Below are 72,089 nucleotides of genomic sequence, written 5' to 3' on the forward strand. Positions count from 1 at the left end.
CTGTGAAGGCAGTGATAGCAGAAGGGATCGGGTTCTGTGCGGGCAATGGACGGAACGGGTTGGAAAACGCCAATTGAGACATTCCCTGCAGCAATCGGTGATGAGGATAGTGGTTGTCAAAGGAGCCGCGAAAGAGCTCTACCAGGCTCTGCATTTGGGCATTGTTCATGATGAGGGAGGTAACTTCCTTGGCATCTAAAGGCCAGACAATGGTGTGTGGCGGGATACCATACGTTTGTATGGAGAGAAGTACTAAGTCAGTGGCCAACGCGATCCAGGCCCTTGTAAAAGGGCAGATTTTCGGGAGTTTGCTCTTTGACGTATGCAGAAAAAGGAGAGGGCCTTCTTGCCACAAGAGACCTGTGGAAGTGATTGGCGTTGGCAGAACTAAAGCCAAAATTGGAAGGTTAGGGGAGAACCGCTCCAGGCGGCATTGCTGCAGAGCGGCGCTAACTTGCTGGACGGCTTCTCGAGCAGCAGGAGTGATGGTGATGCTGCGGGTGGCTGCAGTTGGTGGGCTGTCTTTGGTCTGCAAGAGCTCGAAGAGGGGTTGCATCTGCGCTGTTGTGATGGGCAGCGCCGAGCGAAGCCAATTGATTTGTCCGCAAAGTTGTTGGAGTTCAGTCAGCGTCATCTTGTGAGAGACATGAATTTGTGGGCTTGTGGGCTGAATGAAGTGATGAAAATGAAAGCCCAAAAATTGAAAAGGAGGTTGGAGGTTTATTTTGTCTGATTGCACGGTAAGTCCGAGGCTTGAAAGGTTTGTCATCACTGCAGAGAGCTGGTCATTGAGGAGCGCGCTGGAGCTCGCTGCTAAGAGAAGGTCATCCATATAGTGGAGAATATATGTTTGCTCTGGATGAAACTTTGAGCGCAGCGGCTCAATGGCATGGTTGACATAGAGCTGACATATGGTTGGGCTGTTCCGCATACCTTGCGGTAGCACTCGCCATTGGAATCGAAGCGCTGCGCCCTGGTTGTTGGTGCGTGGGACTGTAAACGCAAATCGCGGACAGTCTCGCGGGTGAAGAGGAATAGAGAAAAAGCAGTCCTTGATGTCAATGGTTGCTGCATGAAAATGTTGGGGGACTGCAGTGGGGTGCGGGCAATCTTGGCTGAGGTGACCCCATTGGTTTGATATGCTTGTTGATCTCGCGGAGATCGTGGAGAAGGCGGTATTTGCCAGTGCTCTTTTTGCTGATGACAAAGACTGGTGAATTGTAGGGACTAGTGGATGACTCTATGTGCCCTGCCTGTAGCTGCTCTTGGACAAGGGCAGAGAGAGCTTGTAATTTGTGAGCTGGTAAGGGCCACTGCTCGACCCAGATGGGCTCCTCTGTGTCCCACTCCAGAGGAATAGGGTCAGGTCTTGAGATGTGAGCAGTGGCCCCTAGCGGGGGGGGGGGGGGCAGCGCAGCTGAGAAGGCCTCTGTGGTAATTCGGGCTTTTAACTGGCTGAGGACATCTCTTCCCCACAAGATGGTCTGGACAGGCGAAAGGACGAGTGGGCGAATTTGGCCTTCGTGGCCTTCTCGGTCGCTCCAGTGCAGAGGCTGGGATGTTTTCCAGGAGGTAGCGGCTCCTGTGGTGCCGATGACTTGCGGGCCGGTCTCTAGGGGCCAGTGATTGAACGCAGCGACTTCGAAGGGAACACAGGAGACTTCAGCGCCGGAATCCAGGAGCCCATCAAGCCATTGCCCATTAATCTTAAGCTCTAATGAGGGTTTCTGGCGGCGTGTGATGGGCATTGTCCACATTATGGCTTGGGAACTCTTCTGGAGGCCTCTTGGGGAAGGGGCTGAGGCCTGCCCCGCTGGGAGTTTAAAGGCTGCTGAGGACTTTGGACAGAACGGCAGTCACGGGCCCAGTGATATCCTTTCCCACAACGCGGACATGGCATAGAAGGGCCCCTTGGTCGCCGAGACGGCGGGTCAGAGCGAGGCGCTGGGCCTGGCTGAAAGCACTCGCGGACAAAATGGCCGGGCTGGCCGCATCGAAAGCAGACAGAAGTGGAGGTGGATGAAACAGCCATGGCAGACGCAAAGGCAGCGGTGAGCGTTTTGACTTGCGGGTCGACGCGGCAAGCAAGGACCCACTCGTGCAGAGCTTTATCACGTATGGGAAGGACTACGGCTCGGAATGGCGCAAGGCATCCATCTATGATAAGTTCTTTGGCCAGCGCAAACTGGGCATCCTCGCTGGAAATCTTCCGCTGACAGGCTTCCAGGACGCGGGCGACAAATCCTGGGAAAGTCTCATTAGAGTCTTGAAGCAGTTGCGCGAGCTTGGTGGGCTGCTTGGTGGAGACTAGAGAGAAAGACCGCTGGACGAGGACTTTTACCCGGTGCCAAAACCCTGGGTCAATTTGGAGGTAAGAACGAGGGTCTACATAATTGTTGGTCCCCGTGTATGCATCGGAGGGATCGAGGACACCAGCTTGGGCATTCTCCATGATTTGCCGGTCAACAGCCGCTTGGTAATGGGCACGCCATTCAATAAATTGACCCGGTGTCAGGATGGCACGGGCTAGTGCAATCCAGTCATATGGGAGAACGAGTTGGGTCCCCAACTCCTCAAGTAGTTGCTGTGCATAAGGGCTGCCAATCCTGTCTTCCTTTACAGCTTTGCGGAGGGTTCTGACCTCTTCCGCTGTAAAGGGTAGCCAAGTTTGGGGTCGCTGTGGCGTAGGCTGCGAATTCAGCGGATACAGCTGAGGGGTTGGAGAAGGTGTGGCACCAGGGACCGATGGAGCAGCCAAGGCAGGTGAAGGACTATTGCCGTACGGCGGCGGCAAGGGATAAGCGGAACACGGGTGAGAAAATGGCGGCTTAGCAGCTTCCGGGCGACAACAAGATGGCGGCGGGACCCTTCCGGGCGTCGGCCAAGATGGCGGAGCAGCGCGAGGGGCGTTTCCGGTTTAGCGGAAGATGGTGACCATGCAGTTTCCAGGCCCGAACCGGATGCTAACTGGGCAGGAAGAGGCGGGTAGAGGCGGGAGGAGGAGGACACTGGCAGAGAAGAAGCCAGATGTGCGCCATCTTGGGCAGAAGTGGGGGAAGAAGGCGGAAGTCCGCCATCTTGGGGAGCGGCAGGGGTGGTTTCTGTCTGCTGCGGGGAGCTCGGGCAGGGAGGTTCACGCTCGAGAGCAGCAGCAAGTTGGTCAGAGAGAGAGTCAGTGTCGGCGGGCTCATTGGGATCACAGTCTAGAGGCCGTTTGGGAGAAGCTTCATAAATGGCTTCGGTTGGAGCGCCAAGGAGACAGGCGCGAATGGCAACGAGAGCGGGTAAGAGGCCTGCTGGGAAGGTGCGTTTCTCGTGCTCCATGGCGGAGGTGACTCGATCTATGAGTTGCGAGTATGTGTCCGGGCTCCAGAGTTGGCAGGTGGCGAGCCACGGATTAAAAGGGAGCAAGAGATCCCAGTACTTTTGGAGCTGCCGCAAGGAGACGCGGACTCCATTGGCATCGAGCAGGGCAGCGAGGGCTCTGACTTGCGGCGCCTGACGCAATGACAAAGAGGCGCCCATGACGGGATAGGGACGGGACGATGGCGAGGGGTCCTTTGGGGCTCGTCCGGGCGAGGGGTCCCTACCTGGAGAGGAGGACGATCACAGCAGCAGCAGCAGCAGAGAGGGGCTGGGGGAGGAGCTGCCACGTTGGGCGCCTGTTGTAGCTGAGCGTGAGGGTTTCGTCCTCGCTCAGGCCAAAGAGTCGGGGGGGCTTGCTCCTGCCAATCAGCCGGTGGGGGGTGCCCCAAGAGGGAGCACCGGTTCTCCAGGCGTGGGGGACGCGCGGTTGGGGAAAAACCACAGAGACCGCTTGAGCGCAAGAACAGGTCTGCTTTATTGCGGAAGTACACTTGGTTATATAGGCAGGGAAGGGGGTAGAGTATGAAGGGGAGAGCAGGGCAGAGGGGTGGCTGCGGATTGGCTAAAACTGGGGGGGCAGACCTCTGGTAATACGCCGTAAGCAGTTACTGGGGAAGAGGGCAGATTGTAGGTTGGTAATATGGGCGGGACTGGCGGGAAGGGTGGTGGGGGCTGGAAGGGGAGGAGGGGCAGAGAAAGGCGGCAACAGTGTGTATTTTTATAAGATACTTCCATTAAGTTCTTAGCTATTTAAAGGCTATTTCTTAAAAAAAAAACCTCAATACTAATATTTCTTTAAATGTTTTTAATCACTTTAATCTAAAATTTTGAAGGGGATATTCATAACTTTTAGAGTTTACCAGGCTTCATATTATTTTATATATCACTTATTTCACACCTTACAGAATAACAATTATTTTTAAAAAAACAAAAACAAAAACACACAAATGTTGTAGATAAGGTGGAGAAATAGGAACACTGCTTCACTGTTGGAGGAGTATCGAATGGTGCACCTCAAATGAAAATGATTTGGTGGTTCCTCTGGAAGCTAAATATAGAAATTCCAGATGATCTAGTAATCCCACTACTAGGAATGGTATTCAGAGGAACTGAAAGCAAGAACGTGAACAGACACCTGCGTACTAAATAAACAGTGTTATTCATAATTGCTAAACAATGGAAACAACCTAAGTGGTATATACATACAATGGAATTTAATCCGCTGTAAGAAAAAATGAATGGGGGAAGCACATGACAACATGTATGAAACTTCAGGACATTATGTTGAGTGAAATAAGCCAGACCCCAAAGGACGAATATGGTATATTCTCACTGATATGAGCTAAATACAATAAGTAAACTTGTGGAGTTGGGCTATAGAGTATAGGTTACAAGGAGACAGAATGTGGGTTGAGAAGGGGGAGCTGATGATGAATGTGTGCAGAATATTTAATAAGGTAAATTGTAACCATGCGGTAAGGAATGGAGTTGATGGTAGCACATTATAATGAGTATAACAAATACTTCTGATTTATAAATGTAATTGTGGCTGAAAGGGGTAGTCTAGGGAGGTTAACAGTAATTGAAAGATGCCTAGAGGGTAATCTAGGGACTGAATAGCATAGTGATTTTGGTTGATAGATTGTAGTTAATGTAAATACAAAAATGGTCTTCCATACATGGTGTTAAGAATATGGTGACAAATGGGAAAATATAACTTATGTAATTTATTGACCATAATTAATAGTTACTTTATAATATTTTGGTAGCAATGGGAATGAAGGTACTACGTCAAGGTTAAAAGTAAAAAAAAGAATCTGGGGTTTAATGTTATGAGATATGAATAAGATAACATATTTAACTTCATTTTCTTCACTAACAAAGAGACCTTGGTCATTTCGTGCAACCAATCTGTGCTTATTTATGTATCTTTCTGAGCACAGGAGAAGCAATTGAGTTTGTTTTTAGGATTAAATAAGATAAATATGCCTGGATAGAACTTTTTATAGTAATGATTTCATGAATTGTTAAGCTGTCTTTGGTTTGTTTCTTTTTTTTCTCTTGGACTTGAAATACTGTTAGAAAAAACAATTTATATATCATTCTTATACTTATTAATTTATCCCACACATATATTTTGTTATATTCTTACAAGCCAGGTATTACAGGTTACAGAGATACAGCAGTGAACAAAGCAGAGTAAATATCTTTGTAGTTTTTCATTTAATTATTTCACTTAATCATACATATTTTATTTGTTTAGCTTATTAATTATATTTTGAAAATCATTTTGTAGTGGTTGCCAATACTAAACAAAGTTCACCTTCAAATAACATTATTCTGCTTCATGTGTGGCAGAGTATTCCAAATCCTTCTCTCTCATTCTTCATGACATAGCTTTCATTCATTTCACTTATGCACAATGTACTTTTAGTTTATGAACAAAAGTTATTTAGATCAATTAATAAGAAAAAATGTTAAATATACGTGTGCGTGTATATATGTATGTGTATGTGTGTGTGTGTATATATATATATATACACACAACCTTAACTATTGCTTTTCTGATTCTTTTCCTCTATGTAGATATGAGCTTCCTACCTATATCATTTTCCTACTCCATGAAGAATTTCTTTTACCATTTCTTGCAGGGAACCTTTTCTGCTGATGAATTCCTTCAGCTTTTGTCTTTATGACAAAGTCATATTTTGTGCTTTGTGTTTGAGGGACGATTTCAAGTTCACTGAGGTTTGTTGTTTGTTTATTTTCCTAGTCTACACTTTAAATATTTCCCTCCACTATTTATTTTTAAGGTGTCTGGTAGTCTAAAGTTTTAAAGGTTCCTCTGTGTTGCAGAACCTATCAGTAGTTCATTCTCTTTATGGCTAAATAACAGTTCATTGTGTGGAGAGGCCACATATTGTGTATATATTCGTTAGTTGATGAACATTTAGATTGTTTCCAAGTTTTCACTGTTTTGAATATTGCTGCTATAAAGCATCCATGCATGAATTTTTCCTTATACCTCCATATTCAATTTTTTAGAGTGTATACCTGAGAGCGGAATTGCTTTGCCTTATGGTAATTTTATAAGTAACTTTTGAGGAACCCTCAAACTGTTTTTCACAGAAGATCCAACACTTTGTACTACCTCCAGCACTGTATAAAGATGCCAATTTCTCCACATTCTTGTCAATGTTTACTCTTTTTCTTTATTATTATTATTAATATAGCTACCCTAGTTAGTGCGAAGTGGTATATTATTATGGTTTTGATTTGCATTTCTCTAATGGCTAATGGTTTTTATCATCTTTTAATGTAATTACTGATCATTTATATATCTTCTTAGGAGAAGTGTCTGTTCAAGTCCTCTGCGCATTTCTAAAATTGCATTGTTTGTCTTTTCTCTGTTGTCTTAACAGTTATTTATATATTAAGGGTACTAAACCCTTATAAGGTCACTTTCTGTGAGTTATCTTTTAATTTTTTTCATACTGTTTTTTGATGCATATTTTTAATTTTGATGAAATTCTGTTTATTTCTTTTTTGTTTGTTCTTTAGTGCTACATCTAAGAAATCATTGCCAAATGCAAAGTAGTTTAGATTTACCCTTATGTTTCCTTGTAAGAGTTTTATATTCTTAGTTTCTATAGTTGGGTCTTTGATGAATTTTGCATTAATTTTTATATGTGTTGTGAAGTAAGGATCCAACTTCATTCTTTCGTCTGTGGATTTTCAGTTGTTTCTTCATCTTTTGTTGAAGAAAACATTCTTCCCCCCTTTGAATGATATTAGGATCTTTATGAAAAATAAACTGATATAGCCTTGTTTTTGGACTCAAAATTACCTTCCATTCTTTATATGGCAACCCATATGTCAATAACACACTAGATTGATAATTGTTGCTTTGAAATCAATTTGGAAATCAGGAAGTTTGAATGCTCCAACTTTGTTTTTTCAACATTGATCTGGTTTTTCAGATTCTCTTGTAAATCCATATGGAGTTTATGATCAGGTTTTCCATTTCTACAAAGAAGGCTATTGGAATTATGACAGAGGTTGCATTGAATCTGTCATAACTTCAGATAATATTCTGATTTTAATGATACTGTTATCTTATCCATTACCACAGGATGTGTTTTCACTTATATAGATTTTCTTTAATTTCTTGGAACAATGCTTTATAGTTCTCGTTGGACAAGATTTTCACACCCTTGGATAAATTTACTCATGAATTTTTTTTCATGCTATTCCAAATGGAATTGTTTTCTTTCTTTTTATGGTTGTTCATTGATAAAATATAGAAAGACAACTGATTTTGGCATGGAGAACATTTACTTTGTACCTTAACGGAATTTGTTCATTAGCTCTTATAGTTTTGCATAAAGGATAGAAGTTCTTTAGGATTTTCATAAGACTGTGACATTTGCAAATGAAGAGAGTTTTGTTTCTTCCTTTCCTTATTGGGTTCCTTTTACCTCTTTTTCTTTCCTAATGTCTTGACAAGAAGTGGTGAAGGACCCCAAATAAGCATTAATAACATAACTTTACACCTTTAAGAACTAGAAAAAGAAGTGCAAAATAAAACCAAAGCTAGCAGAAGGAAGGAAATAATAAGCGTACCAAGATGTATAATATTCACACATACTTTTTACTCGATAAATAGTTTCATTCTTTTGAGTTGAACATTAACATTGCTTAAATTATTAATGATATAACCAATTAATCAATAAAACAGGTTACAAACAGTTCTCTGATTCTCTTCTTTTATGTTCTTAAAACTCAGTATCACTTGAAAGTCAAAGTATTTTGATTCAAGTATTATATGAATCATCTCTTTACTTTTCATTAATTATTGAAATTTATACCACATTATATTTTGATGCATATTTAAGTCAGGGCTTCCTTATATATCTTTTGCATTCATGAGTTTTCTTTTCTTTCATATTTCTCATTGATAAAATTGAGGATGCTTTCTTTACCATAATAGCCTCTGAATACCTTTCTATCTCTTCTAACTTTGACTCACTTTTGCTAGGGACCTAGAAATCTGCATTATGTATTGCTACAATAATGGAATATTATCAAAAAATTATAATACTTCATTGGTGTACAGCATGAACAATTATTTCTCATGAATACAGTGTGTTCCTCTGGGCTCTTTCACATAACAGGATTGGCTAAGTATCTGCTGGGTTAATTGGAGTGATCTACCACATATCATGTCAACCACTGAGGTATAAGAGAGAAATAAAGCTCTAATGTGCAAGTTCTTTTCAAGCCTTTGCTTATTTGTCATACTTACTAAAATCTCATATGACAAATAAATTTCATGGCTGATTCCACAGTCAAGCAGTGGGCAGGGCAGCTGATGCACTGTAGAAAGTTACACTATAGAGAAAATGAATGAATGGAGGAGGGAGTAATTGACTCCGTGAATGCAATCTTTCAAGAAAAATCCAATGCATTTTTCTTGCTAGAACTCACTTTAGCATCCACCTACATCTCTTGTAATTTGAACTCATTATTTTCTAGATGGGCTAGCATGAATGAAATCATGGGACAGTCTCAGTACGCCCTGCCTCCTGTCTCTATTTCTCTTGCTTTTCACTGTTCTTCTTTAGATTAAACCCAAAATAGTGTTGAAAAGACTGAACGTTTTTCACTTTTTTCATCCTTGATCAATAATTTGAAATCATATATTATTCTACATTGACAATAATTCTTCCTTATAATTTGAAACAATTTCTCCTCTCCTTTCAATTTCTTAGTTCCTGATAAGAAGTCTAATGCTATTAGCATTCTTTTCTCCCTTTAGATGAATGGGTTCTCACTCTTGAAGTTACCACGTCATTTCCTTAAACTTGATATTTCAAATATCACCAGAATGTATCTAGTGGAGGTTTTACTTTCTTTTCATTTTTAGTATGCTCATTCATTTAACAATTAAGTTGATGTCCTTGCCATTTTCCTTTATATATATACATATATATATATATATATATATATTACTTGTTATAAATGTCTCCTCCTGATATTGTCCCTCTTATTTAGCCCTTTAAATTGGGTTTTTCTTAATGTTTATTTTGCCTTTTCACTCTATGTCCAGAGCAATATCCCTGACTTTTTCCCTCTAACTGCTGTAGTTATTTTTCCTAAATTAGCAAGGGCAATTTCTGTCTTAAAGTATTACAATTGTTCATTTTTCTTAACCTCCTGCTGCTTTGTGGCTAAAATTTTATTGAACTTTAGTCCATTGTAATGCTTTCAAATGATACCATACTTTACCCTCTGAATTAAATCTGTTAACTAGTTCTTTAAATATATCTTGATTTGCCATACTACTTGATCTATTGTCTTCCAATGAAGTTATGTGATTTTTGGATTTTCATTTACATTTAAAATGTAGGACAAACTTAAAATTTCCTAAGTAGCTAATTGTGTTTTCCATTTCCTTTTATATGTAGAATTGATATCCTACCATTTTTCAACCTCAAGTGAAAAAAAACAATTGAAAACTGTGTGTCTGCAGTTGGAGGTGAGATTTTATTTAGTACATTACACTGTAGCATTGGTTGATGGGAGAGAGAAACTTACAGGCAGGATTTTCCTATGGATATCATGATCCTCATCTCAATCTTTTGAGAGTAATGTTTTGGTATTTTGTACAGTTATAAATGTAAGCTGTACATGGTGTTTGATGGTAGAGGTGGCATCATTTTTGTAGACAGGTATTCAGTACCCTCCTCTTTCTAGCCCCCCTTTTTGTTCACACTACCAGTACACAGTAGCCAGAAAGTTTCTTTAAGCTTCTATTGGGCAAATGAATATGCTTCTCTGATATAGCACTTGATTTCTTTTATTCTGGTCTCTGAATCCATGCACCTTGTTTCAGTGGTCAACATCTTTCCACTATCAACTTTTTTTCCAGAAATTTAGTGTCATCTCTTGTTCAGTCTCATATATTTTTCATTCTTATGCTATTAGTGCTTTTGACTCTTTTTCTGTCATTTAAATAAGATCTCAGAAGGAAGAGAAAAATTTAAAAAAACGTAAGAGTTGGCTTTCTAGAATTGGAATTCAATATACATCTTCCATTTTCAATGAGTTATGGAGCCTGTGATTGCTTGAGGGTTTAATTGCTTTGTACAACTGCCTTATTGGCATTGCCATTAATTTTGCATTTCTTTGCCTCTCTCTCATCAGTGATTTTAAGCCACTGACTAATTAGATATAAAGGATGTAAGAACAGGATATTCTTTTTTCATCCAATAGTCATTTATGAAATAACTACCGTGTTCTGAACACAAAGTTGGAGCTCATGACATACAAAAATAATAGATAATATTTATTCCTCATGTATTTGTCTGAGGCACTGGGTAAAAGCACAACATAATCATTACTTAATTTAATGCTCATTTTACCCTTTTGAGTTAGATTTTTTTTTTTCTTCTCCAGGAGAGGACTTCTAGCATTCAGACAAGACAACTTACTTTCAGAGCAAAATAAGGATGACCACAAGTTTTTCTCTCGCTCAAGAGTGTTGTTATTCACTTTAAAATATTCAAATTTTTCTTTCACATATTTCTTAGGTTAGTAAAAGAAGCAGAAATATATATAAACATAATTTAACATGAATTACTTTGCATTCTCTAATCTCATCTTTTTATTGATTGTTTCTTATAAGAATTGAGATTGTTCTTTGGGCTCCCCAAACCAAAGAACAACCACAATTCTGATTTGTCTTAAGTGACTCAGTCAGGAGACACAAAGCCAGAAACCTGCTATGATGGCTATATGAAAGAATTTGCTCCCTTTTTTCATAAAACTCTAATTTCTGAGAGTGAAGTTTATGGAGGAATCTATCTTCAAGGAAAAATGTGTCAAGAAGATAATTTAAACTCTCAATAATATGGCTTAATATGGCGGATTGGGCACAACCCTCCCAACTTGATTTCACTGAATATGTTTACTTGTAATCATTCAAGTATGTGATAATGGAATGGAAGTAAATTGTAGGACCAGATATTTGGATGCATTTTGGGAGGATGTAGTGTCAATATGGTGGATTTGCATTCACAGACGAATTATTCAAAGAAGTATTAACAGAATATTTATAGATCTTTGTACTGTGTACAGGAGAACAGTAAGTAAATATTTGAACAGTGCTGCCCATCATTTTTTTCCTGACCACTATATCATAAAATATAACCTGTCAATCATGATATCAAGCTTAAAAACATAAAAACCTTTGTCAAAACTCACAGGCTGGAAAAAGTTGTGCTGTGTAAAAGATCAACACAACTGCAAAGGAATTCTACACAGCTTCCCATTTTATATGTTTTAATACTTTATTCATAAAATGAATGGTCAAGAAAGAATTACCAGATATTTGAGAAAAACAGAAGTTCAAATTTAAATGCACAAATAACGTGAAACATATAGAATAGAATTCATAATTCAGAGTCAAATCAATACATTTAAAAGAATTTAAAGGAATTCTAACTAACTTCAGAGAGTTTCAAGAAGATATTGTATCCATAAAAGTGGAATAAGTTGCTTTAAAAAGGAGAAATGAGATACTATGAAAAAGTTCTGAGATATTGAGTATATGATTGCTTAAATTAAATATTCAGTACAGGGCTGGAAGAAAAAAATCAAGGTAATCTGCCAAATGTAGAACAAAAAGTAAAATAGAGATGTGTAATGTGAAGGAAACATTGAGAAGCATAAAACATTAAATTAGTTGGTCTAGTATTCATCTAAAAGGAAATGTAAAAAGGGGCCACAGAGATAAGGTGGAAAGGAGAAATTTATCAACAAGATGATAAAAGCAAATTTCCCAAAAGTGAAACCCATGCCTTGAATTTTCAAGTGCTAACTTAATAACTATCAGGATAGATGAGATAAAAATATACAAAGGAAAAAAAATTCTATACTTTGAAGAAAACTGATAAATTTCAGAATTAAAGAGAAGATAACATTTTCTTTATTACATCTAATCACTTATCCAGTATTACTAAGTTGCATGAACTGGTTTTAAAATGGTGAATAAAAAAACAAAAACAAAAATAGCGTCTGCACTCTTGAAGTTTACACTCTAATTTGAAATAACAAAAAATACATGTAAACAAAAATCTAATACAAATTTGTTTACAATGAGGCCAAAGTACTATATGGAATGGGGGGGATGTGATGGTTATTATTTTATGTAGGATCATCATTGAAACCATCTATGATAAATGGATTTTTGAGTGGAAGATTGAATGATGTGAGACAGATGAAGATATAAGGGAAGGGATAGTTATCATTGAGGGTCAGTGAGTACAAAGACCAGAGGAAAAATTAACTTACTGGGTGGAAAAACAGGAAGGAAACCAGAGGATTTGAAACTGAGAAACAAAGAATAGTAGAGATCATGTCAAAGATGAGATCAAGTGTAACATCATGAAGTAATTTGTAGTCCAAGGTAAAGGGTGTGAATTTTTCCTGAAGTAAAAAAGTGGGAGGCATTGAATCGATTGGTTAAAGTGTCATCACCTGTTTTATGTTTTCAAGCTTCACTTTGGTTGCTTTATAAATATTAAACTATAGGGGTAGATGGTGGCATGAAGTTGTATGTACTCCAGAAAGACACATTCTTAAACTTAATCCGTTACTGTGGATGTGAACCCCATGGTAAGTAGGATATTTATATGAGCTTATTTCACTTAAGGATGCATCTTAATGCTATTACTGGAGTATTTTATAAGAGGAATGAAATTCAGACAGAGAAAGAGAAAGTCAGAGGGAGCAGCCAGAAACTGACCACCCATGAAATTAGCAGAGCAAGGAGACACGAGGAGGCACCACCACGTGCCTTGCCATGTGACAAACAAAGGGCCAAGGACCACCAGCGCAAGACTAAGAATGATGCAGTCTTTGGGAAAAAAATCATTGCCTTGATGATCCCTTGATTTGGATGTTCTCTTATCCTCAAAAACATGAGCAAATAAATTCCCATTGCTTTAGTTAAACCATTACATGATATTTGATTGAGCAACCTAGGAAACTAAACCAGATTTTGGGACCAGGAGAGTGAAGTGTTGCTATTGCAAATACCAATAATATGGGAATGGATTTTAATTGGGTAAAGAGTAGAAGTGGGAAAAATTATGGGATGCTTGATAGAAAAGGCTTAGATACTTTGGAGAGACTGTTGGTAGGAATATGGAAACTAAAGGTACTTTTGATTAGACTTTAGAAATTATGAAGTTGTCATTGCAAACTGGGAAGAATACTGATCTTTGTTTTAAAGTAGCAGAGGATTTGGTAAACTTAAGTCCTGATGTTGGATGGAAGGCAGAAATTGAAACTTATTAGCTTGAACATTTAGTTGAAGAGATTTCCAAACTAAAAGTGGAAAGTGCAGCTTGGCTTCTCCTTGCAGCTTATAGTAAAATATGAGAGGAAATGGATATTCCAGGAATAGAAGTCCACGTTTCAAAGAAATCAGAAATTGATGGTTTGGAAAAATCTGAGCTTCTGGAAAGTGAGTGTCTGAGAATAATGTACTTTATGAGGATTTAATTGAACATTGACCCAGTCACCCCTTTCAGTGCATGTCAGGATTGGAAATGCAGTTATCCAGGAAGGATCTGTGGAAGGTTCTATTGTCAAATGGTTTGTACCCCTGTGTACTACATGTGAAACCATCAAATATTTTGAAAGATCTGTATGAATGGAGTCACTGCCAACATGGCCTAAAACAACAATAAAGGGAGAGCTTGAAGGGAAACAATGACTTTAAGGGCAGAAACATGGAAGCTGAGGACTGTACTAAAGACATCTTCTCTTGCTAAGAAAGCAGACCCATCCATATGTGTGGAAAGGGTAAGTATGCCCCTGATCTTGGAGGTGCTAGGCATTCTACACAGTTTAAGAAAAGTGCTACCGCTCCAGAGTTCTCAACTGTCTGGGGGATTGTGGCAAGGCTGGCTGACACCCAGATGCCTAAGGAGTTGGAACTAGAGTTCAGCAACCACCCCAATGCTTGATGAAGGGGAAGCCTAAACTCTGGCTGCTACCCTGATTCCTGATGAGGACGGAGCTGTCACCCCAATGTTTGGCTGTCACCCTAATGCTTAAAGATGTTGGAGCCTTTGCCCATTGTTTATGGAAAGCATGGCTGCTGTGCATGTCCTTGGCGATGCTCCATGTAACAAGCTAAGGACCAAGGTTTGCCATCAGCCAACCCCAGAATGCCACAGCCCTTGGGGAGAAAGCATTATCTTGTTGGTGCCTTGATTTAGATGTTTTTAGTCTCAAAGCTATGAGAAATTACATTCTCATTGTGTAAGCCAAGCCATTGTATGCTGCTGCTTGATCAGAAAAGGAAACTAAAACAGGGTGGAAGTGGAAGTAAAGAGAATGTTAGAAAATAATTCCAATAATTCATATGAGAGAGGAAATTGCAAGATACAAAAGATAATTCAAGGTCATTTCAAATAATTCTAATTAGTAGCCACAATGAGATGTAACATGATATTTCATCAATTTTAAAACCTACTATAAAATAGATTAATGAGAAAGAAAATTCTTAGAACTTGAAAATAAGGTTCACTAAATAGAACTTTCATTGTTGCTGAGATGGAAAAGAGAGTCTGGATAAGGGACACTGAAAACTTGCTGTAACCCAGAAATGACAATCACATTTCTTATTTTGAAAAGAGCAGGAAGTAAAGCATCATGAATTGGTCACTGGTCCAAGATATACACCAAGTACTGTTAATTCTAGCTGTCCATTTAGTTTCATTGAAAATAAGCTGTTTTGATTTCATTTTGTTTTGTTTCCATTTATTTATTTTTGTTTGGTCAATCTGGTTGTTTCAGGTGTTATCTATTGTATTAAGCCAACACTGACTCCTATTTATATTAACCATCTTGAAAAAGGTTTTGCTTCTTTTTTGTTTTGTTTTGTTCATTCCCTTAGTTGATTGTTGGTTTTATTTTTGTACATTGTGTTTGTCATCATTTGAGAGTAGACACATTGGTAGGCCATTCTGCTCTAATATCCAAAAGAGTTGTAAAAGGATTAGTCTATTTTTTTCATGGCATGTGTTTCCTAACAATTTATGAGTTTCCTGCTCATTTTACTAGCTCTCAGTTTATCCCTAAATATTAACCAGAGCTTTGAAAAACACTTCGTTTTAAAAAGGAGGAGCTGGTGTCCAGTGCGGCATATTTTAATTTTATGTAGATTTAGGGCTACATGTGAATAAACATTACATCAGGGACATAAGAGTTTCCCAGGTTTTTTTATCTTAAGATTAAAATTCTAAGTGATTCTTAGGATTGGGATCAATATATTGAGATCAGAAGAAAAAAATGTGAATGTGAAAAATCAATCCATTATGAGATGTTTCTTGCTTATGTACTTTTTTTAAAAAATGTTTGATTATATAATACAAAACCTAGGTATATTTCTTTATTGGACAAAACCAAAACACATCTTTTGCTTTGTGAAACTCATAGCTATCAACACTTTTATAGTGACAAAAGCCTATTTGGTAAGATTCTATAACTATCTTCATGATATAAATTAATTTTGTTTTTATAGCAAGTGGCATCTTATATAATTATAATTTATAAGTCATTTATTAAAAATTTCTTTATAGAAATAAAACATAAACAGTTATTGAGACTGATCTCTATATTACTAACATATAAAAAAGAGATAGCTTCCTTCTAAAATAATTAGATTGTTGAAAAAGACAATATACAAATTCACAAAATGCTTAATGGGGACATATTTTATTTTCAGACTTATAAGAAAAATATAAGTTTGAGTAAGAGAAATAACAATACAAATTGATATAAGAGATCTTTACAGAAGCCTAAATCAAATTCCAAATTCTAGGATGACCCCCAACATTTCTCACTCCTGGTGTACACACCACAAGAGGAAGACCTGGGAATATGATGGAATATCACTGTGATTACATTACTAAGCAGATGAATTTTAATTAATCTGAAGATGATTCTCCTTGCTGGGGCTGACCTATTTATGTAAATTCTTAAAAAGGACTGGGCTCATCCTGAATGAAGAGATTCAAATCCTCAGAGCATGAAAAGGCCTCCGGAGAGGAACACAAGATAATAGCCTTAGGGTGGTCTCTAGTAGCTGAGAATGAATGCAGGCCAACAGGTAGCAAAAGAAGGAATATCTCAGTTGTGGAAATCTACCAACAATGAGACAGCCTCTGATGGGAATTCAGTCCAACCAACCCTTGTTTTCAGTATTGTTGGATCCTGTACAGAAAACCCAGTCATAGTCTGCCTTGACTCCTGACATCCTGCGCAGTGAAATACTAAATGGGTCTTCTTTTAAGTCACTTAGCTTGTGGCAATTTTGTTACTCAAAAATAACTTTAAAAAATACAACTTGTATAATGCAACTGGACGTCTTAAATATTCCAAACTCTCACTCATCAAGTAGTTTTAGCTTGAGTTTATTTGCATTGTTTTTCCAGGTGTGTCTAAGTGGGAGTGGGTTGTTTGGGAAATCACAGATACTTGTTAAGCAGCCATTGCCTAGACTTCACCTGTCCCTGCCTGCCTCTTTCTCTGGGGAAGTCACAAACTAAGTAACATCCACTAGGGGCCTTCCGGTACCCTCATATCCCTTTCTAGTGTGTGCCCTTCCACAAACTGGGGGAGATGCTAAGTCTAATGAAAAGACCTGGCCAGACATTAAATCTGGAAATCAGGAACAAGCACCCGAAATGCTTATCAGAACTGGAATTCTTAGTGTTAGGGCCCCCTCTCCCTGAGGTAGATAAAAACCACACTCAAACAGTACAGACTGATCTCTTTAACTGGCACAAAGTGGGTCTGAACTGCCACCTAACACCCCGACCCTGAACAGTTTTTGGCTACCCAGGAAGACTGGCTGTGATGTGACTTCTTCCCCTGCTCTTTTGGACTCTTTGTATTTTGTAAGTGGCAAAGAGATCATTTGCCCTTTATGGATTCTTTCTTCTGTGAAAGTAATAAAAGGGTCATTTACTCAGTTTCTGTCATGCCCTCAACCTGTGTTCCCATGACCGACTGTTGTAGCAACACCCTTCAAAGAGTTCTTTTATTTCTTTTTTAACATTTTAGTGACACTTTCTAGGTGTGCTATTTGAAGGGTTTGTTGGTTGCTTAAAGAAAAAGACAGTGAGGAAGGAAGGAAGAAAGGAAGGGAGGGAGGGAGGGAGGAGGGAAACTTGAAAAAGCTAAAAACTAACATTAGCACCTGCTAGAAACAAAATAAATGGGAACATTAATGAGGAGCCATTCATAGCCACTCGCCCAATCCATGATTCTCTCCCTCACCAAAGAATCAAATGCTCTCTAGACTTTATGTACATGATGATCTCAATGGACTTAATTGTATTGCTCTTACCACTAATTAGTTTGAGCATTATTTTATATGATGGTTAGATATTTTGATATTTTCTTTTATGAAGTTATTTTAAATCTTTTTCAATTTAGTTTTCTTTTCAATTGAATTTTTGCTCATCATTACCCATATTTTTATATGAATGATCAGTTCATTACAGGTTGTGAATACCCATTCATACTTTGTGTCTTGCTTTTTCACTTTCTTGTATCTGTTGTGATAAATTTAAGTTCTGTAATTTATGGTAAACAAGTTTATGATTTTCTTCCATTTATAGTCAGTAATTCTTATGTCTTATTTGCAAATAACTTATAATAGACTAAAAGATTATGTATTTATTGCTACATTTAAATCAAAATTCAATTTGAGGATTTTATAAATCAGAATGGTAAATTTTGTTTTATTCCCTTGAAATTCATCTTTCATTGCATTTTATTCACATGCATTTTTTATTTTTTTATTTTTCCAAAGCTGGAGCAATGCTTGACCATGTAATTTCTATTATTAAAATGATTGAGTTCTGTAGAAATTATATTATTCATTGTATTAGAAATTGAACTATTTCTTTCCTCTATGACAAGGTATTTTATTTCTTAGAAGTATTCTGCCATTGTCTAGCCAGATACCAGGGTTATTTACCTCTGAGTCAACCTTAACTGTTCTTTCTCCTACCTAAGTGTTCACTTAATCACCAAATTATGTTGTTTTTCTCTCAGAATCAACTTTGTGTAATATCTCCTATCCCAAATTATTCCGTACTTTTGCCTTATTTTAGAATTTAACATTGGTATTCATTATTAAAATAGTCTCTAGCTGTACTGTGTGCTTCTGTCTCTATCCTATCTTCTCCACTCCACTCTTTTCAAACTCCAGATTTTTCTAACCCCAAAATATGATAAAGTTAGAACTCTACATGATTTCTATAAAAATTTCTGTGTTTCCTACAGGAAAACCTGAAGCTTTTTTGCTTGGCCTACATACTCTTTCAACGTGGAGTCCAATCAGTACATGTGATCCCATCCATTTCCAATCCTTTTCTACTCACCTCTGTCTCAACTCCTCCTTGCTCTGAAAGGCTGCTCTTCCCTTTTATGTGCTGCAGTATCCAATACACTGTCAGGAATTTTTAGAAGATCATTAAATAATGAAAAATTGGTTGATGGTCATGGAGCCGGAAAGACTGCACTATCTTTTATTTATTTATTTATTTAAAGAGATAGCTCTTTTTCAAAAATTTCTCTCCCCTTCCCCCTCAACCCCCCATTGTCTGCTCTCTGTGTCCATTCACTGTGTTCTTCTGTGACTGCTTCTATCCTTATCAGTGGCACCGGGAATCTGTGTTTCTTTCTGTTGCATCATCTTGTGTCAGCTCTCCATGTGTGCAGTGCCATTCCTGCGCAGGCTGCACTTTCTTTCACGCTGGGCGGCTCTCCTTACAGGGTGCACTCCTGGTGCGTAGGGCTCCGCTATGCGGGGGACACGCCTGTGTGGCAGGGCACTACATGCGTGCCTCAGCGCTGCACATGGGCCAGCTCCACATGGGTCAAGGAGGCCTGGGGTTTGAACCGCGGACCTCCCATGTGGTAGGCAGATGCCCTGTCCATTGGGCCAAGTCCACTTCCCTGTGCTATCTTTTAAAAGTTAGTTAATTAATTTAAATACATAAATATGGGCAATATTAATTTAACAAAAATGACCTAGTGGACTTGTACTAAAGATGTGAAAAACTCCAGGTTACAAGTCTGAAAGAAGGAATTACTACTAAGCGGTGAATCTAATTTTTATTAAAAGAAATGAACGTGAATGTGTTTAAGGAAATGGACATAAATTTTAAAACCTGTGAAAATAGCTGCTTTGTAGAATCACCTTGTATTTAGTGTGTGGCAACTGGAAAGTTTGTGACAAAAAGTTCACATTTAGGTCATTTTAGTAAAACTATAAATTATTTTCTAATGCTAACCACTGGATTTACAACTGAAAAATTAATATAGATTTTCATTAATTTTATAGTCCATTTTAGAAAGATGGCCACACTTCTGGAGTGACAATATTAGCTTACTTATTCATACAATGTTTGCCTTGAGTGTCAACTGTGAATCAGGAAGTATTCCAAGTTTTGGGAATCCAGCCGTGAGTACCTTAATAATTTCTGTCACTGTGGAACTGATGTTAATTTGATTTTGATAATACTTAATTTTTACTTTGTTTATATCCAATAGGACATAATTTTCCTCACTTCCTCTTGGTGCTTATTTGATCCAAAAATCTGAATGTACATGATATAAATTTATTATATTTAATGATGAATGTATGCATGATTAAACTTTTATAAATGAAAAATGGGGAAAATAATAGATGATTAGTACTCTGGTTATATTTCCCTTCTCATAAAATTGCAAATTCTCTTTTTAACCTGTATCTGTGTACCCATTTCTAGAATTTTTATTAAAGTAGGGAAATATTCATTTTTAAACATGATTAAATTTACAACAAGCCAAAAATGTCTTTGAATATTGTGTTGTGTAGAAATTTTTTATCAACCTCAGCTAGAATGAACAATTTCATGATGCTGTTTAAGGATTATAATAGAACGTAGTATATTAACACCAGTAGTATTTTTTATAGCTTAGGAAAAATGATGCTGAGATTGTATTTATATAGATTCAAAAAATAATAAATGAATTTCGGAGTTTTGAAATAATTGTAACTATTTCCTTTTTTTTCTTTAAATTCATTTTGGTTTTTCCTTCCTAATCTTACTAGTTCACATCAAAGTGTTCATTACACATATGGATAAACATTTGATTGGGTAAAGTAGCTTAAATTTTTGAAAAATAAGGTTAGCCCGATAAAGGAGAAAGGGAAATAAACCCCAGGCAGGGGCAGCAGTAAAAGACAGGGACAGCAGTAAAGGCATGGAGGAAAATAATAGTGTGGAGAAATGTTTAAAATTTTTGGCGTACTGTAACAGAAGACAAGAATCTATTTGAATCTATTGTTTTATTCTGAATGTATCTAAAAGTTTATTATAGGCAGCGGACTTGGCCCAGTGGTTAGGGCGTCCATCTACCACATGGAAAGTCCGCGGTTCAAACCCCGGGCCTCCTTGACCCGTGTGGAGCTGGCCCATGTGCAGTGCTGATGTGCGCAGAGAGTGCCGTGCCACGCAGAGGTGTCCCCCGTGTAAGGGAGCCCCATGCGCAAGGAGCATGCCTGGTAAGGAGAGCCGCCCAGTGCGAAAGAAAGTGCAGCCTGCCCAGGAATGGTGCTGCACACACAGAGAACTGATGCAACAAGATGACACAACAAAAAGAAACACAGATTCCTGTGCCGCTGACAACAACAGAAGCAGAAAAGAAGACTCAGCAAACAGACAGAGAGAACAGACAACTGGGGTGGGGGGAGGGGAGAGAAATAAATAAATAAATCTTTAAAAAAATGTTTATTATAATACCAGACTACTACTGTTTTTTAGCATAATTATTGATTTTTCCAGCTTTAGATAAAGTGGAACAGTAAATCAGAACAGCAAATAGCTTGGACTCCTCCCATTCCATTAGCAAAGGGGCAGAATAAGTAATGGTTTAGAAAGTAAACATGAAGACCTCTTTCTGTCTCTTGCCTTCGCACAGTCTCCGTGCCTGTCCTCATGCCAGTCCATGTGCCTGTTCCTGCCCTGTTCCTGCCTTCTGCACCCAGACGTGGCCATTGTTCCCCTGCCATGATTATCACACAAGTAAAACCTGGGCATTTATAATCTATAATGGGACATTGCAGTCTGGAAGTCAGCCCTCTTTATCACTCTTCAACCCCTTCCTCTCACCTGGGACTCATGATCTGTTATTTTCTCCCATTTCTCTTCCCTATCTTAATAAATTTCTGGCCTAACTAACTCAACATCCTCTTGAAATTCATTTCTATAACATCGTAAAGAACCTAGATAAAATCTGGTTACACTAGTAAATAAATATCAAAAGAAAGATATTTTTAAAAGTATAGAAACACTTGCTAAAAACAAAATCAACCAGGGGATGATAGAATAGTGTAACATGTAGATTCACTTCATGGTGAAATAATCACTATGCCATTTAAGAATGAACCAAACTCCTTCTAAATAGTATTGAATAACTGAGATATTCATTGCTTCCTATAATTTTTTTTAAGGGCAAATAATACTAGAAAACTTCAAGAAGAGTTTTCTTGAATTTCCTTGGCCATTCACCACTGGTGTACCATTCACCATTTTATATTCTTGGCAAGAGGTTGCCACATGAGTAGACATGTCACTCTATTTCTTTTTGCTATGTCCAGGATCACATGGAAGTTATCATTATTCCCCAAAAATGTTTATTAAGAGTTCACTGATCATTATGGATTACCGTTCTTAACTTTCATGATATTCTCTAGTTAAGATATTAAGTTTTCTTTAGATAAAGCGATAGTACCTCAGCAATATGCACTAACCAAATCCCGAAGTTAAACCTTAATCAGAAATGTTTGGTTTTAATGCATTATGAAATCTGTCAAAATTGTCATTGGCTACAAATACTAATATAATATGTAAAATGAAGCTAAATTTATTCACAATTAAAATTTTTCCTGATTAAACTATTATCTAATTTTTAAATCCCCAATTTTAAAAAAAGGATAAAAATATGTCTCTAATTGCAAACTTAATGTTAGCTTTAAGCAGTTTCTGCGATATGAGAAAAGCAGTAAACTGGATAAAAATTATGAGGTGAATGTTATATTTAAAAGATTACTCTTTTTTTTCCTATTAAACATATTTTTCCTGTTGCTCCTAACAAATACTCATGTTGATGGTTCTCAGATTCTGTTATACAAAAGAACCACAGGTCCTATTTGCTCAAAATACAGTAACTAGCAACACTCCTTCAAAAATCTTGAGTTAATAGTTTGGCAGACGAGGGAAGGTAGTAATTGGACTTTACCACATACCCCAGGTAATTATAAAGTCTGCTGTTCTTGGACTGCAATTTGAATGATATAAGAATTCTTCGGGATCCTGATTAGTTACAAAGGAAATGCACGTGAAGAAAATAACAATGAGTCAGTAAATACCTATGCCATTTCTAGGAAGTTTAATCAATGTGTTTCATATGCAAATTTCAAGAGTTTGTCAAGTGTCATTTTCAGTATGCAAGAGAACAAACCATTATTTAAGAAAAGCATGAGTATTTTAAATAATCATATGTTTAAAGTACTTAAGTGCATTATTTTGTCTTTCTAATGACCTTACCCAGATTAAATATTTAGAAAACATAAATAAACTAACCTGTAGGTCTTTATTCATTAAAACGCTTTCTATTTTTTTTTGATTCATTGAAAAAGTAAATTGTAATATACTTTACATTCTGATGCTCTATTTCTTTTGTGTAAGTCATAAATTTTATTTTAAACTTCTATATGACCAATTATAAATTACAAGTTGATTAAAATTCTATACATAAATATTTTCTCTTCTTCACCTTTTTAGAGTACTTATTACATCCTATATTGTTTTTGTATCTATGTTTTTCCCTGCCATACCTTTATAAAATTCCTGATGGCAGGGGCTTCTAAATTTATCTTTAAGCCTACTAGAAATTCTTGAATGAAAAGTATATTGAAGAAGGTATATAACAAATATTAGTTCTAAAAATCTGTTTTTCCAAAATTACATCATTAATAGTCAAAGGAACACTTTTTTTTCACCTGATTAAATTTTTAATTTAGTTGATTTCTTTGATCTTAAATAAATGGGAAGAAATTTTTTTCTTGGCTCATTCTAATGATATAAAAAATCACTTTTGTTTTTCTTATATAGAAACTAGACTCATTAATAGGTGTCATTCTTAGGTTTGTTATTCTAATCCGGGACTATACCCTTGCACCTAAGAGTAGTAACAGAATTAGAGAAGGATGTTATTCATTTATCTAATTCACTGTGATCAATTTGCCTGGCTTGATTAATGGCAGCAGTTAACACTTCAATTCAAAATTCCAAAACACAGAGAAGTTCAGAGAAACCTTATGGAGATAGACCCATCAAAATCTTCTGATCTCCTTAATTGTACAATTATAAAAACCTGCTTCATCAATTGTAATAAATGTTTCAAACCAGTACAAGTTGTTAATAATAGGGTGGTATATGGGAACCCTGTATTTTATGAATGATTGTTCTCTAAACCTACTTCTCTAACAAAGAAAATATTCCATAATGAGCTAATATAGATATCAGGATCCAACCCACAAATGGAAAGCAGATGATGCATCCATTACACAGGCATAAGCATTGGCACTCTTATTGCAGAATCTATAGGCACACCATAGGAAAAAGAGCTGGAGATATCCTTCAACCAGCAATCTCTGTGCAAATGAAGAAATCAGACGGCTATTTCTCAAGTATTAATTTGTACCTATCCCACACTGTACAAGTTAAACAGTCAGGCCATCAAGATGCTAGTATCAGGATTTAAAAGCAAGAAAATTGATGAAACAAAGTGCTTGTAGGAATCAGAAGATGGTCAATGTGCTTGGCACTCAGTGAATTGGACAACATTTTGACTTTGTGCAGAAAATTGAAAATGATAGTACATTTTGAACTATTGCACAGAGGTCTAACCACACCAATTTGTCGAGTTGAACAAGTATTTTTAAAGGTCCGAAAACTGGAATATTTTGTGATAAACCTAGAATGTACAGACTACACTCCCTAATAATTAACCAATTACTTCTTAAGAAGTCAGACATTAGCAACGGAAGAAATTGTATCATTGATGTGGAGACAGTGACCACGGGAGTTACCAAGGGCGGAAAGAGGGAAGGTATGGCATTTTTGGGACTTGGAGTTGTCCTGAGTGATATTGCAGGAACAGATGCAGCACATTATATATCCTGGCATAACCCACTGAATGGACTAGGGGAGAGTGTAAATTACAATGTATATTATAATCCATGCTTTGTAGCAGTGCTCCAAAATGTATTCATCGAATGCAATGAATGTGCCACACTGATGAAAGGTTGTTGATGTGGGAGGAGTGGGGAGGTGGGGAGTGGGATATGTGGGAACCTCATATATTTTAATGTAACATTTTGTGTGACCTATGTATCTTAAAAAAAGATAATAAATTATAAAAAATAAAGTCAGATATTTCTTCACTACTTATTAGATATTAACTGGGTTATTAGAAACCAGTTCCCTCAATGTTTCTCTAACAAAATATGCGTTATATATATAGCATATTTGTTTTCTACATCCCAATTATGAGCAGGCAGTTGTTTTAGTTTCACCTGAGCTGCTAACAAATACCATAAAGTGGATTTGCTTAAATAATAGTACTTTATTGTAAATAATAGTACTTTATTGGCTATAAGACTTGCTTCCTCCTAGTGTTCTATCTGTATGACTATCCTTGCTATCCTTGACTTATATCTTGCCTTGCTTCACTTGGTGATGTCTTTTCCTTTACTTCCATTGACTTCCTATTTCTGTCTACTCCCTGTGGTTTTCTCTCTGCCACCAGTTTCTATCACTTTATAAGGTCCACAGCAATCAGATTAAGACCCAACCTCATTCGATTGGACCACATGGGAATTTAAACTAACACCCTCAAGAGATCCTAGTTACAGTGGGTTCACATCCACAGGAAAGTGAATTAATAACATGTCTATATTAGGGTTCCTAATTCAATCTACCAGAGCAGTCTTAAAAAACATCAATGAGAATGAAATTTCAATGGAAAGCAAAAAAGAGACATAGTATAAAATAGTGATTAAGAGCACAGAGGTGGAGACAGCCTGCTCTACTGAAAAAAAATCTGTGTTTTACTAATTTTGTGACCTTCAGAAAGCAACCACACTTCTCTGGGACTCATTTTCTCAACTTTACATTAGCAACCTGACTCCAGAGTTGCTATGAAGGTTAAGATACTACACTTATGTCACATGGAAGCAGTGTCAGCACTCAATAAATGTTTGCTATTATTTGCACATCCTCTCCTTCAGCTTTCATTTCCTTTACATTAAAAAAAAATCCTCTTAGAATATTCTATATAATCTAGACCAGATAGTTAAATAAAACAATTTAAGTTAGCTCACTCCATCATTCTCTATTTCCAGAATGCATTGTTTTTTCTTTCTTTGCCTCCCCTGTCTCATGAAAGCATCAAAAACATTTAAGCCTATGATAAGTTATGACACAAGTAAAAACAATCTCACAGGGAAATAAAAGCAAGCAAGCAGAATTCATCAGCAGTGTATTCTGCTGTTGAAATTACAATGATTCTTGAACATTTCTAAAAAAATCAATTTTATTGATATTTAATAAAGCATACAATTTATCCAAAGGATACAACCAATGGTATTTGGTATAATCACATAATTATAATTCATCACTTCAATCATTATTTAAACATTTTCATTATTTCAACAATATTAATAATAAACAAAAAGTAAACAAACAAAATTCCTCACCTCTCAATCTGTTTCCCCTGATGTATATATTTCTGGCTATTCTTGCACAATTACTTATTTGTTTATTAAGCAATTTTATTGAGATATATTCATATACCATATGATCTCTTCAAAATGTATAATCAAAGGCTTTTAGTATAATCACAATGTTGTACATTCGTTGTCTCAAAAATTTTAGAACAATTTCATTACTCCAAAAAGTAAGCCTTCATACACCCCTTAGCATTCATCCCATAGCCCTACACAACCACTAAACTAATTTCATCTTTATAACTTGATTATATTTATATTTTATATAAATGGAATCATACAATATGTAGTACTCTGTGTCTGGCCTCCTTCACTTAGTATAATGTATTTTTTTGTCTGATATTACCAATTTTTTATATTAACTTACACTTCTTCGCCTCCAAAGAAAAATGGCCTTATATATGCAATTCTACCCATATTCATATTTCACATACTATTTTTATATTTCACAAAATATATTTAGTTCATAACAGGGCAGTCATATAGTATTTGTCCTTTTGTGGGTTCTTGGATTTTGATGATTGCTTAGGATTAACTGCCACCCCCACTAAATGCAGTGTCTTGTGTTAAATCCATGATTTCTAAAGGGTATATCAATCAAATATCATTCCTTAATCCTAAATCCACACAAATACTTTGGCAATACTTTGACAATACCCTGCCATGTGATGTGGGGAGGAGGAAGACCAATCTGAATACTATGTCCAGACAATTGAGCTGCAAATACCTGCAAAGCCCTTGTTTCTCTGATCACTGACCTGCAAAATTCCAGAGAAATTCCATCCTTCCTCGAGTCGTAATTGTTGCATTTCTTGAGATCATTAACAGTTGGAATACTCACTACCCCAAAAGAAAATCCTTATATTAAAACAAAGTGATATTAGTACTTGGGTAACAGCTGATAATCAACATTTTAATATATTTGGAAATTGCGTTTTCTCGCTGAGCATGAATCAAAGAAGATAAAGTTATTTGTCATTGTACCACTTCTCGCCATTTTTTTTTTGCTTCCTGTTATGTAATAGAATGAATGAAATGTTGAATAACAGCATGAGTATCCTCTCCCATATCAGTCCATTAAGCTGATGCAAATACAGAATTAGAGCTAAAATTTATTGATCTTCTATAAAGTGCTAGGAAATGTGTTGGCAATTTTTATAAACAATGGCATTAGTATTCTCTATACCCTAGGGATTATAATACTCAAGTTATAACCTATAAAGAAAAGGGATATTGCCTGTTTATATAAAAATATGTAACATATAAATGAAAATGAAACATCACTTAGATAATAGTCATATTTACATACAGCTATAGATGTTCAGTTTTTGAGAGACTTAATTCAATTTTTGATACCAAGTGAAAATCTGACTGGATTCTATGCTCTTCCTACTTGCTTTTATTATTCTAGAAGACAGGAATCACCTACAGATGCAGGTGTAAATTAGATAGTAAATATATCACTAGTAATATAGAGACATATATTTAAATAGATGAAAAGATAATTAAAATAGGCACACAAACATAAATTAAAAATAGAAAGATAACATATCTCTTAAGAAAAAGGCAAAGGCTATTGCTCTGCAAATAAGCAAAATTGATTCTGATTAGAAGAAAATCATTAGATGTTTTAAGTAAAATAAAATTAAGAGACTACGAAATGAATTTTCAAACCATTGAGTTTATAATACATTTTGTAGTTAGATTTACTTTTGAAATATATATTACTACTTTTTCCATTACTACTTTCTTTATACAACTTTCTATTCAGTTACAGACATCAATTGTCTTGGAGAGGATTAAGATATTGATAGATAAAGTGCAGAGAAATAAATTTTAAAATCCTAAATTTACTTCAATTAGATTGTTGAAGCTTATTTAAGGAAACATAAATTTCAAAGTCAAGTACATGAAATGGTAAAATGTGTTAGGTGTTAAGTCTCTATCATGTATCTGATAAAGTATTATGCTTTAGTTCCTAATCCTTGGACCATAATAAGGTCACCTTTGTGGACTTTTGGACTTTCTCTGGATTGTGCTTTCTCTGAATGCCATTAACTTTTGCACATGTAAGGATTTGGTGATCCATGATTAGAACTGGTAAAATAAAATTAAGAAATTCTTGAAATAGGATTAAGCTTAACTTGATAAGTGTGTTGCCCCAGTCTTCAGCCTTCTTAATTCTGAATTTGGCTTGCTGTGATTCCTGTCATTTATCCTGCTTGGGTCCATATGTGTTTTGAATCTGTGATGCCTTGACCAGTTTTAGAAAGATCTCAATAATTATTCATTCTGAACCATTATTCTCTCTTCTCCGTCAGTGTTCCAATTAAAGGTTTGATTTCTTCATTGTATCCTGTCTGTTTTTTTTTTAATCCTTTCTTATGTTTCTTAACATTTGTCCTTTTATTGACTTTTGACCTAACTCCAGTTTGCTATTTCTTAAATTATACATATTTCACTGAGTTTTTGATTTCGGATTTTAAATTTTTAATCTCAGATTTCTAGTCACTTTTTTTTTTAAAATATTGTCCAGTTTTGTGCTGAAATTCTCAATCCTACCATATCTCTTTTAAGATATTAAGGCCAAGTAATTTTAAGTCTTCTTCCCATAACTTCATTAGTTGGATCTTGTTTCTTTTGTGTTTCAATCGTGTTCTGCTTTGTCTTCAAGTGCAAATTAATTTTGACTGAGTACAATACATTGTAAAAGAAAAATTGTAAAAATAATCTCAAATTTAGAATATTTTATTCATTCATAAAGGATTTGCCTTTTGCAGGCTGCTAGAACACTATTAGGCTATTTTATTTGAGAAATCAAGATATTTATGTGGAGGTGTCTATCACTTTGGGAGTCCGTCTACCTCCAGTTGATTGATATTTTTAGGACTTCATTATTTGGGCTCCTAACACAAAGCTAGTGGAATTCATTGGTGATCATGATTAGAAGTTTGAACTCCAGTTTTTCTTCCCTTTATCCCTACCAGTCAAGGCTCTTATGGGAAAACTATCCCAGATGTAAGGTTTATCTTCCTTCACTAACTCTTCTGCTTGATTTTATCTCCATAATTCTGTATTGTTTCACTTGTGCTGTCATAACTTCATGCAGGTTAAAAAAATATAGTGACCAAGTTACAACTGTGTCCTCAATGGGAGCTTTGTACCTAGTATGCCATAACTAGAAACCAAAGTTCTATTTGCCTTCATTTCTAGAAAAATTTTTTTTAAAGTGTTCTTATCTTCAACTAACACCGTAATCCCCAAATCATTGGCTTATTCATGATTCGTCATATTTTCAGCTACCTAAACTGGTCCACAGAATTACAATTCTCTGAACACTTGTGAATTCACTGAGAGTTGAACTTTTACTGCTTAGCCATTTCCTGGCTGAGACTCTGGCCTTGGAATTCTGATGCATATTCCTTCTGGTCCATTCTTAGAAATTGCTGCTAATATACATACTCTGATGTGACAGTGTCCTCTATAATAGGTGGGCCTTCTCTGGGTTCAACCATGAATTTCTAAACTATAGATTTCACAACCTTAAGAACATAGATGTGCAGCAAACAGCCCTTGTTATTTGTTTATTTTGGGGAAGTATCTTTTCTGCTATGCTAGTGTTTGTGATTCACTCAGCAGTAGAATCTTTCATTGAATTGTCCAATAGAAAAAGAAACATTATATGAATTACTTATACAATAGTTTGGCTCTGTTATTTCCATGGAAGTAACCAATAATTTTCTTCTTTGTAGAGTTTCCTTATTTGAAAGAATAAACTAATTCTGGTTGGCCTGGCCTCTTTGACTCTCTTTTCTTTCATTGGGAAATGCTCACCACCCAAAGCTGCTTGTGAGCTTTGGTCTCTGGCAGGCAATAAAATTCTCTGCCTCTGATGTTAAGGCCTGTGGTTTGCAAGCTCTGCCTGTATCTAGGTTAATAGCAAATCTAAGTGAATAGCAAACAGTGGCAAAACTTTCCTGATATGAACCATATTCTCCAGAGATTTTTGTCTGGAAGAAAGCAGGTGTTTTGGTCTTGATTTTTCCAAGTATTTTGTGTAAAGTTCACACAATTTTGAACATGGGTGAAAAAGACAACACTGCTCTGTTGTTTGTCCCCTCATACTTCAACACCTTAACAGACTTGATTGTGTGATTTCTCCTTCAAATAAATGTGCATGATGATTTTGTCAGAATTATTGATATATTGCAGTTGTGAATCATTTTAAGCTAAATAATTGGCTTGAAAGTTTTTCTTGTTTCTGCTAGTATATTTCTCTACCCCATCTTCCTTTCTAAGGAGCTGCACACATGGCATGAATTCAGTCCGTAAATCTTCTTGATAGTCAATTTGTAGTAAAAAAATACTTAAAGGATTATTTGGCTTCCTCTATCGAGAGTGGGTTGAGCCAAGTTTCCTTTTTGCTCTATTTCCTTAGGGTTATTTTCCTCATTTTCTGATTTCACACTTTCATAGCCTTGTGGAAAAAGTTTGGTTTGGGCTTCCGGTCCATATTTTTTTAATGTAAGTTTCTCATTCATGATAAACTTGAACATACATATACAACAAGTTTATATTGTAAAAGCTGTGAAATTACAAAACAAACATGCATATCATCATTCAGGTTTCCCATACATTAGCCCACCACCAATACCTTTCCTTGTTGTGAAACAATTATTACAAACTATGAAAGAGTATCATTTGTTTTACACTATAAACTATTGCCAATATGTTATATTTGGTGAATTTTCCCCCAACCCACCTGGGTAATGACACGCTGTATTACTATTATATACTTGTGATGTCCATGAGAGAATGTTTTCATATGTTCAGTTAATCACAGTCCATCTTCTACCACAGAATTCATTCTGTTTTACAGTCCCATGCTTTATACAATCCATTCAAAGTGTACACTCAGTGGCTCTCATTTTCATCACAGGGTTGTGCTATCATAACCTTAGTCAATTTTAGAATGTTTTCATTAAATCAAAAGGAAAAATCCTATACCCCTTAAACCCCACTACTCTTGTCCTTTGGAATTGATATAGCTTCTTTGCCATTGCTGGAAAAATATTACAAAATTACTGTTTACTATATCCATAAGTTACATTATTTGTAATTTTCCCATGTATCACCATATATAAATACTTTGTAAAGGAAGATCATTGTTATGTTTATACTATTAACCACAATCTTCATCCACCACCAAAATCAATGTTATACAATCCCTATTATGTTGTAGCAGTTTGATATTGTTTATGAATTCCAAAAATAGATACTAGATTATGTTTGTAAACTGATCTTTTCCTCTGGGTACATTAGATTGTATTGGATTCAGAGGTTACTTGATTAAATTATGATTAAGACTTTGATTGGGCCACGTCACCCCTTGGTGGACAGAGACTCAGAGAGAAAACAAACAAGGCAGAAGAGTTAGTTGGAGTTTTGGAAGTAAACGCACAGGAGAAGAACACAGAGGAAGAGAAAAGGCTCTATTAGGCATAGTAGAGGCCCTGGGAAGAGAGATGAGCTATTTGTCTGATCATTTAAAGCTGACCTTGTGGAGAGAGCAGAGCAGCTGAACATGAAGAGGAGAGAATCAAGTCCTGGGGAGAGAGATAAAGCCTAGAGAGATAAATAATCTATAGCATACCTTGTGGAGAGAATAGAGCAGCTGAGCCTGGAGAGAAACAAGCCTTGGGAGAGAGATAAGACTTATCCCAGCCTACAGATGATATTGGAAGAAGCTGGCACCACGAGCCTCATGAGGAAGAGGAAAGCTGAATGTCAGCAGCCAATGGCTCCAAAACATGTCAGCAGACTTTGAAGAGGAAATTAACCTATGCCTTATAGTCTAGTAACTGTAATCTTTTACCCCAAATAAATACACTTTATAAAAGTCAACAGATTTCTGGTATTTTGCATCAGCATCCCTTTAACTGACTAATTCAAAATTATTTTCTAACTCCCTTTCAATTGAAATACTACATCCACTATCTACCCCTTTCAGCCATGATCATAATTATACATCAGCAGTGTCAGTTATACTCTCTGTAATGCATCACCATCATTTCTATTCATTTCCACACATTTATACTGTAGCTTATTAAGAATTCTACATACATTAAGCATCAACCTCCATTTTCAACCCACATTCAATTTCCTCTTACTCTGCACTCTAGAGTTTAACTCTATGACTTTACTCATGATTGTAGTTTGTATAAGTGAGACAATGCAATATGTGTCTGACTTATTTCACTAAACAGAATGTACTCGAGGTACATCCATATTGCCACATGCACTCCATTTCATTACTTCTTACTAGTATATACCATATTTTGTTTATTCACTCATCATTTGATGGGCACTTGAGTTATTTCCATATTTTAGCAATTGTGAATAATACTGCTATGAACATTGGTGTGCAAATGTCAGTTCATGTCCTTGCTTTCAGTTTTCTGAATATATTCCTAGTAAAGGGATTGCTGGACCATGGAGCAGTTCTATAATTATTTTCTTGAGTAATGGCCAAACTGTCTTCCACAAAGGCTATACCATTCTACCTTCACACCAATAGAAGAAGTTCTTCTATTTCTACACATCCTCTCCCACACTTACAGTTTTCTGTTTTTATAACGACCATCCTATAATATGTGAAATAATATACCAGTGTAAGTTTGATGTGCATTTCCCTATTAGTGCTTTTTGGCCACTTGTATTTCCTCTTTGGAGAAATGTCTATTTAAGTCTTTAGACCATTTTTAAATTGGGTTTCTTGTCTTTTTACCATTGGGTTGTGTGATCTTTTTATATAACATAGATATCACCCTTACAGGATATTTGGTTTTCAAATATTTTCTCTCATTGAGCATACTGCTTTTTCACTTCCTTGGCAAAGTGCTTTGAAGAACGAAAGTGTTTAAGTTTGAGAAGGTCCAATTTATCTATTTTTTCTTTCTTTGCCAGTGATTTTGCTGTAAGGTTTAAGAAACTACTGCCTACCATAGAATTTTGAAGATGATGCCATACATTTTCTTCTAGTTTTGTGGTTGTAGCTTTTATATTTAGGCTTTTGATGCATTTAGAGTTAATTTTTGTATAAGATGTGACGTAGAGGTCTTCCTTCTTTTTTTTTTGGTATATGGTTATCCAGTTCTCCCATGCACCACTTGTTGAATAGATTGTTCTGGCCCAGCTGAGTAGACTTGACACTCTTATCAGAAATCACTTTGCCATAAATTTGATGATCCATTTTTGAACACTCAATTCTATTCCATTGGCCAACATATCTAACTTTAAGCTAATACCATACTGTTTTTACCACTGTTGCTAAGTAATACAATTTAAAGTGAGGAATTGAGAGTCATCCAATGTCATTCTTCTTTTTAAAGATAATTTTAGCTATTCAGGACCCTTCCACTTAAATCTGACAATTGACTTTTACAATTCTGTAAAAAGGGCCGTTGAAAGCTTTATTGGAATTGTGTTGAATCTCAAGGCAAATTTGGGTAGAACTGACGTCTTAATGATATTAGTCTTCCAATCCATGAATATGCAATGTCCTTCCATTTCTTTAGGTCTTCTTTGGTTACTTTAAGCAATGTTTTGTAGTTTTCTGGATATGTTCTTGGTTAGATTTATTCCTCTAAATATCTGAAAATGTTAGCATTTAATGTAAATGGGATATTTTTCCAGATTTTCTTTCTTATATTTCCATTTTGTAGTATATAGAAATTTTCCTGATTTTTTTCATATTAATCTGTATCCTGCCACTTTGCTGAACCATCTATTAGTTCTAGTAGCTTTTTTGTTGATTTGGGGGAATTTTCTAGATATAGGATCAAGGCATAAGCAAATAGTAAAAGTTTTACTTCTTCCTTTCCTATTTGGATGCCTTTTACTTCTCATTCTTGCCTATTTTCTGTAGCTAGAACTTCTAGGATAATATTGAATAACAGTGGCGATAGTGGACATCCTTGCCTTTTCCCAATCTCAGCTGGTTTGGGTTTTTAGGGTGATGTTGTCTTCATAAAATTAGTTTGGTAGTATTCCTTCCCGTTCTAAATTTTAGAAGAGTTTGAGCAAGATTAAAATTAATTTCCCTTTGAATGATTGGTAGAATTCAACTCTGAAGCTATCTAGTCCTGGGCGTTTCACCTTTGAGAGGATTTTGATGACTACTTCAATATCCTTACTTGAGGTCTCCTATTTCTTCAAGGTCAGTGTAGGTTTTATAAGTGTTTACATGATTTTGTCCATTTCATCTACATTGTCTGGGTTTTGGTATACAGTTGTTTATGGTACCCTTATGATCTCTTTTATGTTTTGTGGGATCAGTAATAATGTACCCCCACTCATTTCTAATTTTATTTATTTGAATTTTTTTCTCTTCTTTCTTTGACAGTCTAGCTAAGGGTTTGTCAGTCTTATTGATCTTTCCAAAGAACCAACTTTTGGTTTTTTGATCTTTTCTTTTTTTTCCCCTCAATTTCATTTACTTCTGCTCTAATCCTTATTTCTTTCCTTCTGCTTACTTTAGGATTAGTTTGGTCTTCTTTTTATAGTTCCTGCAGGTGTTCATTTAGGTCTTTGAATTTACGCACTTTCTTCTTTTTTTAATGTAAGCATTGTGGGCTATAAATTTCCCTTTCAGCACTGCCTTCAATACATTCCATAGGTGTTGATATTTTGTATTCTCATTTTTATTTGCCTCAAGATGTTTATGGATTTCTCTTGTGATTTCTTCTTAGACTCACTGGTTATTTACAAATGTGTTGTTTAACCTCCATCTATTTGTGAAATTTCTCTTTCTCCACCTGTTGTTGATTTCTAGCTTCATTCTGTTATGTTCAAAGACAGTGTTTTGTATAATTTCAATTTTTTAAATTTATTGAGACTTGGATTTTGATCCAAAATATGGTCTATCCTGAGGAAGATCCAAGGACATTTGAAAAGAATATATAACCTGCTGCCTTGGGTACAATGTCCTTTATATGTCTGTGATGTCTAGTTCATTTATCATATTATTCAAGCTCTTTTGGTCTTTATTTATCCTCTGTTTGGATATTCTATACAAAGATAAGAGTATTGTATTGAAGTCTCCAACTGTTATTGTAGAGACATCTATTTCTTTCTTCAGTTTTGCAAGTATGTGCCTCATGTATTTTGGGTAACCCTGTATAACAATTTTTTATTCTTATTTCCTCTTGGTGAATTGTTCCTTTTAGTAATATATATCATCATTCTTCATCTCTTAAAGGAGTTTTTTTTGTTGTTGATTTTTGAAGCTCTAATAATTTAATTTTTCCCCTTTTTATTATCTTTTATTTACATACATAGATGGCACAAAATATTACATTAAATAATAAGAGGGTCCCATATGCCCCCACTCCTCCCATATCAACAACCTCTTTCATCAGTGCGGCACAATCATTGCATTTGATGAATACATTTTTGAGCACTGCTACAAAGCATGAATTATAGTTTATGTTGTAGTTTGCACTCTCTCCCAGTTCATTCACTGGGCTATAGCAGGATAGATAATAAAGTCTATTTTGTCTGATATTAGTACTGCTAATCCAGCTGTTTTTTGGTTATTCTTTCTGTGAATTATCTTTTACTCACTTTTTATTTTCAGTCTATATGTGTGTCCTTGTGAATAAGGTGAGTCTATTGTAGATAGCATATAGATGGCTGATATTTTTGATCCATTCTGCCAGTCTGTGTCTTTTGACTGGAGATTTCAATCCATTAATATTTAATATTTTTACAGTAAAGGCATTACTTACTTCTTCCATTAAATTTTTTGACTTTTCATTGACCTATCTTACTACTATCTTTTTACCCTTTTTCTTACTCTTACTAATAATCTCCATTTCAACATTCATATCCAGGTCTCTTTTTACATGTTTCAGCATACCTTTTAGTAATTCTTATAAATCCTGTCTCTTGGTGACATATTCTTTTAGTTTTTATTTATCTCTGAAGACGTTAAACATACCCTCTATTTTGAAGGACAGTTTTGCCAAATAAAGAATTTTTGACTGGCAATTTTTTTCTTTCAGAACCTTTAATATATCTCACCACTGCTTTATCACCTCCATAGTTCTAATGAAAAATTAGTACTTAGTCTCATTGAGTGTAACTTGTAGGTGATGAATTGTTTTTCCTTTGCTGCTTTCAGAAATCTCTCCATATCTCTGGCATTTAATATTTTGCATAGTAGATGTCTCATAGTAGGTCTATTTGGATATATTTCTTCTTGTGGTGTGTTGTCATTCTTGGGTATTTATATTTATGTTGGGAAATTTTTAGTCATTATTTCCTCAAATATTTTTTTCTTCCCTTTTTCCTTTCTCTCCTCCTTCTGGGACACCCATACCACAAATTGTGCATTTTGCTTTGTCATTCAATTCCCTGAGACTCTGTTCCTTTTTTCCCATTCTTTTCTCTTTCTATTCTCCTGTCTTTTCAAATTCAGATGAACTGTCCTCCAACTCACTTGTTTTGTCTTCAACCAATTCAAATCTACTATTACATGCCTCCAATTTATTTTTAATATCCTCCATTATGTCCTTCATTACCATAGATACGTTACTTTTCTTTGCAAACTTTCAAATTTTTCTGTGTTCAACTATTATCTTCCTAGTATCCTTAATCTCTTTTGCCATCTCATTGAATTTATTAAGGAGATTTGTTTGGATATCTGTGTTTAGTTTTCTCAAATCCTGTATTTCATCTGAAAATTTAATTTGTTCCTTTGTCTGGGCCATATCTTCCTATTTCTTAATATGGCTTGTATTTTTTTGCTGGTGGCTTGCCATCTGTTTGTATGTGTGTGTGTCTGTGTGTCTGTGTGTTTATTCTGTGTTCAGATTCTCTCTTTAGCCTATGGCTTTTATTCTTTTTGTAATATTTTTTTAAAATTAGGAGATGCCCGGGATTGAACACAGGACCTCATATAAGGGAAGCATGTGCTCAACCAAGTGAGTTACAACTGCTCGCCTTATGCATTGTGGTTTTTGTGTTTTTTTTTTTGCTAAAGTTTCTTCTTTTCTTCCTCCCTGAATGTTAGGCTATTCTTTTTTGTTCTTTACCTTTGTATATTTTAATACTCCTTTTTCCTTCTCTTTCTGCTATTCCTGGAGGGCTAATTTTGGTAGAAGTGTTCCCCTGGAGACAACCTTCCCAGCTCTGGTTTCCCAGTTTAAAAAGGTTCTGGGACCTATGATGGGATTATAGATCAAAACCAATGTATTCCAGAGAAGAGACCCTAAAGACCTCCAATCTTCTCTTTGATGTTTCCCCCCCAGTCTAGGCTTTTTAAAGTACCCAGCATGAAGCACTTTTATCCATTTGTTCCCTGTTGCCCTAATGTTATTTGGTGCCTTTAATTCTCAACTGGCTTAGCTCCTGGCCAGGCATGGTTGAGGTTGAGTTTGCCAATCTATCTGGGATGAAACTGTTGCACAGCTCCCATTCCCTGAGATCTGAGTTCTCTGATCAACTGTCACCTCCTGTGCTGGGCACCTACCCCACCAGATGGGAAAGGTGACTCTGCCTGCACTGTATTGAGAAAGAGTTATTGAAAGGCTCTTGTTTCCTTTCCTTCCAGGGGTCACTTTTGCCTAGTATGCCCTGGTCCTTTTAAGGTGGATGGAGTGAATATGCCTGCCCTGCCTGAGAAAGCATTAATGCTTTCTCTCTGTTCTGGGGCACCCAGTGTATAGCAGCCTTTCAAGGTGGGCTGGGTGATTCTGTCTGCTAGAGAGTACACTCCTCTCATGCTTCCAGGGTTCAAAATGCACCCTTTTTCCACTCATGCTAGATATGGGGATCTATATGGGGATCTAAGCCAGTTTGTGTCTTTTCAAACTGGGCATGCTGGATTCTGATATCTACCACCCCAGGGGACAGGTGTGTTTTAGTCACCTCTGCTTCCATTCCTCCAGGAATGGAGACAGCACAAATGGTGCTGGCTTCTTGGTAGTTTGGCAGGTTTAAACCTCAGCTGTGCTCAAGACTGGAATCTAGGTAGCTAAATTTGCCAATCAACAGCTGTAGTTGGTGCCAGACCACTTCCCCTCCCCTGCTTCTGGGAAATAGAGTTTTTGCTTCCAACTGCAGAGTTGGTCCAGAGGCTGTTTGCCTCGCCAGTGGGGGTTGGGTGACCACCTCTGCAATATGAAGGAATCTACTCAGGAATCTTCAATGCAGATGGCCTGTCTCCTCTTCCTGTTATTCCCTGGATGGTGTACTATGTTCTTCTGGCCTCTGGAATCCCCCAAACAGTTGATACAGATGATCTAAGCTGATTATTAGTTGCCCTGTGGGACAAGCTGATTGTTAGAGCTTCCTACTCTGTAGCCATATCCCCAGTCCATTTCTTCCCTTTGTTAAGGGATCAGACTCTCAGCACAAAGTTATTCAAATGAACTATCTAAATGGACAGAAATCTTCATATTATCTATGACATGCTTCATGTGGTCTCAGAAGGATTTTCCTTCATTTTTCAATATCAGAAATGCTTTTAAATTTGTTTTATATATCTTAGTATTTTTATATACTTCCAAAATATATAAAAAGAAAGGCTTTCCAGATCATGTACATTGCCATGTAGTCAGAATTAAAAATCTCAGATCAAATCTCTAAAAATATATTAGCATAAGAACTCATTCTACAATATCTGTAGTTCTGTCTTTACCCCACTCAAAATCATTGGTAACTATGGAATGAGATATAAAAGAAATTGTCTCATTCCTCAATAAAGCTAAATTCTTGCAAGGATAACTCCAAATTGCTAGCAAAACGTGTTTTTTTTAGTTGATAGGTATCTTTAACCTTTACAAAGTTAATAAATACAAACATGATGTGGGACATTAAATGCATGTTAATATTATTTTTGTATTAAAGTAAAGGATAGCTAGTATAGATTCATTATTTAATAATTGCAATGTATAGGGTATTTTTTCATATTAGATTAAATCTAATTGATTAAGCCTGTACTTCCAATTTAGATTTGAACTTGTAGTTTTAACTTATAGAAAACTTACTGAGTTTCTCCATAATACTTGATTGTGTCATTAAACTTAGTATGCATAGTATATAGACTTTTAGTTTGTTAGATTAATGAATGTTAGCTAATACTTGGTAAGAGTGGTTTGCTCTTAGAGCACTGAACTTCCCAAATACAAAACATCTATCTAAGAAGTTTAATTAAATCTCATGAGGATAAAGTGAAAAAAAAAATGTAGAAAATGAATGAAATGACAGTGGAAATGGGTAGAACTTCCAGGTGACCTGAGATATTGACAGTAAAGTGTGTCTCTCTGGCTCTGTGACAATTGCCTGCAATCTTTGCATCCTCAGGCAATGTAAAATGAATAGACTCTTTACAATGATTCTCAGAAAACGGAACTGGGGATCATGAAGAGTATATTTGCCTTCTCTTAGTCATGTATATGTTAGAGTAAAGGTCAAGGACCAGAAACAAAGATTAATTGCAAACTCCAACAATACTGTCTTATCACACTTCAATTCTCATACAAGAAACCACTACCTAAACTTCAGGTTCTCTTTGTTTCAAGTGACATCTATATTTCAGTAGTATGTGTTTAAGTGGTTATTCAAATTTTTCAAAAAATATATTTACTTGAGGTGTTTATAATACAACTTATCTGTAAAGATATATAAATATGATGTCTATTTTTTCTCACTTTCTATTTTATTGATCTGAAACTTTAACGGGGATTCTGCTCTAGAAATAAAAGAGGTAATTCATCTTCTATTTCAAGTTAGTCTAAAAGATTGAATTGTGTTAAATGATGCACTGCAGTTTCTCTGATGTTCATTATTGCTCTACAAAGATTTTGCTGAGATGAACAAACTTACTCACAGAAAGTCTTTATGTCAGATTCATGTATTGAGCTAAAACTTGAAACTATCTCTTTGAAGTATGGAGGAAATTTTTAAAATTAAAAGATAATAATTCCTACCACATATTTGGAGGATGAAGATTTAAATACTCTAAGTTCAAGCTACTCTTTTTTCCAAAGGCATGTTTAGAAGTATTTTCTGTGGTATAATAAATTTGTATATCCTATAGGGAATGTAGAACATAATAATATGCCACAAATTTTATTCACTATTCATTAGGTTTATAACAAGTTTTTCAGGTTTTACCTTCCTTCTTCTTAATGTCATAGTATGCATATTATCTGAGATCCTTCATGAAACCAATATCAATGGAATACACATATACATCCATATGTGATAGCATATAGCATTCCTAGGGTTGAACTTATATCATTTTTTCTTCACTCCTGAAAACCACCATTAATATTGGTAGGACTAACTAACTGTTATTAGTCAAATTCTTCAGAGAAACAGAATTGACAGTATATATGATTAAGCAATTTATTATAGGAATTAGCTCACATGGCATTAGAATTGACAGTTCTGAACACCACATATCAAGCTGCAAGCCAGAATCTTAAAATCAGTGATTCTGAAATCTGGCATTTCTGAATTCTGTAGGGCAGGCTACAAGCTGGAACCTCCAATGAAGGTGAGTGTTTTTTTTTGTTGTTGTTGTTTGTTTTTAGTTTGTTTGTTGTTGGGGACAATTGGTGTGGGCATACACTGAGATCAGCAATGCCAATGGCATGACCGCCAGAGCGGAGCCCATTTCCTGGTTCTTCTCCCTCCCTGCTCCTTTGTTCCCTAAACCCTGCCACTTCCCCCAGCAACAGCAATAGCCAATCCCTAAACCCTGCCACTTCCCCCAGCAACAGCAATAGCCAATCCCTAACCGCCATCCCTCCCACTACCCCTCCCCTTCCCAAGAGTATAAATGCTTTGTTCTCGCAATAAAACTTTGCAGCTTGATCCTCACCCTGTCTCGCTGTCATTCCTCGCGTCTCCTGTCTCACCATTCTCCTCCGCGCAACCACAAGTCCCCGTTCCCTGCCCCGCTGGCCGGGGCTTAACAGCTGGCGCCCAACGTGGGGCTTTTTGGTTTGCGTGTGAGAGAGAACCGCTGCCCTCACCAAGATAGAGAGCTCTCTTCACTCCGGCCGATGCAGAGGCAACATTAGCGGCGCAGAAGTCCGGGAATCCGGGAAGGATCCCGTCCAGGAGGGAGTCCTGGGAAGAGCAACTCAAGGTAAGAGTTTTCACTAAATTTCACTTCTCTATTCACCATGGGACAGGCATAATCCGAACATAATTTGTATTTAGTCAGATAAAGAAAGCACTCAAGGCGCAAGGAATTGTGGTAAAAAAGAAGGGTCCCCCGTCACCGCCTTTAGCTACTGGCGGCTAGTACAAGATGTACTAGGAATCACTCCCCCCCAACCTCCTGATATAAAGAATTTAGTTACAGAAGGGGAGACTGCTTTAAAATTAGGTTCTCAACCCCCTTCGGGTTGCAATAAAAAGTCTGAGCATCACTCGCAACCCCATCACTTACATTCAAACTCACCCCTCAGTTTAATTTCCTTTGATAATAAACCCTCTACTCCTTCTACCCCCTCCCCCGAGGATGAGGTCTGTGAAAATAACCCAGAAACTCCCAATGAAGATGTAAATTGTAATCTTAAGCTGCTCTCACTTCTGCCCTCCCTCCTCCCTCACTAATATTAAGCAGGGGCCAGAATAACCCTTTTCAAATTTTGTAGGCAAATCGTACTGTTTTGTTTTGTTTCCATTCTAGTTCTGATTTGGCTTGCTTAACCAAGATAATAAAATTGGTACCAAGTTTTATCAAAGTCTGAAAGAAGTTTCCCATTTTAAATCAATAGTTTTCTCCAGAACTTCAAGTCTCAGTTTAATCTTACAGTAATAATCCAAAAATGTGTGTTAATAGTCTGTCTAAACTACAAAATGAAAACTTAACTACATTCATGCTGCTCAAGTTATTTTAACTGATTCCTGATAACTAATAAAAATGTTTCCAAGCACAAGCTTTCATATTACAGGCAACATGAAGTCCAGAAGAAATCTTCAAGGGTATAATCTATGATATGCTATATAACAGAGGATTTAAAAGCAGCTATACCAGGAGAGTAAGAATTATAAGTCGATTGTAAATAAATTATATATTTCTGTTAATGTGTTGTAATTGTTCTGTGTTTGCCTGTCTGTTCGTTCAATGTCAATGTATATTGTGATACCTCCGGATGGTAAATATAAATTACTAGAAATCTTTAAAAGAGCTCCATTCAGATGGCCAAAAATTAAATAAGTGCTTATATTAATACTTAAGTTTATTATATTAATACATAAGTTTAAATGTTAATAAGATATCTACAATAATAAAAATTGTAAGTCTTAATTAACAAAATTAACTGTATGTCTTCATAAAAAGTTGTTCTTGCCTAGATTAAAATGAATAACTTATTTTTCTTCACAGAATAATATAAAGAATGTAAAACTTAAATGAATATTAAAAAGGTTAAAAGTTTGTGAAAATGCTAACTGAAATGTAATAAGTTTTGCAAAAAGGCGTATTTTGTCCTAAAGTAGGATGGCTAATTTTTCATAAACTCTTGAAACTTAATTTGCATGCAGCAAGTGTAAAAGGTATTGTGATAACTTTATGTAAGGGAATGTGTTCTGTAAAGATAAAATTTATCTTCAATAGTCTATATGGTTATAAATAATAATAAAAGGTTTAATAAAGCATTGTTTATATTAAGGTATTAAATGGTTAATTCCAAAAGGTCATTCTTAAATATATATATAAAACTGAATTGATGATAATAATAATAAAAGGTAATTTTATAACAGGAAAGATTGGCAGCAACCAGCCTCCCCTGCCAACTTGCTTCTAGAAAACTGTTTCTGATATTGCGTGCTACTAAGTATTTAAAGAAAAGTTCATTATTTTAACAAGCTTGTTTAGTGTTCACAGTATTATGTTATAAAAGGTTTGCTTGATAACTTTGTATGTAGGCTATATGGAATGTGTTTTTATTCTTAAGGAAACAGAAGATGATTTTGTCCTGAGATAAAATGATTGATTATTGGAAAGAGTAGAGTGTGGGACAAAACCTGACTGAATACTGAAACTGCAGGAGGTTGGTAGAAAAGGAATTTTTACAGTTAAAAGTTAAATAAAATTTAATGAGACCTCCACCCCGGCTCGTGTCCCGGCCGGCGGTGTTGGCGGGGAGGGGGACGGTAGTTTGTAGACACCCGCCCCTGCCTCGGAGAAGATACCACATCAAATGAATAAAGATTGAAACTTTTCACAGATGCCTTTGTAAAATATATGGAATAGCTACGGTTTGAATCACAAAGGATTTCCCAATTTGAGGTGAATGGGAGTGGAATACTGGACAAAAATAGATTTTATAATCTCTGCATCATGATTTTTGGCTCCCCAGTTGTGGCCCAGTCTCACTGTGTGGGGAAAGTTCATGCTAAAAATCTGAAGCACATAAAGGGCAAATATGATCAGATTTCTCCACCATGTTCTCAGCCTGATAAGGAGAATCCCTTGTTGTCAACCTAATGAAGCATTCAAAGAAAACATATGACTCTTTTCAAGACGAATTTGAAGATTATATCAAAGTGCAGAAAGCCAGAGGCTTAGAGCCAAAGACTTGTTTCAGAAAGATGAGAGAGGACTATATAGAAACCTATGGGTACAAAGAAGAGGTTGACTCTAGACCCAGATATAGAATGTTTGAGCAAAGACTCCCATCTGAAACTGTCCAGACTTACCGAAGATCATACAATATTTCACAAGCAGTGGAAAACCATTTACCTCAGTGGCTACCAGATCATGACAGCAGACTGAGACCAGACTCTCTGAGCTACTGTCACCTCCCCAGGGACTACTCAGAAAAACCAGTACCCCTGCACGTTAGTCAGCAAGAATATAATTGTGGCTCATATAGTGTAGAATCTGGAGTTTACAAACACCTCTCCTTAGAAAATAGTACCAGTTCCCATCAAGCCAGTCACAAACAGACATATCAGAAGAGAAAAAGGCACCAGGAAGAAGACAGAGAAAAACCAGAGGAGGAGCAGCCCAAGCATAAGAGGAAAAAAAGTTATGAGGAAATAGATTTAGACAAACACAAGAGCATCCAAAGAAAGAAAGAAGAGGTGGAAACAGTCAGTGTCAGTACAGAAAAGATTAAGAATCGAAAAGAGAAAAAAAGCCGAGATGTAGCCTCTAAGAAAGAGGAACGTAAGCGTAGAAAAGAGAAAAAAGAACAAGGCCAAGAAAGGACAGAGGAGGAAATGCTTTGGGACCAGTCTATCCTCGGATTTTGAAGCTATTTATTTGGTTCTCCCAAAGTTGAATTGAAAAAAGTAGTTGAAGGAGTTGATTTCATGAAGTTTGTGTTCATATCACTTTTCTAATATTAACAGGTACTTCAACCTCTAACAAAGGCCACGTGAACAGAAAGTATTTCATATGCTTGCTCCCCAACATGGAAATTACTTTTCCTCATTCTCTAGAAGTATTATTACATTTTTCTTACATATAATTTCCCTTAATGAGAGTGACTCTACTTTTATTCATCAAATTGCTGTGATAGTAGAATTGTTTTCCCTTCAGAGGTCATTTATTTTAAATTGGAGGATTAATAGGCTTTGCAGTATCTATTTCTTGATTGAGTTTGTTTTAGTTTGGGTGGGGTATTTTTATGTTTCTTGGCTTTCTCTATGAAGCAACTTAGACTGATTTTTTTTTTCTTTGTTAAATCTAACTTGCACTATTTTATAGGTTGGAAAGTGAAAAATGAGATATATTATAATAAGTTTAGATTACATATAGTTTTAAAAGTTATCAAAGAATCCTGATATAAAATCAGTTTATATTCTGGAAACATTTATAATAAAGTTCTAATTTCTAAAAAAAAAAAAAAAATTTAATGAGTCTATCTATAAAATTTTAAAGGCTTTAGTATAAAGTAGTACGCTGATGCAAGGTTAAAAATTTTTGTTCTTTCTCAAGGCCTCTCACCATTAATCTGTTTTGGTAAAAGTTCTTATCCTCAATAGTCAGTATACAAAGAAAGTCTGTCTTATCAAAATAGCTTCTTGTGCTTATCGTTTCCTCGGTGTTCCAAGAAGACATCATATCTCAACTAAAAGTGACTCAGCCTTTCTAAGTCCACCTAGTGAAGACACTTCATCTCAACCGAGCAGCTCCAAACAACGCCTCTGCCTCTCCTGGCCTCCCGGTAATGCATCTACCTTAAGTATCCGCCCTCCCAATGATTCCCTATCTTTTCTTTGCAGCCATTGTCTATTTAGCAACACCCCTCACTATCGGCCTAGCCACTGTTGCTCCGGACGATTGGAACCTTAAACAAAGACTCCTCCTCACTGTCATCTTCCTATATATCGTTACTATATTTACTGCCCTCATTCTCTTTTGTTTATAAAGCAGTCTCCTACAAACCACAATGCTTCTGTCTTAAACATACCATTCTCAACCCTATCCTCTAAATGATCTTCTCACTTCCCCTACAGCCTTTAATACTTTATTTCTTCCTCATAACCTTTGCCTTCTTGACAATATTTTCCGCCATCTGTCTAGCCACTATCGCCCCAGAAGATTGGAACCTCGGCCAACGAATTCTACTCTCCATCGCCTTTCTGTTCATTATCCTCTTTTATGCTTTACTCCTTATCTTCCTCCCATAATGACTTCACCAAGCCTCCTTTTGTTCAAAACCGTCACCCTTCTTTTCCTCACACTCCCCATTGCACTCACCAACCCCAGCCATCAGCCTTTTAATTGGACAGTAAGCCTCTGGCAGGAAGAAGTAATCCTCTCCTACAGTGTCACCCCAGGCCCCCCATCCTTTACTATACACGCCTGTGCTCTTGCTAATCATTGGACCTGCACAGAATCTAGCAAAGAATATAACTGCCGGGGGCATAATAACAAGCATGGCTGCTGGGGAAGGGATCGGGGCAGAGATCAAGTTTATGGCCGCTACAACAAGTTTATATCAGGCTACTACATCTGCCCTTCTTCGTCAGGTTCTTCTTCGCATTCCTGCCACGATCCCGCGCACTATTACTGTCCCCATTGGGGGTACGAAACCATAGCATTTGGATGGCCCAGAGCCCCTAACCGGTACCCTCACCTTTCCTTGGTCAATCCCCAGTGGCCTAACATCACTCTACTGGTAAAAGATCCCAGTGACATCCAATGGCTTCATGGCCGTACCTGGGGAATACGACTCTACATGACCGATTATGACTATGGTTCCTTTTTCATTATTAAGAAAAATCAAGTCTTCTCATCACCACCCCCAGTCCCAGTCGGTCCCAATCAAGTTCTTAATCCCCTTCCTGCTCCCACTAACTCCCTTCATACTACAACATCTACCTCTTCTTCTTCCTCTTCTCTTCTACCACCCTGGTCACCTACTCCCGTAAACCCACTTATATCCCTTCTTAATGCTACGTTTGACACCCTAAACTCCTCCAATCCCAACCTCACCCAAAACTGCTGGTTATGTTTCTCCTCCGCGTCACCCTACTATGAGGCCATAGCCACTAATGCCCCTTATCAAACCTCCACTAACAGCAATCCCGCCTCCTGTAATTGGAATCGAACGAAAATTGGCCTAAAGGTCGGGTCGGTTTCTCAGAACGGACTTTGTGTCACTAAAATTAAAAGTTCTGTTGCCCCATACATGCATACCCTTTGCAATATTACTATCACTCCTCAGCCAAATGCAACATTTCTTATACCTCCCAATAATACCAAATGGCTGTGTTCTTCCACCGGCCTCACTCCATGCCTTAGCGTCCAAACCCTTAACAATACCAAAGAAACCTGCGTGCTCGCCATCATACTCCCCCGCATCTATTTTCACAATGATAACAAATTCTTTGACTCCTGGCAGCGTCACCTTCTACCAACCTACGTACAGAAGAGAGAAGTTATCATCGCCATTACAATTGCTTCACTTCTAGGTCCTGCAGGAGCCGGCACTGGAATTGCAGCTCTCACTACACAACAAACATCTTTTTCCTCTATCAGGCGAGCCGTCGATGAAGACATAACCCGCCTTGAAAGCTCCATTTCCCATTTAGAAAACTCCCTAAACTCATTATCCGAAGTCGTCCTCCAGAATCGTAGAGGCTTAGACCTCCTCTTTCTTAAAGAGGGGGGACTTTGCGCAGCCCTAGGAGAAGAGTGTTGCTTTTATGTTATTCATTCTGGCATTATTAGAGACAATATGGCCCGGGTCAGAGAGGGGTTAGCAAAACGTAAAAAAGAAAGAGAAACCCAGGGAAACTACTCTTGGGGATTTAATGGGATTCTCCCTTACATTCTCCCCATACTAGGCCCATTCATTACCATACTCCTCATACTATCTTTTGGACCCTGGGCCACAAAAAGAATCATTCAGTTGGTTAAGGACCAGATTGACTCCGCTCTCGGCAAGCCTATTCAGGTGCATTACCACCGGCTCCACCTTGCTGATCAAGGTATGCCAACAGACCATCTATATATGGCCCCCTCTGCCTTAAGCTGCTGAGTGCGTGGCAAAGCACTGCAGGAGACGGTCAAAGAATTAACTTGACTGTTCTCTGAGAAGCACGCCTCATTCTTATAGGGATTTGCTCTGCTCCTGATTGCTTTCCCAACGAGGCGCCGGGCTGGTTAGTCAGTGATGGGCAACTTGGCTAGCCTTTCAGTCAACCTAAGACAGGGACGTGGCCTTTCGCTGCCACACTTCCCCATGACAGGTAAGGCTGACTGCGCGTAGCCTCGACCTAGCAGGCACAGACCCCCCTCAGTATGCGAGCATCTGGTACGACGCTGCTTATATCAAAACCTTCCATCTTTGGCCTGCGTAACCTCGAGAGATTGAGGGCAACCGTAAGACCCAGAAAAACTCTCAGGGTGAGGGCGATAGGGGTTGAGGGCAGCCGTAAGGCCCAGAAAACCTCCCTCAGCTGAGGGCAACCGTAAGACCCATAAGGCTGAGGACTGCCCCATAAGGCCTCTCGGCCTTGAGCAGTGAAAGGTACCCGCTCCTTACCTTTGAAGGCAATCGATATCAGAGCTGTCTACATCAGGGAAATGAGGCCTCTGCTTCCCTCAGCTAGCCTCCTTTAATAAAACAAAAAGGGAGGAGATGTTGGGGACAATTGGTGCGGGCATACGTTGAGATCAGCAATGCCAATGGCATGGCCGCCAGAGCGGAGCCCATTTCCTGGTTCTTCTCCCTCCCTGCTCCTTTGTTCCCTAAACCCTGCCACTTCCCCCAGCAACAGCAATAGCCAATCCCTAACCGCCATCCCTCCCACTACCCCTCCCCTTCCCAAGAGTATAAATGCTTTGTTCTCGCAATAAAACTTTGCAGCTTGATCCTCACCCTGTCTCGCTGTCATTCCTCGCGTCTCCTGTCTCACCATTCTCCTCCACGCAACCACAAGTCCCCGTTCCCTGCCCCGCTGGCCGGGGCTTAACAGTTTGTTGTTGTTTTCACACAGAAGAAGGTGGCTGGCTGAAGAAGTGGCAGACATTCTTCTTTTTCACTGCTGAAATCCTCAGTTCTCCTTTAAGACTTCTGATTGAGTCCATGAGGAGACTTTCCTCATTGCTGAGAACAATCTTCTTTGTCGATTGTGGATTATGGATGCAATCAGCCACAGATGCCATCAACTAACTATAAATGCTAAATCATCTACAAAATATCCTTAGAGTAACAAGTAGGCAAGTGCTTGCTTGACCAAACAACTGGATACAGTAACCTAGAGAAGTTGACTCATGAAACTACTCCAAACTGTAATATGAAAATCACCATAACTGAGGCTAGTTTGCCTTTATGACTAAGTAGTAAAGAGATTATATTTTCCAAATAAATAATTACTACTATATTAATGGAAAATATCAATTATACAATGCTTTTCATTGTAGGAAACTTTATTGTCAGAGCTTGTGTTTCATTTAAGAGTTACTGTGGAAAGGTATTTGATGACTATCCCAAACTTGAAAATCACTTAGTATGTGGTCAAGAAGGCGTACTTGAATGTTGACATACCAAGGCTTCTGAAATATAGCAGGGAAAATTAAGTAGCTGAGAGGTGGACAATATTGTAAAGGATTCCTTAAATCCCCTCTAAATCTTTGCTCTAGATGAAGAAAGCTCCAGAAGAGACTAATTGTTCTCCTTTATCTCCTATAAATGGTCAGGAAAGGTCACCTACTCAGTATGTACCTCCAAAGCTTGAATGTTCTTAGTGCCTTTAGAAACATACAAAATCAGCATACAGATCTTAAGAGATGGTAATCAACATCTGTAACAGTTTGGTATTGTTTATGAACACCCCCAAAAGAAAAAGATTGTAAACTAGTCTGCTCACCTGGGTATGATACTCTTGAATGCATTAGATTCAACTGACATTTCCTCATTAAATCACCTGTTAAAATTAGGGTTTTGGGGAAGCGGTTGTGGCTCAACTGATAGAGCATCTGTCTACCATTTGGAGGGCACAGAGTTCGATACCCAGGGCGTCCTGACCCATGTGGTGGGCTGGCCCACACGTAGTGCTGCCCCGCGCAAAGAGTGCACCCTGCAGGGAGAGCCACCCAGTGTGAAAAAAGCTCAGCCTGCCTAGGAGTGGTGCTGCACACATGGAGAGCTGATGCAGCAAGATGATGCAACAAAAAAAGCACCACAGTTTCCCAGTGCTGCATGACAAGAATGCAAATGGACACAGAAGAACACACTGCTAATGGACACAGATAGCAAGACAATGGGGTGGGGTGGGGGTGGGGGAAGAAAAATAAATAAAATAAATCCTAAAAAAAAAAGATTAGGACTTTGATTTGACCACTCCAGTAGGGTGTGGCTCAGGGTTGAGTCCCTGCTCCTTTGGTGGGCTGACATAAATGGGCACTCATTCAGAACACACAGAAAGTGAGAGGACTCCATACACAGGCTAGAGGAGAGAGAATTTGGTCATTTCAGTCCAGCCAAGTGACAGAAAGGAGAAGCCTCAAACAGCTAAAGCCCCAGGAAGAGAGATGAGCGCTATGCCAGACTATAGCTGAGATCAGAAGAATCTGGGGCCATGGAGCCTGAAGAGAAAGAAGGAAGGAGAGACCAAGCAGAGGCTGCCTGTCATCTTGCTTCAACACATGGCAACAGACTTGGGTGAGAAAGTAACGCTTCTGGTACTTTGAGTTGGACTACTTAGGGCCTTAAAACTGTAACCTTTATTCCAAATAAATACCCTTTTATAAAAGCCAACAGATTACTGGTATCCCCTTTCGCTGACTAATAATACATCTAGCTATTCAAATTATTTTTAAGTGCTTAATTAAAAAAAAAAAAAAGTTCAATAGTCATGGATTCATTCTCAGTGGAGAATCCATAGTGTGAGAATGAGAATTTTGGCAGAACAGAGATCTCCAACACTGATCCAAATCATCAGAATGCAAAGTAATGAGGTAACAAAGGAAAGCAAAACATTATAACTGAACAGTGCATATCCTTCTATATGTCTGCAAGCTTGCCACACAATTTAGAGTTCTCTATACTAATGCTATGACTTTGACTTTCATTTAATTGAAATCAAAGGTCTCATTTTTTTTTTAAAGTATAACTGAAATACCACATTATAAATTAAAGTTTATTGTGGTAACATCCTTTTTGCTCACATAACTTAAAAATCACAGAATAAATACAAAGCGAAGTCCAATAACTAATTTTATATTTGGGCTGCAGCCATATTTATACTTAAACATTTCCATCTGTTTCAGAGTGTTAAAGTTGCTTGAGATATGCAATGACAATCCAGCAAAATAACATCTACTTAAATTTTTTCTAGAAAAGTTCCTTGGACATGCCCTCTTATCACAGAGATTAGTCTAATATTTAAATTATCTATTGCATTGTCTCAATTTAAATATCTCTCATTTTGTAAAGCTACATCCATAAGGACTTTGATTCAGAACATTGCCCAGTAATTTAAATAATTTCACAATAATAAAACCATTCAGAAACATAAAGAATAAGGAAAGTCAAAATCATATTCTGTTGAAATACTGCAAAATTAAATGAAAAGAAGTTAAATCAGCAAACACTCTGAATTTCATTAGAAGTCTAAGATGATTTTCTTTCCTCTTTTCTCCTTAGTCCCCATCTTCCTATTGACTGGAGAAGAAGAAAGGATAGCTACTCTGGGCACAGGCTGCAAGCTGATTTTGCCTTACAGCTTTCTACTGCCAGGCAAACTCTCTCCTGTGTAATAAACATGTAAATGGACTAATTAGATCATAAACTGAGGGCAAAGTTTTTTGTGGGTTTTTTTTTTTTAATTTTTTTTAACTGTGCATTGGGGCAGGGTCTTATCCTTGGTCTCCACTGGAAAACTGTGAATAGAAAATGAGAGATATATAGTGATTATTATTTTCATCCCAAAAGTAATTCAAGTTGTAAATGATGAAGGTACTTATGTTAGTTTTGAAGGTCTTCACTGAAGTCCAGTTCCCATAGTCAAGTACAGTCAATTTCACAAATTCATCTGTGCACTTTTAAGATTATTACTTTTTTTTTAGGTTACTGCTTATAGGCCTAACAATAGAAGTAGTGAGGGAGATTCTTGTAGCATGGAATATCTAAAACCATATACATTTGGCAATCATAAAAAAGAATACATCAAATTGAAACGTGTGCTAAAATAATCATATGTGTTGCTAAAGTTATCATAACTGCAAATTTGCGCCAACAGTTTCAAATATAACAAATATTAATATAGTAACAGTTTGATGACTGGATATGGCCTACATTTTCAGTTCCAAGAGATTATTTATCTTGTTCAAAGAATGTAGAACTAAAATAATTACATCTGATAATTGAATTATTACTTTGTAATTTTCTGAATTCAAAAATTTCAAAGTATAAAGTTAAAAGAATAAATATTAAATAGAGGTGTTCAAAGAAGTTAAGAAAAGTGTGAATAAAGAAAAGAATAATTAAAGATGTTTTGGAAAAAATATTGGACTATATAATATAGATGAAGGTTTATAATTGCACTGAATGATTTATATGTAAGTGTGTTTAAAAGAAAAGTTTATCTCATTATTGCATATTTTCTGTTTAATGTTATTCACAAATTTGTTTTAGTTCACAAGATAAACTTTAACCTTTTAGTCTATTCCAAATGGGTATTTATTTCAATGAAACTGATTTAATGTTATATTAGAAATCACATCAACTGCAGCATGTATAAATGTATTTAAAAACATGTATCAAGCCAATTATTTGATTATTTGCAGTTACTCCCTAGAATGAAAGAGCATGTTCTGTTATAATATTCATTTATTATTTTTGATGGTCTTATTCCTAATTTGTTCATGTCGTCAGTACAAGTCAAAAATACATCATTATTAGAATATGTAAAGTATCTTCAGGGTAGCATAATACAGTTGCAAATAAAATGCTAATTTAAGTGCATAAGACATTCTAATATTTAAATGCAGTTGAAATACAAGTAACATTTTCGGTTCACTTAGCCATATATTTATGTCTTCCAAACTACATTTCAGAATGTTTCAATCTTATTTGTGTTGGCTCATTTTTTGTTGGAATAGAACCTAGAACCATTAAATTCCCTTATGATAAATAAACAAGAATAGATAGGGCTTTTGTCCTACAGTTGGAAATGTTGGTGTGGTGAGCCACTTTTCCAGAATATCTCCGGGAGAAGTTCTTCCTGGATTCCATGTTCTTTATGTACTATTGTTCACATTTAGCTGCCCTTTCCATTATTTGATGTTTCAATTAATTTAAACAAATTAAAATACCTAATGAATATCTTTGATTTTGTTGGAAAGAAAAGTACAAAGGTTACATGCAAGCAAGTTAATCACTCATTGCTTACCTTGGAGTGTGAACAGATGTTTTAATTAAAATAGACTGTGAGATAAATTATTCCATAGTGTAATTTAATAAATTGCCATTGGAAAAATAAATTACAATACAAATATTTACTTGACCATTACTGTTTTACTTTTCTAATGCAATAAAGACCACACTAGCTCCATTACTACTCTTTATAGTCTGTCGGCAAGAAAATACTTTTGATACTGCTAATGTTAATTATTTTTCTGAAACTTAATAAAAGCAATATTTTTTCTTAACTCTTCAGTTTTGATATTTATTGCATTGAAAAGAGAAAATGTTGCTAACATTTGCAGGAGACTTTAATATGTTTATTTTTAGAGTTTGTAGAAGGGTCAAAATTAAAGGGCCCTATTTAATTTTGAAAGGATCAATATACATTCATGTCTATGAATTCATGTCTATGTTCAGGTAGCTTTTCTTTCATTTCCTCTCCCTGACCACTTCTTTGGTACATGATATTAAGAACTTACATGTAGCTTACTTTGTAAAATATGTTTTAAAATATTTTAGGGATTTTTTTTCTCAAATTACAAAGAAAACAATACTCTAAACATGGTTTTCAGGGATTAGGAGAAATATTGAAAAATTTTACACAATATATAATCCCTTGAACAAAATTACCTCATTGCATTAAAGCAGGGGTTCCTAACTTTTTTGTTCCATGGACCCTATGCCAAGTCCTTACTATACTACATATCTGCATATTATTTAATAAATACATCATACCTGCACCAACATGTCCCTACAAGAACAATGTTTTTTTTTCTTTTGGGTTTTCAATTCAAGTTCATGGACTCCCTAAAATCTTTCCACAGACTGGCCTGTGGACCCAGTCTATGTGTTAAAGAGTATCTAACATAAAATTGTATTAATACCATTCTAACCTTTCATTTCTGATACTTCACCATGTTTGTCAAAGTTATGTTGCTTTGATTATTTACTTCCTATGGGGAACTATTATCCTTTTAAGATCATTAAAATAATTAAAACACTTATGCAAAACTGACATTGTTAGAGGTTAGAGAAAAAGTCTACCCTGAATACTCACTTTTGTTTAGTTGGAAAACCAAAAGTATAGCATATGTGTATTAAGTGTATGCTTTCCTATAGTAATAAATCCTAAGAAGTCTCAGACTTTGAGAATTGCAGGTAATTTATATGCCAGAAGGTTACTGGGGAATGCTCTCATGATCAAAAATTGGAGATAGTATGAAGGGAGCAGGAATGGGCAGAACGAAAAAAATGTACTGTGATGTAATCTCATTCAAGGTCTTGACATACTCTAAGGGAGCTCTGGGGCTAGGATGGCATTTAAAAATTCTCTCAACCTAGGATGAGGAGTAGGTCCTTTATAACACAACAGCCCCATATCATCCAGTACTGGCTCCAACTCCTCCATGAAGATTGATTTGGATGATGCAGCTTAATCCAGCTAAGGGAAATTCTAGGAGCAGGGCTCAGCTGATAGCTGTTGGTCATCATTTCCCCACGATGTTGGGGGAATAAATGACTCAAAAATTTGTGACTGGTGGAACTGGGTGGTACCAGGACATCCACTATATTGTAAATGACTGAATAACAATTCATTAAAAACTCACAGTTTCTTTTAGCCTCCTAATCTACCTACCCTGACTTGGCTTTTGTCCTTTTAAATTTATGATGGCAGTTCCACTTCTATACATTCTGTCAGAGACTAAGTTAGAATGTAGAGGTAGGACAAATGTGAAAGACTTGAACTTTCATCTTTTTCAACAATTGACTCCTCAACCTGTAAGAGAACTTGAGGAAGTGAGTATGAATGAATAGGCCTATTGCTAGTGCAAATATAATAGATTTCTCTTTGTAAGGAAGAGGAAGAGAATGGATATAGGGTGGACAGTTAGCCTAATTTCATTTCTCCTGCCAACTTTTCAGATGTTTATTTTATAAACAACAGTGGTCATTTATAAAGTGTTGAAATTAAGAATTGGCAATAATTTTACCTTTTTAAGACAATCTTAAATCCATATATAATATATAGTTTTTAAAAATTAAAAAAATAATAATAAATTCTCTGACTCTCCTACCCTCTATTTATGTATCTACCATTCCCATTATGTTCTTGCTAACGTTGAATGACTTCAAGGTCTTGGATATGATCACTCCATGCTACATTTATAAATCAGGACAAATAATTAACTAGATTGGGAGATAAAGGGAGTTGGCTCTCTTCATGAAGATACAGAGAGCTCCCATCATTTATTAGAATGATCAAGTATTTGAAATTGCCTCTCAGCCAAGATGCAAACAAATGATAATTCATGGTCATTCAACCTTTCTTATCACATTTCACGGAACACATACATTGATAGAAATTGAAGACCCCTTTTCAGGCTGACGATATATACTTCCTTGGTGACTTTTTTTTCTTTCCAGGTAATTTTCAGTTTGTGGTGTACCTGTAGCTTATATCTTTATTTGGGGGAGAAGCATACCTATTTCCCTAAGACTTGCTGGTACAGTAAATATTATCTGGTTTAATTTATTTCCCCATAATTGTTGAGAATCCCTTGAGGAGTAATTTCATTGATATATTTTGGGAATTGATTGAACATGGGCTCTGTTGGCAGTTAGGATTTTTTGGGAAAATATCTATATCTTATATTAGATAATTATAATAATTCCATTCTGATAGCTGTGTTAACTACCTTATAAATGCTATGATAAAATAAATCACTCACATGTTTAAAGAATTCTTTAATGTTACTTAGCCACCTAATACATTACCCTGATGAACAGGTGATGAATAGTAATTAAAGTAAATATGGGTTACAATACTAGTTTCATACAATATTAGTTTCAATAGTAAAAATATCACTTCTAAGCACTATTTTTGTCTCTCTGCAAATATAATTTCATCAGATTTTAAGTGCCTAATGTGTTTTCTTTGGTTGAAAAATTATAAAAGTGAAATCTCATGAGAAATTGTAAAATAGCCCCAGATGTTCATACGGTGTCTGATAATCATATCATTTTCTCAGAAACAAAATTCTGTGTTTGTTGCATTTATTTTAATATTCTCAGGGTTAGGAATAAAAGAGGAAAATTATAGAAGACTCTCATATTCATATGATTTTCCAAAAATTCTAATACATCAGAATAAAAAGGAAAAAAAAAGTAATATGAATCAAATGTAAGATCTTCATCAAATCATTATCTATTATTATGTAAAAATGTGCTGGAAAAGAGCTATGTAAGTTTGAAAATTTGCAATTAAATTTCTAAAATAGGTTAATATTATTTGGAATGTACCCAAAGTGCCTTTGCTTTCTGTTTATACCGTTTTCTTATCAGTCTATTACAACTGCTGGCCTAGTTTTCTGTATCATTCACTAGAAGAAATGAGTGATTGTGACTTATGAGCACCAAAAATATGCGTTAATTAGTTTAAATATCTGTTGATAACCTAGTTTCAGTAGCGCTGTGGTAAAAATAATACTCATAGTTTTGAAGCTTGCAGGCATTTACTAAATTTCTTTTCCTACAGCCTGATCCTGTGTCTTCCAACAGGCATTCAAAATTTCAGATCAATCTCTTATATCATCAAGACCAATTCATCCATGTCCTCTAGATTACATTTAATGAATCAATTGGAAGACAGTCAAGAGATATGATGTATTAGCCACATTTTTAGTGTGAATGTCAGAAAATTGGCTCTAATTTCAAATAGTCATGAATTTTTATAAGGGAATGTATGGTTTCTACCCTAAGAGACAATCCTTTCAAATTAATTAGTATATCCATTTTGGTATAGTTTGATCTGAAAAGTTAGCTTTCTTTTTTCTCTAAAAGGTTTCAAACACATATCACACAGAATCTTGGATTAAAAAAAATACTGTTTGTATATGATATCTAGACAAAAAATATTCTGGTCAAATAGAATAAGTTTACATTCTTATTTGATGTATATCCTGGTCATCACTATTAATACCATCATCATTATTATAAAATAAACATAATCACTATATGTTTTATTAGAAAGTAATCACATTTCTCACTAAGGAAAGATTTTAGCAAATAATAAATATACACCATTACCTGATTTTATAAGGAAAATATATTATTAAGTATATGTTAAACCTTTGAAATCTGTACAAAACCAATTTACCCAAATTATGAAAAACATGTTTTTTATTGTATCGAGAAAAAAAAGAAAAATATATTTTCTAATGAAATGCGGTAAATTATCTTTCAAGTTTTTGTGATTTGACAGCTACCATACTCACATTTCAATCATGTTTTGCTTATATAACTCATACCATATGGCACAACTTCTTTTTATGTAATATCCAAATCAACATATTTTTATTAAGATCTCTAAATACCTAAAGGCATTTTGTAAGTTATATCACTATGAAAACAGAATATTTCAGTGGGAGAAATATTTTCATCTTGATTTTTTGGTTATAATGACTATAATCTAATTTTCAATATACTGAATGTTTGGATTCCAACCTCATTTTATTACCATTTATAGAGAAATAAATAAATAGATACTTAGATTAGTTATAGAGATAGATATAGATAGATAGATGGATAAATATAGTCATTGAAAGAGACATATACATTTTCTATTATTGTCATTTTATCTAAAAGACATGCAATTTGTTTGGAAACCAGGATGTATAGATAAGGTCCTTAAAATTGAACACTGTTCATCTTACTCATTGCATGATGTTGATTACATCCTAGGCAATAATCAGATGTTCAATTGAACATTTTTTACTGAATTATTTTCTCCTTTCATAAAGAGTTCTTAGTATGAGAAGATGACAAAATGACAAGGCAACCATTAAATAAAAATGGTCTAAAATATCATTCTTCATATCTAGTACTTAATATATAATTCTGAGCAGATTATTTCATGTTCAGTTGCATTTTGGCCATTTTATTCAGAATGATGGTAAATGTTGACTATCTCTTCCTGCAAAATTTCCTCCTCAGACGGAAATTATTCTGGGTTATTGGGTTATTCAACTTCTAAATTTCTGAGGATTCATCTATAGTAAAGAAAATTTAGTGATCCTTATCACTATAGGATGTGAGATATCTTAAATTTAGTGAGGAATACTATCACCTTTCATAAGAAATTTTCAAAATTCTTGACAAAAGTCCAAGTGATTGAGTGGGGCATCATTTCTTTGTCATACAGGGTGAAGACCATCTAGAGATTATTTAGAGAAATTAAATTGTCTAATTCAGAGTACACTATTGATTGAAGGTCTTAAAATTGATGAAGTTGCATGCTAAATTTTGGATTTTTGCCTGTAAAAGTGCAAGTAGTTTTTGACAAGAAAAACAAAAGACCACAAGGATTAGAGTTTATTAATCTTTAGAATGTTAACCAGTTTTGTATCTAACACAGCAATCTTATCAATGCATTCCTTTACTAAATATAATATATGTATAAATATAGGCATAACTCAGAGATATTGAGGGCTTGTTTCCACATCAATGCTATAAAGCACATATTATAATAAAGCGAGTCATACAAAGTTTTTGATTTCCCAGTGCATTAAATTCTACATTTACACCATAATGTAATCTATTAAGTGTGCAATAGCATTATTATAAAAATTTGCATAACTTAGTTAAAAAATAATTTATTGCTTAAAAATGTTAACCATCATCTAAGCCTTCAGCGAGGTATAGTAAATTTGCTAGTGCAGAATTTTTCCTTGATATTGATGGCTGTCAGGGTTGCTGAAGTTTCGCTTGGCTTTGTCAATTTCTTAAAATAAGACAACAATAGAGTTGACCATGTAGATTGACTCTTCTTTTCATGAAAAATTTCTCTTTATCATGCCATGATTTTTGATAAGATTTTATCCACAGTAGAACTTTCAAAATTGGAGGGCATCCTCTTAAATCCTGCAGCTGCCTTATCAATAAGTTTATATAACATTGTAAATCCTTCATTGTCATTTAAATAATGTTCTCACAAACTTCAAAAGGGATAGATTCCAACTCAAGACACCACTTTATTCGTTCATCCATAAGAATTCCTCATCTATTAAAGATTATCGTTCACATCTTCAGACTACACATCGAATTCTAGTTCTCTTGCTCTATCCATTATATTTGCAGTTACTTCCTCCAATGAAGTCTTTTTTTTTTTTTTTTTTTTTTGAGGTACCAGGGATTGAACCCAGGACCTCATATGTGGGAGACCAGCACTCAACGACTGAGCCACATTGGATCTTCCGAAATGGTTCTTTTGTCTGTTTGCTCATTGTTCTTTTTTTTTGCTCATTGTTTGCTTCGTTGTTTGCTCATTGCTTTATTTTCTTTGGTAAGTGGGGGAACCAAACCTGGGACCTCCCATGTGTAAGGTGGACACTCAAATGTTTGAGTGACTTCTGCTTCCCACTAAAGTCTTGAACCCTTTAAAGTCATCCATGAAAGTTGGAATTGACTTCTTCTAAACTCCTTTTAATGTTAATATTTGGCCTTCTCCCATGAATCACAAATGCTCTTAATGGAATCTAGAACAGCGAATCCTTTCCAGAAAGTTTTCAGTTGACTATATCCAGATTCATCAAAGGAACACTAAGACAGCTATAGGTTTACAAAATGTATTTCTTGAATAATAAGAATTGAAACTCAAAATAATACCTTGATCAATGGACTGCAGAATGGAATTGTTTTAGTAGGAATGAGAACAACATTAAACCTGCTGTGTATCTCCATCAGAATTCTTAAGTGACTAGGTGCATTGTCTATGAGCAGCAATATTTCGAAAGGATTTTTTTTTCCTGAAAAGTAGGTCTAAACAGTAGTAAACAGTGAATATTTACTAAAATAGTCAGCAAACCATGTTGTAAAATGATGTATTGACATACAGGCTTTGTTTTTCCATTTATAGCACACAAGCAGAGTATACTGAGCATAATTTTTAAGGGCGCTAAGAATTTTGGAGTGGCAAATGAACACTGGCTTCAACTTAAAGTTGCCAGTTACATTAACTTCTTAGGAGTGTCAGTCTATCTCAGCTTTCAACATACTTTCCTCACCGAACTTAATCATTTCTAGATTTTGAATTAAAGTGAATAATGTGGGGCTCTTCCTTTCACTTGAACACTTAAGGACCTTTGTAGAGTTATTAATTGGACTGATTTGTATATTGTTTTCTTTCAGGGAATAGGGAGGCTGAAGTGACAAGAGAGAAGGGAAATGACCAATGGGTAGAGCAGTCAGAACACACAAAGCATTCATCAAATATGCTCTCTATCTCATAAGGGCACATTATATGGCACCCCAAAATAATTACAATAGTAACAAAAAAGATCACTGATCATATTCCATCATAGCAGATACAATAGTAATGAAAAAGTTTGAAATATTGAATTACCAAAATATGACATAGATACAAAGTAAGCACATGCTATTGGAAAAATGGTACTAATAGGCTTGCTTAAAATTTTAATTTGTTAAAAAATGCCATATATGTGAAGTGCAATAAAGTGTAGTCAATAAAATAAGGTAGGCTTGCATATATGTATACATATACGTTATGCACACACATGCATACTTTCACACACCAAGCTCTTGAAAGTCTGAATCTCTTAATATTTTACTCATTTCCTAATTAGTAAATTAGTTGAATGAAACCTTATTATTTTATAATTTACTTTTTTGAAATGTATACATAATTAAATCTTAGACATAGGGTGGAAAGGATAAAAGAAAAAAATATATAAAATTTATTGATAGGGAAGTAAACTATGTTTGGTTAATGAGTTTTATAAAACATAGGAAAAGCAAAGACACAAGACCATATGACATAGAGAATTGAAGTTACAGGCATAGCATTGTTACAAACTCCTTAGGTCTGTAACTTAGTGGAAAACATAGTAAAGTAATTTCTGTGTAAAAAGACTAAATGTCCAAGTTTCAATCAAGAAATTAATTTAAGCCAAGGCATTTAGTCCACATAGAGGAAAGCGAGATAAGATATTCAAAAATTCTCCAGTGATAATTTTACTCATTTGCAGTTATGAAAGTTAATTAGAAGTATAATTTAAAATTTTGTACATTTTGACAAATTCCTTGTGAATTTGAATCACATCCCTCTAATGGCACTTTTACATTTAAAAAATACCATAATCCTTACCATTTTAAACACATGATTACATTGATTATCATATTTTTAAAAAATAAAAATCTGAAATAAGTTGGTTAGTAAAATGGGCCTTGAAGAAGGATCTGATTCCATAACCTAAAGAATGTAGAAAAAAAAATAGGAACTCCTTTCTCTTCACTCTTACTGCAAATACATTCATTGTTCAATGAACAGTACAACAGAGGTCACCCTAGTAACCTAGAATAAGAGATCTTAGAAAACAGAGCCCCAAAAAACAAACTCCAAAATCGTTGCAATCTGATTTATTTGCCTGACAAAACTGAATTTTACTTTTGGTGGTATACAAAGGAGCCTTAATTACTTATTTGAAAGATGCCAAATTGCACTTTCCATTTAACTGCTGAAAATCAAAGATACTTGCATTAAAACCACCTTTCAGTACATGAAGAGTTCATTTTTTGACTGATTAACTCCAGTTAAAGAAAATCATTGTTATCTGTGTATTTTATCCATGATGACAATTTCAAAGAATCATAGTCCATTGGGACAGGAGAAACATTATTAAAAGAAATAGCTCTTGCCTGTGTTTACATTTTGGAAAGATCTCAAAGTTACTTATGGAATGCTGAATAGTAAATTATTGCTCATAGTTCACTTAATATAAATGAGAACTCTATTGTCCACCTAAATATAATATATACACATATGTATATGTATGTGTGTGTATAAATATGTAGTTTTGAGCTATGCTACCCTCCCAGAACAAGAAATCTCAGAAGTCCATATTTTAGATAAAGATTTAACTGATACACAGGCAAAAAATAAACCCAGTTTTCATAATAAATTATTGTTGAAATAGTTTTTAATACCTACTGTGTTGATATAGTTCAATGTGAAAGTGTGATAAAATATGACGCTGACTCTGAAGTGTTCAATTTCTTTTATATGTCAAGTAAAACTAGATTTTAAAATGTTTTCAATTGCTCTTTTTTGTTTAACTTGTGATTACAAGTATCACGACATACTTATTTCTTTAACAATGTTATTTGAACTATAATCAGTTTTAAATTTCATCTTCTATAAATGAACTAGTCTATAAATTACTAAGTAATAGACTGACAAAATTTATGCTATATAATATTAAAGAGCATAGGTCTATGCCACACTATAAGGAAAAACAGATTTAAAAATTAATAGGTTATTTTTAGTACTTCCATGTAGATAAGTATTCATGAAAAATATCGCATAAAAGGGCAGGTAAAATTATACCTGAAACATTCGATGTTTCCAATGGCACTGGTATCCTGAACAAATTTACATATTAGTAGTCACAATTATATGCTACAGAATTATTCCTTCAAATACATGTCATTGTTTTTCTCCTTCTTTTTGAAGATTAAAGATTGGGAAATGAAGAAATATGCTGACTGCCTGAATGAAAATTATGGCTCATCATCCAGTTCTATGAAAGCAATTACCCATTAAAATTATACATTTCAGGAACATTGGCTCTTTAATATTGGAATTTGAAATTATTTCTCTGCTAGAAAGCCTTCGTTGGCAAATATATCAGACACCTGTGAGAATTAGTCTTTCATGTCACCTTGGCTAATACCCAGTTATTTATTCAAACACTAAAGTAGGTCTTCTTGTGAAGGTATGTTGTAGATGTGGTTATCATTTGACATCAGTTGACTTTAAGGAAAGGAGACTACCCTCCATAAAGTGAGTGGAACTCAGGTAATCAGTTGATGGCTTTTTATTTTGAGATTTATTTATTTATTTATTTATCTCCCCTTCCCCCCCTACTCTGGTTGTCTGTTCTCTGTGTCTATTTGCTGCATCTTCTTTGTCTGCTTCTGTTGTTGTCAGTGGCACGGGAATCTGTGTTTCTTTTTGTTGTGTCATCTTGTTGTGTCAGCTCTACGTGTGGGCGGTGCCATTCCTGGGCAGGCTGCACTTTCTTTTGTGCTGGGTGGCTCTCCTTAGGGGGCACTCTCCTTGCACGTGGGGCTCCCCTACATGGGGGGCACCCTTGAGTGACACGGCACTCCTTGCTCGCATCAGCACTGCACATGGACCAGCTCCACATGGGTCAAGGAGGCCTGGGGTTTGAACTGCGGACCTCCCATGTGGTAGATGGACGCCCTAACCACTGGGCTAAGTCCACCTCCAGTTGATGGCTTTAAGAACAAAATCTGTGGTTTCTAGAGAAGAATTCTGCGCTAAGACTGCAACACTGCAACATTAGCTTCTCTCTCAGTTTCCAGCCTGCCAGCCTGCCCTACAAATTTTGGACTTGTCAGCTGCTAAATAAAAATTAATCCCTCTTGTATTAGTTAGCCAAGGGGTGTTGATGCAAAATACCAGAAATTGGTTGGTTTTTATAAAGAGTATTTATTTTGGAAGCTTACAGTTACCAGGCCATAAAGCATAAGTTACTTCCCTCACCAAAGTCTTTTGCCATGTATTGGAGTCAGATATCTGCCAATGTCTGCCAGCATTCAGGCTTTCTGGGTTCCTCTCTTCCCAGGGCTTGCTTCTCTTTCCTCACAACCAAGTTCCTCTGTGTACTTACTTCCTGGGGATCCAGCTCAAGCCTCCAGCATCAAAACTCCAGCATCAAAAACTCCAACTCTGTCTTTTGCCATGTCTTTCATCTGTGAATCCCTACTCCCCAAGGGGTGAGGATGCAACACCCTACTGATGTAGCCCAATCAAAGTCCTAATCATAATTTAATCATGCCCAAGTACAGACCAGTTTACAAACATAATCCAGTATTTCTTTTTAGAACTCATCAATAATATCAAATTGCTACACTCTGCCCTCTGAATTCCAAAAAGTCATGATAATATTCAAAAAACCTTAAATCAGTAGCAATGTCAAGTACAAAATCACATCACAATTGGTTTAAAGAAATAGAGTTTTTCTTGGGCAAAGTCCTGTCTGCTACAGACCTCTGAAACTTACAAAAAAATATATATATTTTCTTCCAATACACAAATGGACAGGCAAAGGATAAACATTTTCATTACAATAAGGAGAAATTTGGAGGAAAACATGAGTTATGGGTCCAGAACAGCTCAGTAAAACTGCAGGACATCCTCCATTCAACTTCAAAGTGTGAGAGTAATTCTTAAGATGATAATTTATTCTCCTTGGGGTCTCATGAGTCCCACCCTTTCCACGGACTTGCCCAATGGCCATTTTCTTGGTTCCACCATCATCAGGCATCTGGGTGTTGACCAAGCTTCACACCTCACCCTCAAAGAGCATTGGGTTGATTGCCACAGTTTACCCAATCTTTGGGTTAGAGTCTTAACCCCCCTAGTACAGTGAGGTGAAGACAACATCCTCCCCATTCTTTGGCATATAGCAATAAGTTGACCACCTGGCCTTCCCTAATACATAGGGGACAGGTGCTCCCCTTTCAGATCTATGGGGTGGTCCCATCTTTTGGCAACTGTGAAAAATGCTGCTATGAATATCAGTGAGAAGATATGTTTGAGTCCTTGAGTAGCAGTTTGATATTATTGATGAATTCCAAAAAGAAATACTGGATTATGTTTGTAAACTGGTCTTTTCCTCTGAGCATATTGGAGTGTATTAGATTCAGAGGTTTTACTTTCACTTGATTAAATAATGATTAAGGCTATGATTGGGCCATGTCAGTAGGGTGTTGAGTCCACACCCCTTGGTGGGTGGGCACTCACAGATAAAAGACATGGTAAAGGACAGAGTTTGAGATTGGCTGTTGGAGTTTTGATGTTGGAACTTTTGATGCTGGAGTTTTGAGCTGCAGCTCAGGAAGTGAGCACAAAGGAGAAGAACACATAGGAATAGAGATAGCTCCTTAAACATGGCAGATGCCCCAGGGAGAGAGAGACAGAGCCATTTGCTCCACAGATGACCTTGTGGAGTGAGCATGGCAGCTGAGCCCAGAGAGAAATGCAATCCTGGGAAGAGAGGAACCCAAGAAGCCTGAACTCTTGGCAGATGTTAGCAGCCATCTTGCCCCAACATGTGGCAATAGACTTGGATGAGGGAAGTAACTTATGCTTTAAGGCCTGATAAATGTAAGCTTCTATGTCAAATAAACACCCTTTATAAAAGCCAACAGATTTCTGGTATTTTGCATCAACACCCTTGTGGCTAATATACCTTGTAAGCTAATAAATTTAAATTGATTTGTGTGACATGGAATATGAGCTGTGGTAGATATCTTGTCAGTCAAACCATAAGAAGAACATTTAAGTTATCCAAATGTTATATCTCAGATTGTAACCATAAGAATTGTCTCCCACCAGTTGACATGTATACCTCCAGGAAGGGTTTTTCAGTCTACTGAAGGAGTCTATTTAAATCATTTAGCTATTTGTTCTACAGAATAATTTGCTATGGTATGTAATTGGAATAAAATAATCCATGTTACATAAAGAAAAAAGACTCTGAAACTACAAAAAGATGCTCTCAAGAAAATGGAACTATCATTGCATTAATTCTGGGCCTTGTTTTTTAACAAAACAGTCATATTTCATTCCAAGAATATTGAAATCGTTTTTAGTTTCCTAACTTGATTAAGCAAATAAAAGGTAAAGGGATGACTTAAACAACTGGAATGTATTAGCTTATGATTTTGAGACTAAGGAAAATCGCAAATCAAGGCATCATCAAGGTGAGACTTTGTCCCCAAAGACTGTGCTATTTTGAGATTGGATGATGGCAATTCTTGGTCCTTGTTTCCTTTAACACAAGGCAATGCATATGGCAACCAAACCTGATTCTTTTCAGGGTTCTCTTAAATGTCTTCTTCTTGCTTCCTGTGGCTTTCTCTATACATATATTAGTATATTCTGCTTATAAAAAACTCCATTAATAGGATTTAGATTCATCATACTTTCTTTTCAAGGCTTTCAAATTGTTCTTTATGTTCACCCAGCGTCTTCTTAATATTCTTTATCTATTTATTCATATTTTCCTTCAATTCTTTAGATTGATTTAGGAGATTTGTATGATTATTGGTGATTAGTTGTCTTAAATCCTGTATCTCATTGGCTACTTGGTTGTTCCTTTGGCTAGGTCATCTCTTTCTGTTTCCTAGTATGGCTTGTAATTTATTGCTGATATATAGGCATCTGAATATATTGGTAAATTTACCCTAATGGTCAATCTTTCTCTCTTGTTTAGTGTTTTTTTCCTTCTTCACAGCTCTCTTTGATATTGAGTTCAGCTTATTCTCAGTCCTTAAAAATGTGAAGCTTAAGTTATCAAAATCAGGCCAGAGACTCATTAATAAGATGCAGATTATCCCCCAGAAGGTGGGGCTAAAGAGAGACCTAAAGGCAGTTTTCTCCTTGCAATTTTCTTGCTGTCCAGCCGATGGTACTAGATGTAAAACCTGTCCACAGAGGTGTTTCTTTCAATCTTCTCTTTTCTTTGCTTCTGGTTTGACCGTAGTTGAGATACAAAGTGGGCATTACAGGTTAAATTCAGTGACAATATATGGATATCCATATCCAAAAGAAAGAAAGAGGACCTCTATCTCACACCTTATACAAATATTAACATTAAAAAAATAACTAAAATATAAAAGCTACAACCATAAAACTTCTAAAAGAAAATGCAGGAAAACATCTTTAAGATACTGTGATAGGTGGTAAGCTCTTAAACATTTCACCCAAAGCATGAATCACAAAAGAAAAAAAAATAGATAAATGGAACATCATCAAAATTCAATACTTTTGTACCTCAAAGGATTTTGTCAAAAGGGTAAGGAGAAAGTTGAACCAATTGAAGAAAATATTAGAAATCACATTCTTGATAAATGTTTAATATTGGTTATATATAAAGAGATACTACAACTCAGCAATTTGAAAAACTACCCAATTTAAAAAATGGGCAAAAACTTGAATAGACATTTGTCCAAAGAAGCAACACATGAAAAAATGTTCAATATCACTAGTGATTAGGGAAATGCAAATCAAAATAACAAACTATTATTTCACACCTGTTAGAATGGCCAGTATTAAAAAGTCAGAAAACTCCAAGTATTTTAAGGGATATGAGAGATAGGAATGCTTATTCACTCTTGGTGGGAATGTAGAATGGCACAGCCACTGTGGAGGACTGTTTGGCAGTTTCTGAGGATGTGGAATATAGATTTGCCATGGAACCTGGCAATACCACCACTAGGTACATACCCAGAAGAACTGAGAGCAATGAGACAAACAGATATATCCACACCAATGTTCATAGCAGCATTATTTGCAATTGCCAATAAATAGAAACAACCCATATGCCCACCAACTGATGAATGGATAAAATAAATAGTGGTGTATATACATGGTGGAATATTACCCAGTGGCAAGAAAAAATGAAATTATGAAGCACATGACAACATGGATGAACCTGGAGGACATTAGATTGAGTGAAGCAAGCCAGAAACAAAACTACAAATACTGTATAATTGTGCTATTATGAATTATATATATTATCTAAACTCATGGAATTAATAATTAAAATACAGGTCACTAAAAAATACAATGATGGTAGAGGATGGAAAGCTGATTGTAGGTAATAGTGCAGAATTGATAAAAGTTCTTTGTAAATCTTTGGAAATGAATAGAAATGTTGGAAGTACATCATAGTGTTTGTAATTAGCAGAGCTAGTATATAGTTATGACAATGGTTGAAAGGGAAAGTCTAAGGACATGTATTACCATAAAGAATGCTAAAAAATGTAACATGGGATTGTACAACAGAGTGAAACTTCATTTGAACTATGAATATGGCTAATTTTGTGAAAATCAGATTTTTTTTTTACAAAATATCAATACAAAAAAATGAGATGGAAACAAAATAGAAGCTATGTATGGCAGGGGAATAATGAAAGTGCTCTAAAAATGATTGAAGTGATGAATGTGATTCTACCAAATACCATTGATTGTTCACTTTTGATGGATTTGTGATTTATTAATATGTATCAATAAAATTGATTTGTTAAAGAAAAGGCTCATCATTATTGAGGAGGGCCACACTTAACGGTAGTAACTTCTTTAAAAAGTCCTTCTTAGAATGGGATTATTCCCACAGAAATTGATTAAGTTTAAGAACCTGTTTTTCTGGAATACATAGAGATCCAAATTGCCACAACTTTCCCCTCTTCAAATGCAAATGTATAGGTCTTTATTTTATGCATATTTTTAAAGATTTTATTTACTCCCCCCCCACCATTGTCTGCTCTTTGTGTCCATTCATTGTGTGTTCTTCTGTGTCTGCTTATATTCTCATTAGGTGGCTCTAGGAACCTATCCTGGCACCTTCTGGAATGGGAGAGAGGTGATCATTCTCTTGCCCCACCTCAGCTCCCTGGTCTGCTGCATATCTTAGTATCTCTCCTCTGTGTCTTTTTGTTGCCTCTTGCTGCGCCAGCTCTCCGTGTGTGCCAGCACTCCTGCTCAGGGCAGCACTCCTGCTCAGGGCAGCATTCCTGCGCGGGGCAGTACTCCGTGCAGGCCAGCACTCTGTGTGGGCCAGCTTGCCACATGAGTCAGTTTGCCTTCACCAGGAGGCCCTGGGTATTGAACCCCGGATATCCTGTATGGTAGACAGGAGTCCAATTGCTTGAGCTACATCCACTTGCCTTGTGTATTTTCAAAATACAAAAATACGAAAGAACATCCTTAAAATATTGTCCATACCAAGGTTGCAAAGATTTTCTCCTATTTTTTTTTCCTTTTTATGAGTTTTATAGACTGAAATTTAAATTTACATCTATAATCCAGGTTAAATTAATGTTTGGATTCAATGCATGTATTCATATAAAGTCTTATACACAAATGTTTCTAGCAGCCTAATTTCTAATAGCTAAATTCTGAAAACAACCTAAATACACATCATCAGATGGATGGATAAAAATACTATATTTTCAATGGAATACTATTCAGCAATAAAACATAGACTATTGACAAACACAAAAACATGAGTGAATTACAAATTAAATATGCAGAGTGAAAAGGTGCATACAGTATGCTTACACTGAAATCAATTCTAAGCAATGCAAACTAGTTTATGACTACAGTAAAAGACTGATCATTGTCTAGAATGGATGGTGTGATGAGATGAGAAGAAGGGAGGTATTACAAAGAATTATTAAGAAACTTAGGGCAGTAATGTACAGTTCATTAGCTTGATTTGTGTTTATTTTTGCCTTTAGTTGCATACTTTAAATATGTGCAGTTTATTATATGTCAGTAAAGCTGTTTTAAATATGCAATAAGAAATCATGGCAGCAAAAGAATTATGCATTTCCACTTTCCATGAAATAATTTATAAAAAACATAGAAACCTTATTAAAACATTTTTTCTTTACATCTTGCAATATATGCAAAATTTGTTAGTGTCTCCTATTTTGTAATATTGCTGTAAGCAAATTGTAGAATCCCACTTCTGAGTGGCCTAACTGGAATAGCAAATGCTGTAATTGTTGTATTTCCTATTAGTCAACTCAGGAATTACAAAAAGGGAGGGTTACTTAAAGAGGAGAGCAACAATAAAGGGTTTATTTTGATTTAGTTTGGTTTTCATTGACGCTTAACCACGGACATCTTGCCTCTATGTGCTAGATCATCTTCCTAAGAGAGAAGAGGTGCTCAAGTTTGCTTGTATCTTTGTGACAGTTAAAGAAATGAAATTCCATCAAAAGAGGGTCAGTCTGCCAGTAAATTCACAATTGATTATTACTTAAAGTTACAGCACATTTCCTTTGGAATTCACTTACATTTTTGGGTTTATCTATAGTTGATTATATTTTTTTGTTATTTTGATTATAAAGGGATATTTTAAAAATCTTTGAGCCAATATTTGCCTCATATTTTGTACCTATTACGCACTGACTTGTTTACAAAAAAAAAAGGCATGAGGGGGATAAAAGAATAAAAAGAATTAAAATAATAAACTAAAGGTCCAGTAAGAAGTTTATCTCATTTGGCTTATAATAAAAACATTTCTAAAACACCAATCTGTCTTTTGCTCTTCTATTTTCTTCCCTCTCCAAATCCACCAGAGTGGATGGCTAAGATGCTGGCTTAATATTTTATTTAAATAGACCAGAAAGTGTTGAATACTACCTTGTTTTTCTAAGATACTTACTAGTTCATTGCATATAGTCCTTATATTACTTGCAAGATATATATTATTAAACAGTTTAAATTAAAGGAATTCCTGTATCCTCTCTCCCTCCCTCCTTTCCTTCCTTCTTTCCTTCCTTCTTGCCTTCCTTTCTTCTGTAGATATCTATATATAGATATGCTGTATACCTATACTATAATATATGCTATGCACTGTGCTTCCTGTGTATCTGGGAAGATATAGTCTAGTTAGGGGTTTACAGGCCATTGAAGAAGTGATTTAAATTGAATAGCTGAAGGAAATATGTTAGGGGGTATATTTAACCTAGTTTGTATACAACAATGGAGAGTTCCAAATTCTGCTAGCGATAGAAATTACTTTGAATAACAAATAATCTCATGTAAGAAAATTTCCTTAATCATTTTACTTACAAAAATTTATTTTCATTAATTAGAAGAAAACATTTTTACCAAAACATTTTAGTCTTTTTTTAAAAACAATGTCTTTTACTCAAAGTAATGAATGCCTGTGAATAATAGAAAGTTGAAGAAGGTAATGAAAGGAAATCAATTTTGACCATTTTCTCTTGTTTTTCTCAAACTGTCTTCTTGCATTGTGGAAATGTGGTGTGAGCATCATATTCTTTAAAAGTTCCAAACTGCAGTCAAAAGTAAACTCAATAAAAGACAGCAGGTAAGAACATTTTGCAGTATGTTTCTTGAACTTCATATGGGAAGAGAAAGAAAGAAAAAAGAGAAAAGAAAATCATCAAAGAGTTTATGAGGTCGTTTCTGAAACATAGACATTAAAAAACAGCCCTTGGCTATTGATGGAAAATCATTTAAAGTTATCCAGGTTCTATGGAATGCATTTAAGGCAATATAGCAGATGGGGTGTTGAGTAACATCTTGTGTTAATTTATTTTTGAAGTACACTATGAGTTTTTATGATATAATTGAATTAGAAGTCAGAAGCAATATCTATCTCATGTTACTTTATAGTTATTTTGGAAAAATCAGTATATTTATAGGAATATTTTATAATATATAGGACAAATACATCAACAAACATCAGATATATAGCAATTTTTTAAATTTAATTCTGAGAAGAAAATGCAAAGACTAAATACAAAACTGCTACTCTGATGTTTCTGAACCAACTGTCGCTAGCATTGAACAAGATCTGAGCTGGAGTTATGGTAGAATTTACATTTCTTATTACATTTATATATTAAATATGAAAAGCAATTCGAATTTTTTCTGAAAAATTTAGAAGTAAACCTTCAATCCACACTCCAGCTTCTGCTGTGCTGCCCTGGGAATAATAATTTATGTTAGAAAATTAAAAATTTGCAGTATTTTATTAATAAAATTAAGTGTGTGTGTGGAGGAGGTTCTTAAAATCTCAAGCTTCCCACTTTCACTTTAATACTTGGCAAGTAAAAACTGAAATAATAATATGAATAAATTAATTTATCTTATAAACAATCATTCCATTTGTAATTTCTCGTGATGTACTTATTTCTAAACTTCTGTTATGAAAAACTGTTATAATCTGAGACAGCCAAATAATGCTGATCACAAATATCTTGATGAATACTTTTCTCCAAATTCAACTTCACATTTTTGTTGCATT

The 72,089-nt window shown here is 35.9% G+C and overlaps 1 protein-coding gene across 1 annotated transcript; it reads left to right on the forward strand.

Moving 5' to 3' along the window:
* Positions 1 to 43,549: 43,549 nt before the first annotated feature.
* On the forward strand, positions 43,550 to 45,091 carry LOC101413296 (lysine-rich coiled-coil protein 1-like). The gene has a single exon (XM_058307315.2). It carries the CDS (start codon positions 43,811 to 43,813, stop codon positions 44,579 to 44,581), a length of 771 nt encoding a protein of 256 aa, XP_058163298.1. The 5' UTR covers positions 43,550 to 43,810; the 3' UTR covers positions 44,582 to 45,091.
* The last annotated feature ends 26,998 nt before the right edge of the window (positions 45,092 to 72,089 follow it).

The sequence above is a fragment of the Dasypus novemcinctus genome, chromosome 2, assembly GCF_030445035.2.
Source record: "Dasypus novemcinctus isolate mDasNov1 chromosome 2, mDasNov1.1.hap2, whole genome shotgun sequence".
NCBI classification, from domain to species: Eukaryota; Metazoa; Chordata; class Mammalia; order Cingulata; family Dasypodidae; genus Dasypus; species Dasypus novemcinctus.

What these genes read in the sequence shown, in the direction of transcription:
- LOC101413296 (XM_058307315.2), top strand. Translation starts at nt 43,811, where the DNA reads ATGAAGCATTCAAAGAAAACATATGACTCTTTTCAAGACGAATTTGAA.